Source organism: Oryctolagus cuniculus, chromosome 2, assembly GCF_964237555.1.
Source record: "Oryctolagus cuniculus chromosome 2, mOryCun1.1, whole genome shotgun sequence".
In the NCBI taxonomy this organism is placed as follows: domain Eukaryota; kingdom Metazoa; phylum Chordata; class Mammalia; order Lagomorpha; family Leporidae; genus Oryctolagus; species Oryctolagus cuniculus.
The window spans coordinates 11,440,886-11,512,974 of record NC_091433.1 but is presented as its reverse complement, the minus strand read 5'-3'; the positions used below and the strand labels follow the sequence as shown (position 1 = coordinate 11,512,974).

At 47.1% G+C, this 72,089-nt stretch overlaps 1 protein-coding gene across 1 annotated transcript; it reads right to left on the bottom strand.

The window, feature by feature from the left end:
* Window positions 1–34,165: 34,165 nt before the first annotated feature.
* On the bottom strand, window positions 34,166–69,020 carry LOC127486407 (fibroblast growth factor-binding protein 1-like). The gene is made up of 2 exons (XM_051830334.2): window positions 68,884–69,020; window positions 34,166–35,617 (listed from the first exon to the last, which is right to left on the bottom strand). Exon 2 carries the CDS (start codon window positions 35,596–35,598, stop codon window positions 34,549–34,551), a length of 1,050 nt encoding a protein of 349 aa, XP_051686294.2. The 5' UTR covers window positions 35,599–35,617; window positions 68,884–69,020; the 3' UTR covers window positions 34,166–34,548.
* Between the last annotated feature and the right edge of the window lie 3,069 nt (window positions 69,021–72,089).

Here is a 72,089-nt window from a genome sequence, read left to right as displayed (position 1 = left end):
TTTTTAGAGAGGAATTTTTTTAAAAGATTTATTTATTTATTTGAAAGTCAGAGTTAACACAGAGAGAGGAGAGGCAGAGAGAGAGAGAGAGAGAGAGAGAGAGAGGTCTTCCATTCGTTGGTTCATTCCCCAATTGGCCACAACAACCAGACCTGCGCCGATCTGAAGCCAGGAGACAGGAGCTTCTTCCAGGTCTCCCACATGGGTGCAGGGGCCCAAGGACCTGGTCCATCCTCTACTGCTTTCCCAGGCCGTAGCAGAGAGCTGGATCGGAAGTGGAGCAGCCGGGTCTTGAACAGGCGCCCATATGGGATGCCAGCATTTCAGGCCAGGCTGTTAACCCGCTGAGCCACAGTGCTGGCCCCCACTGTTAACTTCTATATCTCAAGTTTCTAGTACAGTGCCAGCTACAGAGTAGCAATCCATAAATATTTATGGAAAAGCAGACTGAATGAATGAATGAATAAAACGGTAGGACATATTCCATGCCAACTAAAAAGTCACTCTTCTGTTAATAGAGAAACTCTCCACCCTGAATTTTTATTTTGCCATAAAAAAATAAATCCAAAATGAGTCTTCCTTCAGATGTATAATGCACTGAATACGGAACCAAAACACGCATTTAAATCACTTATATCTAACTTTTTATTATGCCGCTGGGAATGGTGTTCTTTTTGCATTTGCAGTTAAAGGGTAGAACAGATGGTAGAAGTTTAGTTTCAAGTGATGGGCCCATTAAAATAACTTATGCTGTCGAGTGATTGTTCATTCTAAAGGCTTCATTCATTATGTCTGAGTTTGCAAGCTTCAAACTACTTGGGAAGGAAACAGGACTTCAGGAAATGTTTGCTAGATCAAAAGATTTGCTGGACTAGGACTTCATACTCACAAACTCTGAGCCTTGAAACAAAGAGGAAGAACTTGGTGGCTGCTTCTTTCCTTGGAGCACCCTCCCTGGAAATAATCTTTGCAGGAAGAGACCTGATGAAATAACACTCAGGGCAACAATGGAGGGCTCCCTTGAATGGCATAAGGTTTTTCCTTTTCTGTCTTCTGGGAGTGTGGCCTTGACTCAAGAATTTCATGGCTATAAAGACAAATGTAGAGACAGGATGAAGGAGGAGAAACCACAAATGTCAAATTCAGGGCCTAGAAGCCAGCTAGAAGAGCCCCTTTTGTCTGTTGTTGCGTCACAGAAGTTCACAGTAAGGGCTGGGACTCCTCCAGCCCTTTCCAACCACTGAACTATCTCAGGCTCTCCTCAGTTTGGATGGCCAAGAGGTGGAGTATGCCCTAGACTAGAAACAGGAACAGCCAGGTTCTATGTCAAGGAGTTAGAAGCCTCAGCTCATTTTAATTTCTTTAGTAACCCTGTCAGTGATATAATAAAATTGTTTTCATTTTGCATCTAACTCAACCAAACACACCCAAGTCATCAAGCCTATAAGTGATGTCTCAAGGATCCAAACCCAAGTTTATGTGACTCCAAAGTCTTCCCTTCCCCTCTGTTTCATACTCTTGGCTCTGTCACCATCCACAATAAACTTCTGGAAAATATCTAAGGTCAGATCCAGTTACAACACTCCATGATTATACTATGACATTACAAAAGTGACCTCAATGCCCTTTCCATCAACATCAACTGAATGCTGGGACATAGGCATGGCCACAAATGTCAAGGATCTGGTTACGGATCAGGTTCTATCATTGCCCACATTAGTCAGGGTCCCAGTAAGAATGAGAACAAAGCAGGTACTGTAGTTCACTGGGTTAAGCCACCACTTGAGTAGCCAGCTTCCCTATCAGAGTGCCTGGGATTGGGTCTTGCCTCTACTTCCAATCCAGCTTCCTAACAATGCTTGCCCTGATGGCAACAGATGATGGCTTAAGAACTTGGGTCCTTACAACCCTATGTGGTAGCCCCAGCTGTATTTCCGGCCTCCTACTTTCTTCCTAGCTGAGTAACAGCTATTGTGGGAATTTGGGGAGAAAACCGGATAATAAGGGTAATATCTGCAAAGGAGTAGGCAGGAATAGAGAAGCCAAGAGGACTGCTGGGTCTCCTGACAGTGAGGAGAGGTCCACTTCTCATTCCCAAAGGGCAACGGGAAGAAGCGGTTACCAGGGACCTGAGGAGAAAGTAGCTGTATGCAGAGAGAGGCCTGCCAGGAGCTGTGGTCTTCAGACAATCCCGGAGGGCTGGCATGAAGTCACACCTGCAGTTCCCTCTTCTGGAAGTTCACAGACTGAAAATTCAGAAACAGCTGCATCTTTGAGGGCCAAGTTAAAGGCTCCTAAGGACTGCTTTCTCCAACCTCATATATCCAATGAACATGAACCATCTGCTGTATACCAGACTTGGCTCAAGCACAGGGGTTACAGGAGTAATGGGTAAGACTAGAGCACTGGCCGGCGCCGCAGCTCAATAGGCTAATCCTCCGCCTGTGGTGCTGGCACACCTGGTTCTAGTCCTGGTCAGGGCACTGGATTCTGTCCCAGTTGCTCCTCTTCCAGTCCAGCTCTCTGCTGTGGCCCGGGAGTACAGTGGAGGATGGCCCAAGTCCTTGGGCCCTGCGCTCACATGGGAGACCAGGAGAAGCACCTGGCTCCTGCCTTCAGATAAGCATGGTGCACCGGCCGCAGCACGCCGGCCGCAGCAGACATTGGGGGGTGAACCAACGGAAAAGAAAGACCTTTCTGCCTGTCTTTCTCACTGTCCACTCTGCCTGTCAAAAAATAAGAAGAGACTAGAGCACTGATACATACAGCACAGGTATTTGTAGCACAGCCTGACGTGTGCAATGGGCATGATTCTAGAATACTTGAAAACTGATCTAAACAAAGCCTCCTGGAGAAGGGTGCACATTCCTTGAGTCTTGAAAGACAAAGAAGATAGTGTGACTTGAAGAAAGGACAGCAAAGTGTTCAAACCAAGACAGCAAAATGTGCATGGAGCAAATGCTGAGAACTAGTGTGGGTTCCAGGGCTCATGGGATACCAGAGGGGAGATATGCAATGAATGGGTGCAGTCAGAGTTGGGTATAGAAATGTGGCATCAGCCACCAGAATGAGAAAGACCACCATGGAGGAAGAGTAGAGGTAGAACAGGGAATACCTGCCGACCATGGTGCTTGAGAGATGCAGAGGAATGGCCTGGCACAGGTGCCCACATTGTAATCCCTGGGCCCTGTGACTGTGTTACCTTCTGTGCCAAAGCGGACTTTGCAAAAGTGAGTACAATAAGAATCTTGAAATGGAACTTCTTGTAAGCAAAAGTGGGAGGCAGAAAAGTGGGAGTTAGAGAGATCTGAAGGTGTTATTCTGATGGTTTTGAAGATGGAGAAAGGGTCTATGGAACAAGAAATGCCAAAGACCTCCAGATACTGGGAAAGCCAAGGAAACAATTCTTAGCTACAGTCTCCAGAAAGAAGCAGTCCTGCCACTATCTTCATTATATACATGTTTGTAATTTTTAAATTTAAATGTTAAGTAATTCATTTGAAAGGGGTCTCTATTTATTTGAAAGAAAGAGTTACAGAAAGGTGGAGACAAGAGAGAGAGAGAGAGAGAGAGTAAGGAAGAGAGAGAGAGAGCCATCTGCTGGTTCAGTCCCCAAATGGCTACAACAACCAGGGCTGGGCCACACTGCAGCCAGGATCCTGGAACTCCACTGGGGCCTCCCATGAGGGTGACAGGAGGCTGACCACTTGGGTAACCCTCTGCTGACTTCCCAGGCACGTCAGCAGGGAGCTGGATTGGCAGCAGAGCAGAATGGAGTGGAAACAGAGCCCATATCGTGTGCTAGCATTAGAGGTAGTGGCCCAACCCTCTGTGTTGTAGCACTACCACAGAGATCTCTTGTCTATTATTCGCTCCTTAAACACCTGCACCAGCTCAGCTCATGCCAGGCCAAAGCCAGGAGCCTGGAGCAAAGTGTCTCCCATGTGGTTGGCACAGACCTAGGAATATGTTCACACAAGATATTTTTTCATGGATTTATACAAGCATATAAATGTGCAGGGAAAGGTCTAGAATAATTTCTACAAAGCTGAAAGCAGCGATGATCTCTGGAGTAGGGGTCTTACCATCATAGATGAATAGCAACGATGGGTGCGGTTTCTTCTGCAATCTTAAGTGAAATTAATCCTTATTTGCCAGCATGATCTAAACACATCCAAATAAAAAAGTTCTTTGGGTACACAGATGTGTATGTAAAGGCTGAGACAAAAGATCTCACCAGGGGCCGGCACTGTGGCATAGTGGGTAAAGCTGCCACTTGCATCGCCAGCATCCCACGAGGTACCAGTTCAAGTCCTGGCTGCTCCACTTCTGATACAGCTCCCTGCTAATGTACCTGGGAAAGCATAGTGAGATGGCCCAATTGCTTGGGCCACTGCCACCCACACAGGAGACCAGGAAGGCACTCCTGGCTCCTGGCTGTGAACTGGCCCAGCTCTGGTTGTTGTGGCCATCTGGGGAGTGAATCAGCAGATGGAAGCTCTCTCTCTCTCACTGTCTCTCCCTCTCTCTCTCTCTGTAACTCTGCCTTTCAAATAAAATAAAATAAATCTTTTAAAAAATCTCACCAAAAAATAAGCCTATCACTTCTTCACATAGAGAAAGGTAACTGAGGAAGTCAGAGGAGAGGGGAGGGGGCTTTTGCCTGCGGTGTTACATGGCGACATTTTTCTCTGTACCTCAACACAAAGCAGTGAGGATAAACTAGCACAGAGAGACGAGGAGTGTGGGGAGCAACCCGGACTGGACTGAGTTACTGGAATTAAGACTTATTCTATGCATCTGCTCTCCCACAATATGGCGCTGGGAGAGGAGAAAACAGCTTCTACGCAGCTGCCTCTTGCCAACTTGAGTGATGACCTCCAGGAGCTGATCCTGCTCCTGATTGGAGGAGAGCAGCGTACTCGGCGTGTGGCCAGCCGAGTTGGGATTGGCGGAAGAGGACTATAAGGGAGGAGAGAGACAGCATGCACCAGGAACATCTAAGGGGAACATCTGAAGGAACACCTGTGCAGCCCCCGAGAGAGCCGGCTGGCGGTGTGCCGCTCCCCTGCGGAAGTGGGGAATGTGGCCAGGGGGAACTGCCCTTCCACGGAGGTGGAAGGGATAGTAGCCAACCCGGGAAGAACCAGCAGCAAACCCGGGGAGGGCCGAGCAGACAAAAGAACAGCGCAGGGTCCTGTGTCATTCCTCCACGAAGAGGGGGAGCGACAGAGGAGGTAACAGACAGTAATTCAGTTTCTGGGATTGGTCATTTTTAGCAAAATAAGATGGAAGTCTGTGAATGCAAAGTGGTGATGATTGGGTAGAGCTGTAGGGAGAGTGGGGAGGGTTGAAACTCCACAGGGGTGAAGAAAGAGAGGTCACTCGAGAGACACACAGTGCTGCCAGGCAACACTGGAAGCGGAGAAGAGCTCCAAGAACACGAACTCAAACATGCCCTGGTCCACGCAGGTGCGAGTGGTGGTGGGCGCTGAGGGAAGAAAGCTGTTTACATTCTGCTGGGTATGGGGTCTCCAGTTTTCCACACCAAGAACTACTCCGGGTCCTTTCTCTCTCATGGCCGTCTGTCATTAGCCAATTACCACACGCGTTGAATCCAGTTCTGAAATTTCACTTGTCCGTTTCCTTCCGTACTTGTAAAATTGGCCTTGTTGTGTTACACAGTGCATCTTACCTGGATTATTGCAACAGCCATCTCTTCAGCTCAATACGAAACCCAGAGTCAGTGTTTTAAAAAGTCAGTGGTAGGCAGGCATCTGGTCCAGCAGTTAAGATACTGGTATCCCTAATTGGAGCACGTGGGTTTATACTCAGTTCTACATACCGGCTCCAGCTTCCAGCTAAGGCAGACCCGGGGAAGCAGTGGTGATGGCTCACTAATTAGGTCCCAATCCCCCATGAGGACGATCAGGACAGAGGTCTGTCTCCCAGCTTCAGTTCCCCATCAATGGCCGACATTTGGAGAGTTACCCAGCAAACGGGAGCTTTCTCTTCATCCAGCTGCCTCTCTCTCTCTCTTTCTGTGTCCTTTACTCTGTCTTTCTGACTCAAATAAATTACAATAATTTTAAAAACAAAGGAAATGTGACGACATTCAAAAAACATCAGTTCCTTCCTGTTTCCTTAAGCACACTATCCAAACTCATCTTTCCCAGCCACACCTGCCAGCAAGGCCAGTCCTCACATGGCCTAACCATGCTGAGTACTTGCCGAGTCCTGAACACGCCTGTTCCAGGCTCTGGGTCTCTGCCCGGCCCTCTTCCCAGGCCTTCAAGGGTTAAACTCCTGCTCATCTTCCAGAGTTCATGCGAGATCCCATATCCTCCAAGTGTTCTTAGGCTGCCAAGTCTGAATAGACGTTTCCATTATCATCATGCTCCTCCCATCATAGCCCTATCATTCTAGATCGTAACCACACATCTCCCTGTGTGTCTCCTGCCATTAGATCTTGAGCATGATGAAGACAGGTGCTATGTCCTCCTTCCCAGTGGGTCCCCAGCACCTCACACCATGCCCAGAGAACATTCAGTAAATATTGATTAAATAGCACCGAAAGGCCTCTAAATCCTGAGCTTTTCCCATTAGACTTTCTTATCTGTAGCATAAAAATTTCAAAACATGACAGGCATATATTTGGGCAGGGGATTTATCATGACAAGCTAGTGAGTCAACCACTTAGTATCATTAAATAGGCAGCATTTATCCCTATGGCTTGAAAAGAGTCTATTTTGATGAAGGATGTGTTAGGTTTCTTAACATCAATGTCAAGTGATTTTTTTTAATTAACTCACAAGTACTGTCAGTGGGAAAGTCCACTGTTGATTATAAATGAGAATTAAGATATGAGAACTACTTCTTCCAGGATTTAAAAAATACTCTATGGCAATTACATAATCAAGGTAATCTTAGAATAAGGATTGTGCAGTGTCTAATCTGCTATAATCTTATTCAGTATATGTTTCATCTCTGACTTAATTTTCATCTCTAGAATTTGATTTTGGTCTTTTTCAAATCACTGCTATGTCTCTATTTTCATGTTCAGTCTTTTTTCTAAGTTCTTAGGCTTATGGAATACAGATGTAATAGATTTTAATTTTTGCTTTATTCTTTCATTTGTGTTATTTCTTGGTCAATGTCAATTGATGGATGTTTCTCCTAATTATTTTCATAATTAAGTATCTTGTGAATTATGGGATTTCCTCTTTGGCTGTCAGAAACAGACACTATACTCACACTGTACAAGTTCTGGACCCTATTCCCTCTAACCTTTTGGGGGTTCCTTCCTGGATCTTGACTAGTTTCTTCACAGGCATGCATAAACTACAGTCATGTGTTGCATAACAATGTTTTGGTCAATGACAGACCTCCAGTAAGACCAATGACACTCAGTAACATTGTAGGTGTTGTAACTTTATAGCAACTCAACACATTACTCATGAATTTGGGTTGACACTGGCATAAACAAACCTACTGTGCTTCCAGTCATATAAAAGTAGAGCTCTAATACTTGGTAATGTTAATAATTGTCCATGTTCTTGGCCTAGGTACCTCCTCTATTTTGCTTTTTAATTTTATTTTACAGTGTGATTCAACTTATTTTTAAAAAGCTTACTGTGAAACAGTATGTCCTATTACATGGCAGCAGTTTTATACAACTCAGTTTATGGGGTCTCGATCATATCAGCAGGTCAACTCACGGACAGCCTTTTGGCCTAGAGGTTAAAATGCCCGTGTCCTTTATTTAGAGTGCCCAAATTCAACTCCCAGCTCCAGCTCCCAAATCCAGCTTCCTGCCAACACCAACCTTGGGAGGTAGCAGATAATGGCTCAAGTATTTGGGTCGCTACCATCTATATGGGAAACCTGATTGAACTCCCAGACCCAGTTTCATCTCAGCTCAATGTAAGCTGTTCTGTGCACTTGAGAGTAAATCAGTGGACAGAATTTCCCTCTCTCCCTCCCTCCCTCCCTCCCCAGCTCCACCATCCCTCTCAAATAAATGTTAAAGAAAACAAGGGAGAAGGAGACTGTATCAAGCAATTACTATATACCATCCAGGTTTATCTAAGTAGACTCCATGATGCTCACACAGCAAAACTGCCTCAGGACACATTTCCCAACAAGGTCTCCGGCATGAAGCACACGTGACTGTGTGTGTTCACTGCAAGAGGCCTTCTGCAAACCTCTGCAGTGCTCTCTGTGCCACACATTCCCTGGATGCTCTGCCCTGCCCTGTGAACCTGAGTTGCCTTGTTTTCCCCTGACCCGCCACTCTGTCCCATCAACTCCTGGAGTCTCCTGGGCTCAGTCTGGCTTCCCACGTCCCATGCTGTGGTTGGAAATGTGAACCCATACTGGATGGTTCTATGGGAAAGCTTTATATCTGTCACCTAGGGCACTCTTTGGCCACCTCTCTGTTAGATTTCCTGTTCTCTGAATCTCATTTCTTCCTATTCCTAAGTCTTGGTTTAATTCTTTGTTTTGTAAAATTATTTTCCAAAATGCCGCTCCCTTGCCCGCAAAGGAATGACACTGTTCGCAGCTTATCGGTCTTCAGCAGACTTTTAATGGGAAAATAACAGGGACAGAGAAAGAATGAAAGGAGGAGAGTGGACAGGAAAGCCCCCTCCTTCCTCAGCACATAGCTTATATACAAAATCTGGCCAATTGCAAGCGGGCTCAAGTCCATGCATGGAACACTCTAATCCGCTGTCTGTTCATGCAGTGTGCACGCATCCTCGGGCCAATCAGATGAGGTGTCACGCAGCAGGCAGGCTCACCGCGCGGTCCTTGGCGCCATCTTGTTGTTTACAACATTCTCAACTCCTCTGGAACGTCCTGACCGTGGGAAAGCATTGCCCTAACTGAAACTAGCAACATTCGCCTTGTGATAAAGACACAGCAACAGCTATCAGACCGACCTTGACGTGGGGGCTCCATGGCTGCGCATCCCATTGAGCCCCACACCAAAAGCTTCATGAGACTGAATACATGAGAGAGAGAAAATTTGAAATCCTTTCCTGCCTGAAAATTAGTTTAGTTTACACTCAGGCTTGATCAAAACATGATTTAGGAGTATTGGGGAATTATATGTTGAAAACAGTTTCTTCTCCAGGTCAGCATTGTGGTGTAGCATTTTAAGCCACCACCTGTGATGCCAGTGTCCCATATGGGTGCTGGATCGTGTCCTGGATGCTCCACTTCCAACCCAGCTCCCTGCTAATGTGCCTGGAAAAACAGTGAAAGATGACCCAAGTGCTTAGGACCCTGTATCCATGTGAGACCCAGAAGAAGCTCCTGGCTCCTGGCTTTGGCCTAGCCCAGCCCTGGCCATTGCAGCCATTTGGGGAGTAAACCAGCAGATGGAAGACCTCTCTGTCTCTCCCTCTCGCTCTGTAACTCTGCCTTTCAAATAAAATAAATAAATCTTTGAAAAAAAATTTCCTCCCAATTTTAAAGACACTCCTATTTGTCATCTAGCATATAGTATGTCCTTTATATTTTCTAAAGACATTCTGAATATGGTTCTTGGTGACTGGCTTGCTGATTGAAGCTGAAACATTTAATTCTTCTCATTTTCACCAGTGTCTACAATTTCTGCAGGCCTATTTTATTTCACTGTGGTGGGGATTGGGTAGGGCCTCTCAAGCCAAAGAGTAATGTCTTTGTATTCTGACACATTTCTCTGCTATTTCTCTGATAATTTCCTCCCAAGTTTTAGTCTCTTCATTCCTTCTGGAATTCCTGCTAGAGAGATATTAGATGCCCTAGATCAGTTCTTGAAATTTTCTTATGTCTTTTATCCTAAAATTCATCTCTTTGATTTCTGCATAAATTTTCTTCATATTTCTAACACTATTTCAATTAATTTTTCATTTACATTACTTTATTCCTTAAAGCAAAGAGTGACGTCTTTCTTCTACATTGCTCCTTTGTTATAGTAACCTGTCATGTCTCATAGACTTAATATCTTACCTTAAATCCATAAAGGTACTAATGAAATTTTTTAAGTGTTCTTTTCCTGTCTCTGCTGCCTTTGCTTCTTCTGAGTTCCTTTTCCTCTGCTTTTTCATTTTGGTGTATTTCTCACACTTTCCAAGTTTCTAGTGATATTTCACATTTGAGAATGAGGCTGTCATGTGAGCGGAATCTGGTACTTTGGAGACAAAGTGGGCTTTTCATTGAGGAGATGTCCACGTGGTCAGCGTGTCAATATCTGTAGCAGTGTTTTCTTGAACAACTCCATTCTCCCAGTTAAGAGTTTCTGATCTCCCACGTGAGTTGATGTAAGAAGGACGGGTCCCTCAGTCGATGAAACTCTAAAAGCAGCCCAGAGAGCAGGGCCTGGGCCGGTCGGCAGTGTCTCATCCTTGAGTTGTTCAGATTTCACCTAGTCCCTGGGACTTCAGCTTGTCCCTCCACTCCATTCTGACAGGTGTCCGCAAAGCCTGAGACTGGACACAGAGGGGAATGCAGCTGTCTTCTGGCAGCAAAGGAGGAGGCATCTGGGGGCCTGACTGCTCTGTGTCAGACTTCCCATCAATACTTGTATGTTCAGCCTTAGCCTCACCTCCAGCCTTCAGTAGTCCCTAGTGTTTCCAAGTCCCAAACCATCGGGGTCCACAGGGTCATTGGGCTTGCTTCTCGCCCTCGTCCCTCTCTGCTCTGTCACCTCTGTCTGTTGTGTCACTTATCCCTCCTCCAGGCACTTCCCATCTTTCTGATGTAGTGAGTATTCTCACTGTTTTCTTCCCTCCTCCATCTTTATTTCCTCTTTTATTTTTTTACTTTCATTTGAGCAGAGATCTGGAGGGGAGCTGAGACAGAGGCAGGAATCTGATACTATGTCTTAAGCAAACTACACATTTTCTCTTAAGCAAACTACACATTTTCTCTTAAGCAAACTACACATTTTCTCTGTTCTCGCTATAACTCTAAGAGATGAATGGTAATTCCTCCCATTATATTTAGGGAATAACTGAGGCTCAATGATTCTAAAGCATTTGCCTGAGATCATATGGCCAATAGGTGACAGAGTCAGGATTTGCAGTTATGATTCCAAAGACCATGACCTTGGCCGTAGATGAACTGTTTTGATTTGAAGAGTAGATTGTGAACATTCAAATTAATTGGTTCCATTAATCATTGACATGGAGGTCTCCAAAGTCCCCTTAACCAACTGTAGTTTAGTCTGGAAAGTCTTTTTTTTTTTTTATCTTTTATTTAATGAATATAAATTTCCAAAGTACGTCTCATGGGTTACAATGGCTTTCCCCCCCATACCGTCCCTCCCACCCACCACCCTCCCCTTTCCCACTCCCTCTCCCCTTCCATTCACATCAAGATTCATTTTCGATTATCTTAGTATACAGAAGATCAGCTTATTATACCTTAAGTAAGGATTTCAACAGTTTGTTCCCACACAGAAACATAAAGTGAAAAATAATAGATGATTTTTTTTAAATGATGATGAAATCAGATCAGACCTATTGTCATGTTTAATCCCAGTGAGAGTCAAGTTGGGAATTGATAGTTTCTTTTTTTTTTTTTTTTAACAGAAGATCAGTTTAGTGTACATTAAGTAAGGATTTCAACAGTTTGCACCCCCATAGAAACACAAAGTGAAATATACTGTTTGAGTACTCGTTATAGCATTAAGCCTCAGTGTACAGCACATTAAGGACAGAGATCCTACATGAGGAGTAAGTGCACAGTGACTCCTGTTGTTGACTTTACAAATTGACACTCCTGTTTATGGCATCAGTAATCTCCCTATGCACCAGTCATGAGTTTCCAAGGCTATGGAAGCCCCTTGAGTTCTCCGACTCTTATCTTGTTTAGACAAGGTCATAGTCAAAGTGGAGGTTCTCTCCTCCCTTCAGAGAAAGGCACCTCCCTCTTTGAAGACCTGTTCTTTCCACTGGGATCTCACTCACAGAGATCTTTTTGCCAGAGTGTCTTGGCTTTCCATGCCTGAAATACTCTCATGGGCTTTTCAGCCAGATCCAAGTGCCTTTAGGGCTGATTCTGAGGCCAGAGTGCTATTTAGGACATCCGCCATTCTATGAGTCTGCTGAGTATCTCACTTCCCATGTTGGATCACTCTCCCCTTTATTTATTCTATCGGTTAGTGTTAGCAGATACTAGACTTGTTTATGTGCTCCCTTTGACTCTTAGTCCTTTCATTATGATCAATTGTGAACTGAAATTGATCACTTGGAATAGTGAGATGGCATTGGCACATGCCACCTTGATGGGATTGAATTGGAATCCCCTAGTATGTTTCCAACTCTACCAATTGGGGCAAGTCAGCCCGAGCATGCCCCAAATTATACATCTCTTCCCTCTCTTATACCCACTTTTATGTTTAACAGGGATCACATTTCAGTTAATTTTCAACACTTAAGAATAACTGTGTGATAATTACAGAATTAAACCAGTCATATTAAGTAGAACAGACAAAAAAAAATACTATGAGGGATAATGTATTAAGTTGTCCATTAGCAGTCAGGGCTATGCTGATCAAGTCACCATTTCTCATAGTGTCCATTTCACTTCAGGAGGTTTCCTTTTTGGTGTTCAGTCAGTTGTCACCGATCAGGGAGAACATATGGTATTTGTCCCTTTGGGACTGGCTTACTTCACTCAGCATGATGTGTTCCAGATTCCTCCATTTTGTTGCAAATGACTGGATTTCGTTGTTTCTTACTGCGGTATAGTATTCTAAAGAATACATATCCCATAATTTCTTTATCCAGTCTACCATTGATGGGCATTTAGGTTGGTTCCAGGTCTTGGCTATTGTGAATTGTGCTGCAATAAACATTAGGGTGCAGACCGCTTTTTTGTTTATCAATTTAAACTCCTTTGGGTAAATTCCAAGGAGTGGGATGGCTGGGTCGAATGGTAGGGTTATATTCAGGTTTCTGAGGAATCTCCAGACTGATTTCCATAGTGGCTTGACCAGTTTGCATTCCCACCAACAGTGGGTTAGTGTCCCTTTTTCCCCACATCCTCGCCAGCATCTGTTGTTGGTAGATTTCTGTATGTGAGCCATTCTAACCGGGGTGAGGTGAAACCTCATTGTGCTTTTGATTTACATTTCCCTGATTGCTAGTGACCTTGAACATTTTTTCATGTGCCTGTTGGCCATTTGGATTTCCTCTTTTGAAAAATGTCTATTGAAGTCCTTGGCCCATCTCTTAAGTGGGTTGTTGGTTTTGTTTTTGTGGAGTTTCTTGATCTCTTTGTAGATTCTGGTTATTAACCCTTTATCTGTTGCATAGTTTGCAAATATTTTTTCCCATTCTGTCGGTTGTCTCTTCACTCTCCTGACTGTTTCTTTTGCAGTACAGAAACTTCTCAATTTGATGCAATCCCAATAGTTGATTTTGGCTTTGACTGTCTGTGCCTCCCGGGTCTTTTCCAGAAATTCTTTGCCTGTGCCAATATCTTGAAGGGTTTCTCCAATGTTCTCTAATAACTTAATGGTGTCAGGACATAGATTTAGGTCTTTAATCCACGTTGAGTGGATTTTTGTGTAAGGTGTAAGGTAGGGGTCTTGCTTCATGCTTCTGCACGTGGAAATCCAGTTTTCCCAGCACCATTTATTGAATAGACTGTCCTTGCTCCAGGAATTAGTTTTAGATCCTTGATCAAATATAAGTTGGCTGTAGATGTTTGGATTGATTTCTGGTGTTTCAATTCTGTTCCATTGGTCTATCCATCTGTTTCTGTACCAGTACCATGCTGTTTTGATTACAACTGCCCTGTAGTATGTCCTGAAATCTGGAAAGTCTTACAAAATTGCCCTCGGATGCCCAAAGCCTTGTGATCCATTGCATATAATCAAAGGGCATCCAACCTTGATCTCCAACATCCTCATTGTTGGGAGACACAACTACTTGGACACTCTCTAAAGGCCCCTCAATCTTCCTGTGCTTTTTTTTTTTCATTCAGTATTTAACTTTAATCAAACTCATGTACTAGGCACCTGGTAGAAAGATGTGCCCATGAAGCAAGTGGAGGCTGTCTTCAGATTGTTCACCTCTAGCCAAGGAGAGAGAGCCCTGAGAGGAAGGCAAAGAAACACAGGACACACTGTGTCATGTGCCCTCAGAGAGAGCACCCTACTTCAGCCTGGATTTCACTGAAACCTGCAGTCCCCTCCTTCCATCCATCTCTCCCTTCCTTCCTTCCTTTTTCTTTTTCTTTATTTCTTTCCTTCTATTAATAGGATAATTCAAACCTAGGTGGGAACTTCCCAGTGCCTGGCATTGTTACAAATGCTTGATGTTGACTCATGCGATCTACTCTAAACCTAAGAGGCAGACTTTATTATTTTTCCCATTTCACAGAGGATAAAAAAGAGGCAGAGATTTGGAGTAACCAAATCCACAGGTGCAATAAGTTGTAGAGCTAAGAGTCTGCCCCGGCTATTGGGTGCCAGAACTTGGTGCTTTTGGATACTATGTGAGGAGGAGATGGGGGCAAATGTGTCGGGTGGGTCCTTATATTCTAATAGTGAGAGGGAGATAAAGTAACTTGCCACACAGAGGGACAGAAGCACAGTAAGCCCTCATAGTGGGACCCATATGTGTAAAGAAGTGGCCCCAGGGCACAGAGGCTCCCCAGCACTCATTTTCCTACAGACAAAGCTGGCCACACTCACCTAAGGAGATGGCCAGGAGAGAGAAGGGCAGATTCACTGTACCAACTACATGCTGAGCCGCTAAAGAGGAAAGCAATGCAATTTCAAGGGAGTGTAGACGTATCTCTCTCCACAGTCAGGCAAAGAAAAGATGGAAGGAAAGGAACACAAGTTTCAGAGATAGAGTGTGAGTTGATGAGTGGGGATAGGTCATTAGCAGTCAAGGATGGACACCCTAGGATTGCTTGCACATAGGCCACTGGGTTTGGGGGGAGCACTCAAGTGAGGTTGGCGAGAAATCTTTGGGTACCCATTGATAAACAGGACTTTCACGGCCAAGTGCAAACCCTGAATAAAGCCCAGTGGCTAAAGCATGGTGGAAAAGAGGGGGAGAGGGAGAAGAAAGGTTTGGTGTGGAAGGCACAGGCCCAGTCATGTGGAGCTGGCCAGGTCATCTCATGAGGCTTGGTCTCCAAGCTCCTAAGGATCTGGCTCCTGTTTTAAGAGCTCTTTTTGGCTGCTGTCAGCATATTGGGTAAGAAAAGTGCATGAAGGGAAGCAGAGAGACCAAGTAGGAGATAAAAGACATTGGAGGCTTAAATAATGGCCGAGAAATGGAGAAAGAGAGGAGCGCTCGGATTAGCGACACACTGGGGAGGTAGAATTGACAGCCCTTGCCAGCAGACTGAATGAGGAGGCAGAGAGAAAAGACAGAAAGAGGGACGACGCCTGGGTTTCTGTCTTGGACAGCTGAGACACTGAAATTGTGGAGTGACTTGCTGAGCAGATAGTGACCGGCTGTGTTAAAGAGTGGAGGGGAAAGGACGGAGAGCTTCAATTCACAGTGACCACTGCACAGCTGCGATTGCCCACCATTGCCAGCTGAACCAGGTCAGCCTACACTTAGCTCGTGCAGAGTGAGACCTGCCAAACTGAAGGCCCTGCAAACTCCAGTAGGCAGGGAACGGCAGCGATGTTCAGATGAATAGACACCCCAGGCTCCTCTGGGTCGCCGAGCAATCGCCGGTCCTAAAGTGTGACTGTTTTCCTCACTCTGGTAATCCACCGCACAGGTGGCTCGCATCTCAGTGCCGAGCTGCCATTTCATCCTCTGGATTTCTTCTCCACTCAACCCAGCTTTAACCCCAATGGTCAAGTTATTTTTTGCCCATTATGCCCATAAATGGAAGCAAATCATACCATCTTGTACCAATGCAGCTGTTTTTCTCTCTTCTCTTTTGTCATTTGAGATGAAAATCTTCTTTCTTCTTTTCTTGCTAACACTTCTCCCCCTCCAAGCACCCTGCCAAGGGCCCGACTAAGGGCTAGTTTTGTTCCTCTGAAGCCCTGGCTCCTTCCTGTTCCTTCAGGGAGCCCCCACAGAGATGTTTTCTTATATAATCAAATTATAGGTCAATCTCATCAAAGAGATCATACACAGGTACATTTCCTGTGAACATTTAAAGGAATGCAGCAAATAACACCATCTTTTTTTAGGTGTGAACATTGGTAAATAATGATATTCTCTGGGTAAGGAAAGTGGCATAAGGAATATAGCTTTAAAAGCATGCCAAAGCTCTTTGTTAAACTGTAAATTTGTGCAAATGTGTTAGCCATCACCGCCATTGTCATGGCCACCTTTGGGTATGTGTCACAGAAAATATGTTTAGATGTTTTATGGCTGGTTTCAATTAATAGCCTTTGGATGCCTATGATAAGTTCCCATTGCGCACACACAGGGATACGGAGATCACAGACGATCTCTCTACAGCAAAGGGAAAAGGCAAAGGCAGATCATTTCAACCTAAGAAATGGAAATGCTGTAGCCATGGCCATAGTTGAGGTACATCTAGTTGAGTCCAACATTGTGAACCATGCTTTACCTAATCCCACTTAGTCCACATGGTAATTGTGCAAATAAGATCCCGATCCTCATTTTGCAGGAGAGAAAACAGAGGTACAGCAAGGTTAAGTAATTGTCTAGAAGTCACCGAGAGAGAGCTGCAGATAGAATGAGAAAGAGAAAGCACACTCTGGCACCAAAATCCAGCATTTTCCCCACTTCTCCAAAGGCCGAATAGATTATAGTTTAAGAAAGGGGAAGGTACCAGAATCAGTCTGGAGCAGAGGTGGAACAAGGCTGAGCTGTGTCTTAAATACTGAACCGTGAACCAAGAGGAGGACAGATGAAGATGTTAAGCAGGGAGAGAACACAGGGATATAGGAAAGAATTGGACTTTAGGGTCAGACTCGAGTTATGCAAGTGAAGATGGAGGATCCAGTTCAGAAGGTGGGGAGAGAGGAAGCCAGGCAGACGACAAAAGGCCTTACACACTAAGGACTCTGGGATTGATTCTGAAGGCAGCAGTGCAGCCTCAGTGAGTAGACATGGTCTGATCTGGGCTTCAGATATCACACCACTCACCAAGTGGAGGATGGGTTGGACACAGCAGGACTGGAACCCAGGCATTGTGTTCCAGGCTTCTGGGGGAAGGAGTCGAGTGATTAGATTAGCTGAGTTTGTGCATAGCTCTTCCCTGCTGCTTCAGCAGTATTGTAGATGGCCCAGGACAGAGCTCTGCCAGGGTGAGGCTTCGTTCTTCACGTGGTCTCCTTCCCACCCCAGCATCTGCACCTGTCCTCCCCCCGGGCCTGGAATACGGCCCTGCCTAACTCATGCCTTCCCACTCCAGTTCTCCAGGAACTCTGGCCACACTGCACCTCTTGCTGAGCGTCAGATAGCTCAGCGGACTCCTTCTAGACTTTGTGGATTTTTTTTCTGCCTGGGGCATCCCTTTCCTTCTTTATCTGGAGGACCACCCTCCATGGATCATGCCAGAAAACACAAAAGATCAGTAACTGCTTACAATGCCCGCATCCCAAATTAGAGTGCCAGTTTGTCCCAGCAGCTCCACTTCTGATCCAGCTTCCTGCTAATGCACACTCTGGGAGGCAGCAGATGATGGCCCATGTGCTGGGGCCCCCACCACCCATGTGGAAGGTCTGGATGGAGTTCTGAGCTCCTGGCTCCATCTGGCCAGTTCCAGTTCAGTCCCAGCTGTTATGGAATCAGTAGATGAAAGCTCACTCTCTCTCTTTCTCTCTCTCCTCCTCCTTTCAAGTAGATGGAAATAAACATTTTCTTTTATTTTTTTTTATTTTACAGGACTAGAACCAGCGCCCATATGGGATGCCAGCGCCACAGGCAGAGGATTAACCAAGTGAGCCACGGTGCCAGCCCCAATATCTTCTTTAAAATGTTCAATTGTCCCAGCAATTTCCAAATGTTAGATTTTTGCTAATATACAGATTTATAGTGACATTCTTGAGTAGTTTTAATTTGTATTTCTCCTTTTATGAGTAAGTTTAGCACCTTTTGCTATGTTTTCTATTTCCACTTAAATCTTTTTATTTCTGTCCATGTCCTTTATGCATTTGTCTTTAGGTCATGGGTCTTTCATTCACCATTTTCAATTAGACTTTTTAAAAAAGATTTATTTATTTATTTGAAAGGCAGAGTTACAGAGGGGAAGACTCAGAGAGAGAGAGAGAGAGAATGGGGGGGGGTCTTCCATCTGCTGGTTCACTCCCCAGATGGCCGCAATGGCTGGAGCTGTGCCAATCCAAAGTCAGGAGCTTCTTCCAGGTCTCCCACACGGGTACAGGGGCCCAAGAACTTGGGCCATCCTCTACTGCTTTCCCAGGCCATAGCAGAGAGCTGGATCAGAAGTGGAGCAGCCGGGACTAGAACGGGCGCCCATATGGGATGCTGGCACTGCAGGCGGTGGCTTTACCTGCTACACCACAGTGCCAGCCCCTCCAATTAGCCTTTTGTCTGGGACATGAGTTGCAAATATTTTCGACAATTTTCTGTGTGTTTCAGAGATTGCTTAGAGTTTTCCTTTGCACTTGTTCTCTGCAAAAAGGCCACAAAGTTGGGTGGGCCATTGCCAAAGCTGTAAAACTGTCGTATCACTGATTAGGGCTTATGATCTTACAGAAAAAGCACTTCAATTTCTGCTAATAATAAATACCATGTAGTAGAAATAAAGGGCACCCAATCGTATGTTATAGCTTTCTTTCTTGTTCAGATGTGAAATTTTGCTTTAAGAAATGATTTTCTCAGAAATATGAATGTTCAGAAGCTTCCTCAAGGTTGGCACATGTCTCTCTTTTACTAAAGACGGCTCATTTGGATTTCTTTAAGCTTCAAGAAAGATGTTACACTCTTATCTCAGACAAGCGTGCCTCTGATTTTTGCCATAATACACAGAGCATCGTGACCTTAGAGAGCTGCCACCAGAAGATTACATTTCAGGAGCCAATTTTTTAAGAGGTGAGTGATCCCCTTCAGAGCTGATTTGAAAAATGAGACGTGGGAGCTGACAACTTTATGACACTGCCTGAGAATGGTAGATGGCAGAGATAAATCCAACACCTCCCACAACCCCAGGCTCAGGATCCTATTGAATCCTTCTAACATGCATTCACGAAGAGCGTTCCCAAGCACTCTTAAGCTGGAGGAGGTTGCGACAAGAAACTTCCAGTCATCTCAGCAGGCAGAGGGTAAGTAAGAGTACAGGAAACGCTTGGTCTCTACTGACACACTTCCTGTTCACAGCACAGTTTCGAAGAACATAGAACTTTCTCTGGGAAAGCAAATAGCTGCTCCCTGTCCTCAAGTGACTGGTATGAGACTTGTATGTGGGTGAGCCTAGCTTCTTCCCCACAAACGCCGATGGGGCAGACCCCGAATCACTTGAACCTATCATCTCACGTAAGGCACCACATCAAACTCTCCCAGTGACGTCTCCATCAGAAATGATCACAGCTGCTCCATGCCCAGTGTCTCAGCACACAGCTACAGGGCAGCTGGGTCTGCTGTGCACTCACAACCCCCCGCTTCCCTCCTAGATTCCAGCTTCCCACTGGCCCCGGCCAGGAAGCCTTGTACCAGACTCGCGAGACACCAAGTCCATCACACTGTCCCCACCTCTCACACGTCTACAGGCAGTGCAAGAAATAAAACTATCACAGCAACATTTGCAAGTATAGAGGTCAATTTTGAAAAAAGTACAGGTTATTCATTTATTTTAACATGTATGTTGAGTCAGGTGCTCTTCAAGTTACACGGTTCAGCAGCAAACCAAACACATGAGATCCCAACATCAATGAGGAAGACAGAAAACAAATATCTGACAATCCACAAACAAACAGGGTAATTTGGAGGGCAAATAGTCCAGAAAGGCCTCTGAGAAATAAGTTCTCTTAAAAGATTTATTTTTCTATATGAAAGAGTGACAGAGGGAGAGAGAGAAAGAGAGAGATCTTCCACCTGCTGATTCACTCCCCAAAAGCCGACAACAGCTGGGCCAGAGCAAACCCAGGAGCCAGTAACTCCACCCAACTAAGTACTTGAGCCATCTTATTGCTTCCCAGACACATTAACAGGTAGCTGGATTGGAAGTAGAGTCGCCAAGAATCAACCCAACACTGATCTGGAATGTGGGCATCCCAAGAGGTGGCTTGACCCACTGCGCCAAAACACCAGCCCAAAAGATAACCCTTGAGCTGGGGTTTTGCAGAGTGAAAATGAGCAGATGTTGAAAGAGCTAAAGAAATAGCAATATAGGAGTGAGGACTGGTAAGGGGAAATCTCTGTGACAAAAGGCGTTCAAGACAGAGTCAAAGGAGAGAGGAGGGAGTTTCAAATGTGTATTAAGAAACCAACTGCCTAAACAGCACTCTGGCTTCAGAATCAGCCCTTAAGGCACGCGGATCTGGCTGAAAAGCCCATAAGAGTATTACAGGCATGGAAAGCCAAAAAAACTCTGGCAAAAAAAAAAAAAAAGCCTACATGAAAGATCTCCACGAGTGAGATCCCAGTGAAAAGAACAGGTCATCAAAGAAGGAGGTACCTTTCTCTGAAGGGAGGAGAGAACTTCCACTTTGACTACGACCTTGTCTAAATATGATAAGAGTTGGTGAACTCAAAAGGCTTCCATAGCCTTGGCGACTCATGACAAGAGCCTAGGGAGATTACTGATGCCATAAACAGGAGTGTCAATTTGTTAAGTCAACAAACAGGAGTCACTGTGCACTTACTCCTCATGTAGGAGCTCTGTCCTTAATGTGCTGTACATTGTGATTTAATGCTATAATTAGTACTGAAACAGTATTTTACACTTTATGTTTCTGTGTGGGTGCAAACTGTTGAAATCTTTACTTAATATATGCTAAACTCATCTTCTGTATATAAAGAGAATTGAAAATGAATCTTGATGTGAATGGAAGGGGGGAGGGAGAAGGAAAGGGGAGGGTTGCGGGTGGGATGGAAGTTATGGGGGGAAGCCATTGTAATCCATAAGCTGTACTTTGGAAATTTATATTCATTAAATAAAAGTTAAAAAAAAAAAAAAAGAAACCAACTGCCACCATCAAGCCATCTTCCGCATCTCATTATACAGGTAGGGAAACAGGGGCTCCAGAAAGTTAGAGTTCTCTGAAGGCCACACCACTTAGGCAACAGGGTTAATGGCAACCTCCCGAATATCAGCCATCCAATTTGCCCTGCACCCTTATACATATTTCCCTTGTCAAATGTGAAACTTCCCCCTCAGATGATGTCTGCAAGGAGGGTCCATAAAATAATTTAGCTGTGGGGTTAAAGAGAGTAGAGAAAAGCACTCAAAGGCCTGTTAAACTCTCCCCTTTAGTCAGTGAAGATGCTCAAACACCATAAAAAATTCTAAATAATATTTTTTTTAAATGCATCATTCAGGGCCGGCGCTGTGGTGCAGCAGGTTAAAGCCCTGGCCTGAAGCACTGCATCCCATATGGGCGCCGTTCTAGTCCTGGCTGCTCCTCTGCCACTCCAGCTCTCTGCTGTGGCCTGGGATAGCAGTAGAAGATGGCCCAAGTCCTTGGGCCCCTGCACCCATGTGGGAGACCCAGAAGAAGCTCCTGGCTCCTGGCTTCGGATCGGCGCAGCTCCAGCCATTGCAGCCATCTGGGGAGTGAACCAGCGGATGGAAGACCTCTCTTTCTGTCTCTACCTCTCTCTTTAACTCTGTCTTTCAAATAAATTAAAAAAAAATGCATCATTCAAAAATCCCCAAAAACCGATAGAGATGAGAATTATAGCAAAATAGTTGCTTTGATGTTGCCTGAAACAGGTTAGAGTGTGGAGTGGGCTTTGGCCTGGTGGAGAAAACACGGTTTGGGATATCGTCCCAGCTTCAATCCCAATTTCGGCTTCCGGCTAATGCAGATACTGGAAGCAGCAGGTGAGGGCTCAGGAAGTTGGGTCCCACACAGGAAATCTGAATTGATTTCCCAGCTTCCAGTTTGCATGGGAAGTGAATTAGCTAATAGGAACTCTCTGTTTCACCCTCTTCTGTCTGTCTCTGTGTATTTCTCTCTCAAATAAATAAGTTATAGTTCCATTTTTCAGGGCTGGCACTGTGGCGCAGAAGGTTAAAGCTCCAGCCTGCAACACCAGCATCCCTTATGAGCGCTGGTTCAAGTCCTGGCCACTCCACTTCCGATCCAGCTTCCTGCTAATGTGCCTGGTGTGGGGAGCAATCCGGACTAGACTAAGTTACTCGAATTAAGACTTATTCTATGCATCTGCTCTCCCACAATATGGCGCTGGGAGAGAAGTAAACAGCTTCCGCACAGCTGCCTCCAGTTCAGCTAATAGACTGTAGGACTTGCTCCTGATTGGAGAGCGGCGTACTCGGCGTGTGGGCAGCCGAGTTGGGATTGGCGGAGGAGGACTATAAAGGAGGAGAGAGACGGCATGCACCAGGAACATCTATGGGGAACATCTAGCTGAAGGAACACCTGTGCAGCCCCCAAGAAGAGCCGGCCGGCAGTGTGCCGCTCCCCTGCGGAAGTGGGGAATGCGGCCAGGGGGAACTGCCCTTCCACGGAGGTGGAAGGGATAGCAGCAAACCCGGGGAGGGCCGAGCAGACGAAAGAACAGCGCAGGGTCCTGTGTCGTTCCTCCACGAAGAGGGGGAGCGACATAATGGTGCCGTGACTCGGATAGGAAACCTAGGACGGATATGAAACTTAGGAGGGAAGAAACGGGAAGAAGCAGGAAAATACCAGAGAGAGAGACTAGCAAACAGCCTAGGGAAAAGCCGGACGAAAAGGGTGCCGGAAGAAGCTATTGAAAGCCTAGGCATAGACTCAGATACGGACTACGGGGGGAAGCTGGGAGAAATCTCTAAGGGCGAAAGCGAAAGTGAAAGCTAGAACAAACAGACTCGGACGCGGACTGTGGGGAGAGGCCAGGAGAAATGAGGGAGGAATATCGTTGGAGGAAAGCTTGGGGAAACATACCGGGTAGAGAAAAATGTTAGGGAAATTGAAGCCGCGGGGGGCAGGCCGAGGCGGATACGAAAGCCACTTTGGGATTCTCAAGTTAGCCCGGGAATAGGGGGCGAAAAGTTGAAACCAGAAGCTGAAACGTGAGCCAGGTTGGGATCCGTCTGATTAGCCCGGGGAGCAAAGGACGGGAAGCCAAACCGTGGGGCGGAGACGTACGCTGGGTTGAATTCGCCAGGCTAGCCCGGGGAACTTAGATTGAATGCTAGTGGCGGACACGTAAGCTACGCTGTGTTACTCGCGGAAGCCGCCGCGTGCAGAGAGAGCACGGGGCGTGAATAGATAGGGAACGGGGCTGGCGTAGGCCGTGGTTCAGACACGAAAGGGTTAAGCGTGGAGACCACGGAGCGCGCAAAGCCTAGCCGCGCAAAGCCGGGAAGCTGCGCAGATGAGAGAGGCGCGCGGGCTGAAGCGGCGCAGAGCCGGGAACCCGCCGGCGGGGCGAGGTGCCGGGAAGCTGCGGGGATAAGAGAAACAGAAGTTTAGAAGTAAGATGAGAAAAATAGGAATGCTGGAAGATAGAAGTAAAATGGGAGAAATAGGAATGCCCGGAGATAGAGAAATAGAGAAAAATAAGGCCTCCCCTCAACATGGCAATTAGAAGGCTTGGATTCGGTCTGCCCGATTAGTGAGGCGATGAGCACCTGGGCGGCTAGCAGCTTATGCGCCGCAGGTCACCGAAGACAGGCACGAATTAACATCAGTAAGGCTTCCCCACAATACCGCAATTAGAAGGCTTGGATTCGGTCTGCCTGATTAAGGCGGTAAGCGCCAGCAAGCAGCTCGACCAGAGTATGAGCTGCAGGTCACCGAAGATAGGCACGAACCAACACTAATAAGTCTCCCCCACAATAAGGCAATGAGAAGGCTTGGATTCGGTTTGCCTGATAGGTCTTGTAAGTCCCCTGCAGGCAGAGCAGAGCATGCGCTGCAGGGCACCGAACACAGGCACGCATCAGCGCCTAAAAACCTCCTCACAACATGGCGAAGAGAGGACCCGGATTCGGTTTTCCTGATTGATAGGACTTGTAAGAGCCTGTGGCAACTCTAGCAAGTAGAGCAGAGTGTGTGCCGCGGGACACCGAAGACAGGCGCGTATCAACGCCAAAAATAAAAAGAAAGGGGGATCTGTGGGGAGCAATCCGGACTAGACTAAGTTACTCGAATTAAGACTTATTCTATGCATCTGCTCTCCCACAATATGGCGCTGGGAGAGAAGTAAACAGCTTCCGCACAGCTGCCTCCAGTTCAGCTAATAGACTGTAGGACTTGCTCCTGATTGGAGAGCGGCGTACTCGGCGTGTGGGCAGCCGAGTTGGGATTGGCGGAGGGGGACTATAAAGGAGGAGAGAGACGGCATGCACCAGGAACATCTATGGGGAACATCTAGCTGAAGGAACACCTGTGCAGCCCCCGAGAAGAGCCGGCCGGCGGTGTGCCGCTCCCCTGCGGAAGTGGGGAATGTGGCCAGGGGGAACTGCCCTTCCACGGAGGTGGAAGGGATAGTAGCCAACCCGGGAAGAACCAGCAGCAAACCCGGGGAGGGCCGAGCAGACGAAAGAACAGCGCAGGGTCCTGTGTCGTTCCTCCACGAAGAGGGGGAGCGACACCTGGGAAAGCAGCAGAGAATGGCCCAAGTCCTTGGGGCCCTGCACTCACACAGGAGACCTGAAAGAAACTCCTGGCTCCCAGCTTTGGGTTGGCTCAGCTCCAGCCATTGCAGCCATTTGGGGAATGAACCAGCTGATGGAAAATATCTCTCTGTGTGTCTCTAACTCTCTTTGTAACTCTTTCAAATAAATAAAATAAATCCTAAAAGAAAAGTTCCATTTTCAGGGGAGGTCTAATGGATAACATACTACTTGGGGGAAAAATATGTGTGTGAGTATATATATATATATGTATACACATATATATACATATGCACACAATTGTGTGGTGGGGTGTATACAGATACGTGTGTATGAATATAAATAATCTATATGTAGATATATAGATATACATGTAAACAATATGTGTGTATATACATAATCTATATGTAGAGATATAGATATGGATGTACACAGTATGTGTGGTGAAGTGTGTACAGATATATGTGTATATATAAATATATATAATCTATATGTAGATATACAGATATGCACGCACACAATATGTGTGGTGGGGAGTAGACAGATATGTGTGTGTATATGTATAATCTATATGTAGATACACAGATATGCATGCACACAATATGCGTGGTGGGGAGTAGACAGATATGTGTGTGTATATATAATGTATATGTAGATATACAGATATACGTGCACACAATATGTGTGGTGGGGAGAATACAGATATGTGTATGTGTATATATATAATCTATATGTAGATATACAGATATACATGCACACAATATGTGTGGTGGGGAGTAGACAGATATGTGTGTATATGTATATAATCTATATGTAGGCCGGCGCCGCGGCTCACTAGGCTAATCCTCCGCCTAGCGGCGCCGGCACACCAGGTTCTAGTCCCGGTCGGGGCTCCGGATTCTGTCCCGGTTGCCCCTCTTCCAGGCCAGCCCTCTGCTGTGGCCAGGGAGTGCAGTGGAGGATGGCCCAGGTGCTTGGGCCCTGCACCCCATGGGAGACCAGGAGAAGCACCTGGCTCCTGGCTCCTGCCATCGGATCAGCGCGGTGCGCCGGCCGCAGCGCGCCGGCCGCGGCGGCCATTGGAGGGTGAACCAACGGCAAAAAGGAAGACCTTTCTCTCTGTCTCTCTCTCTCTCTCACTGTCCACTCTGCCTGTCAAAAAAAAAAAATCTATATGTAGATATACAGATATGCATGTACACAATATGTGTGGTGGGGAGTATACAGATGTAAAAAGAAAGCCATGAGAAAGGCTGCTGCTGTGCTCAGCACTCGGGGCAGGTCTGCTAGTGCAGGCCGCTAGCAGAAAGGACCTAGGTCCCTCAGTAGCTGACCGTGGGCCAACCAAGTCAGTTTGCCACCTGCTCCTACTCAAGCTGCAGAAACTCAAGGACCAGAGTCCTTTCCCTTTGGATTCCTTTGTTCCCAGAGTCTCCAACTTGCCTCTGTCTCCTCTCCTCCTACCCAAGAAACTCCTTCCTCAGATCCCAGCTTCGTCCTGCCTGAGGCCGGCGTGGTCAGGGCAAAAGATGCACGCACTGTCCAGAGAGGCGCAAGAATGACTCCGACGGCAGAGCCTTCAGAGAACAGCATCTTCAAGCCTGACAAAGTTAGGGGGCTGCTACGGTGTCTGTCTTCTCAGTGTGTACTGTGACACTAAGTGGGCCTCCCAGCTCTCACACTAAGGCTGAGGACTGGAGAGAGGGCAGGGAGGCAGAGGCCCACCCCGCAGCTTGCTCGCGAGCTGTCTCCCCGCGGAGATGCCAGGGGGGCTTTTCCCCACAAGCCCATGATGCCCCAGCCCCGGCAGTTGCTGTGGCTCTGGCTTCTTTGCAGCATTTCCCACCACCACTGCTGGTGCCTTCAGTGGAGGCCTAATCGTGCGTGGGATTCAAGCTCCATGGGTCGAAGAATTCACCTGCTGGACTCTACAGGGAGGGAAATGTCGAAACACAGGTGCAGGATCCAAGCGGGTTCACAATTTGGTGTCCCCATTAGCATGGAGTCAGCCTTTCTCTCCCAGGCCAAATTGACAGAAGTCCAAGGGCACCCAGCCTGCCCCCTGCACTTCCTCCACCCCCAACAACTCCACACATTGCTGAGACTGTCTTTTAAGCTGCATCCTGTAGTTTGGAAATAAAGCTTCTTATTCTTAGGATGCCAGTCGACTTGTACCAGCTCTGCCCCTGCAGTTTCAGTAGTGGCCCTGGGCTCTAAAACTTGACCTTGAAAAGAAAACGTTTACATTGTAAATGCACGGGCAGAATGAAGACTATTCTAGCCTGTGGGATCCAACAGGGCTCAAAGTCCAGAAACGGCTTGTTCTTTTCTTCTCAAAGACCTAATCCGCAGGGCTTTCACAGGACAAAATCAAACTCTTAGCAGTAATTGTGCACGGGTTCTAGCTGTGAGCTTGCATAAAATCTGAAATTTCACACAACCAATCCTGTTGTGGGGATTTTCCTGCTGATCATCAGGCAAGGGAGCTGCTAGAGCAGCTTCGGGGGAATCAGACTGTGCAGGCCCTCGGGCGAGCAAACTTGTGAACAAATGCCTTGAAAGATCCATCTTCTTCCCCGTGGCAGGCCGCTGAACGCTTGTGAGACCCAAAGCCTTGATCTGTCACCTGCTGCCTCCCAGGGTGTGCATTAGCAGGAAGCTGGATCGGAAGGCAGGGAACCAGAACTTGGACCAGCCACTCCGACAATGGGATGCGGTGCCCCAAGCAGCATCTTAACCACTGTGCCGAACGCCAGCCCCTCCTCTGCATTTCTGTCTCCAAATTGTTACAGTGAATCTTCCTTGGTCAACACACAGGCATCTTCTCATTGTTGAAACAGATCCCAAGTTAAAGGATCCGGATCTTACTAACTTGGCTGCCAGGGTTCTGCCCCTCCAGGGGTAGGTGGAGCAGGTGGCAGTGTCTGGTGATGCATTTATTTGGATTGTGCCTTTTAGCATATGTTTATTAGCTTGGCCTATTTGGGTCTGACTTTCAGTAGAAGAAGGGCACTGGATTAGATCGAATCCCAGTGGTCCCCTGACGCCTCTGGCCCTGTCATCTCCACTTGAGTCACTTTGACGTCCAGCACTAAGAATGCGGCAGCCGTGGGCCTGTGGTTCTTGTGATCTCATTTCTCTAATGTCTAGGAGTCCTGCAGAGGTGCACTGATTCTGAGGTGACAACTTTGCCAAAACAGACTGGTGTATTTCAGGTTTGTAAAGTCAGCCTACGACCGCCGGACATTCTCTCATTGTCTGGAGTCGGGATGAGGAAGTGGCTTCCCAGCGGACGCCCCGAGCTCTGATGGAGAGTCAGGTGGGAGAATGCAACGTACGCTGGCCAGGGAGCAAACCAACAATCAGCAGATGGAACTGGAACAAAGGTGGAGAGAGCTTTCCATTCATGCCGGGGAGCCCTCTCTAATCCTCAGGACTTTCTGACGCTGGGATGAGCCAGAGGCCCGGGTCAAAATGGACAGAAGATGCCTAGGGGGTAGGGATCGGGGACGGGGGCAGGTCTGTCATTCACAAGTCCTAATTCTGATTCTCCGAGTGGTGCAGGCCAGTATCCCAGAGCAGCCCGTACTGGCTTCACACGAGCAGTTTGGGAAACGGGGTTATGTGGACAGGTGAGGTTGGGAGCATACACCCATCTGGGTTCTCCACCTCCCTAGGAAGTTCTGTCTGGGTGCCAGGAATGCGTTAAATGCTTTAGGGTTAGTAACTTGTCTGAACGTGCGCCAGCCACAAGATCAGAGGTAGTGTGCTCTGATCATCTCTACCACGCGTTTGAGGAAACTGAGGCACAGAGGTTAGATACCTCGCCCAGGTCACCGGGCAAGCAGACGGCAGAGGAGGAAGTCCTGGCTATCCGTCCCCACTGCCTGTTCTCTTACCCCCGTGCTGTTCTACCTTAGAAGGGCCTCTCCCACCTCGCTGAGAGCCTGTCCTCTGACCACCCCTGTCTGCTCTCTCCGCCTTCCTTAGCGGGGCTGTTCCATCAACTGATGAAGCTTTTTCTGACATGGATTTTGCAACTGCAATACCTCTTCCCACCCTACACAGTCTATAAAAAACCCCAAGGTGTGGATGGCACAAACCTGGCTTGATGATAGGCCTTGAAGTTGTTTTATTTTTTGAACACATCTGCCTACACCCACCTCCAGCATCCACCACCACAGACACTCAAGCTGACGGGGTGAATGGTTTCATGTCCACATACACACACATGGTCACAGTGGAATTACAAGAAATCCCCAATCCAGGGAAATTAGGCCGTAGCAAATGTATTTGTACACATGCACCTAAACATTGGTTTTTTCTTAAACTCTAATTCTTGCCTCAATAATGAAAACAAAGAGAATAATAATATAATACTGAAAACAGAATATGTAATAATGTCATATAAGATAATTATAATATATAATAATAGTTCATACTTATTTAGTTTCAGGCACTATCCAAACCTCTTTCCTCACATTAACTAGCTTACTTCTCATAAAAATTCCATGAGGTGAGGCCACATTTTTATCTCCATTTAAAAGATCAGACAAAGAACCTAAGTTTGAGTTTCAGTGCCTGAACTAGAAATACAACTAGTCAGAAATGAGAGCAGGGGCCAGCACTGTGGCGCAGTGAATTAATGCCCTCACCTGCAGTGCTGGCATCCCATATGGCTACTGGTTTGAGACCCGACTGTTCCACTTCTGATCCAGCTCTCTGCTGTGGCCTGGGAAAGCAGTGGAAGATGGCCCAAGTGCTTAGGCCCCTGCACCCACATGGGAGACCCAGAAGAAGCTCCTGGCTCCTGGCTTTGGATCAGTGCAGCTCAGCTGTTGCGGCCAATTGGGGAGTGAACCAGCGGATATGGAAGACCTCTCTCTCTCTCTCTCTCTCTCTCTCCCTGCCTCTCCTCTCTCTGTGTAACTTTGACTTTCAAATAAATAAAGAAATGTTCCCCTGGGCCTTTGTAGCCACCCCTTGTGTTTGAATTGCCTTCCCTTGTCCTTCCGTTTCTGCTTAGCCCTTCCACCACCCTGCTTCTGCAGCCCCAGGCACACCCTCAGCTGCAGGTTCTTGGCCCTCGCCCACCTTCCTCTACAATTCGAGAGGGTTTTTTTTTTTTTTTCACTTTTTGACAGGCAGAGTGGACAGTGAGAGAGAGAGAGAGAAAGGTCTTCCTTTGCTGTTGGTTCACCCTCCAATGGCCGCCACGGCCGGCACACCGTGCTGATCCGATGGCAGGAGCCAGGTACTTATCCTGGTCTCCCATGCGGGTGCAGGGTCCAAGCACTTGGGCCATCCTCCACTGTACTCCCTGGCCACAGCAGAGAGCTGGCCTGGAAGAGGGGCAACCAGGACAGAATCCGGTGCCCCGACTGGGACTAGAACCCAGGGTGCCGGCGCCGCAAGGCAGAGGATTAGCCTAGCGAGCCGCAGCACCGGCGGTTTTTTTTTTTTTTTTTTTTTTTAAGAACTTGTTTATTTGAGAACAGTTTTAGATTTGGAGAAAGTTTGTGAAAATAGTTCAGAGTTCTCACACACCCCACATTCCGTTTTCCCTATGATTGATATCCATTTAACAAGCCAAGTGACACAGTTAGAAAGCCAACATTGGCATACTATTTAACTGAATTCCATAAACTTATTCAAGTTTCCTTGACTTGTATCAAGAGCCTACTTTCTGTTCCCGAGTCCCAGCAGAATCCCACGTGCTGTCTCCTTAGGTTCCTCTCGACAGCAACCGTTTTCAGACCTTCCCTGGTTTTTAATTATCTTGGCAGTTTTGAGGAATACTGGTAAGGTATTTGTAGAATGTCCCTCAGCTGGAATCTGTCATATTTTGCTGATGATTAGAATGGGTTTTGAGGAAGAAATCCCAAAAAGATAAACACCAAAGAGGTTAAAAAAAAAAAAAAAAAAAAAACAGTCATTCTCACGGCTGCCATTGGCCTAGCTGTTGAGACACCGGTTAGGACATCGACATCCCACACTGGAGTCCTTGGGTTCCATTGCTGGCTCCGCCTCCTTATTCCAGCTTGCTGCCAACGCAGACCATCGAAGGTAGCAGTAATGGTTCAACACAGCCACTTTAAGAAAGTCTGCCCTGGTAAACGGTTGACTTCCGTTCACAACCCAGTCTTGTGCTGTGGACTTCAAATGGTCGGCTGTGTGGGGCACCTGCTCCTAAGTGATGGGACAGTAAGAGGAGCTTTACCTAGGAATCGGCATCAGTCTTCCTGTGACCTGTTCCAAGGGCAGCTGATGGGTAGTCAGAGGATTAGTTAATTGGCCCAGAGTCTGTCAAGCTACCTGGAGATGCCAAGCTCTAGCCAACGACCAATGACTCCACCTTTTCAGAAAACAAAACTGCCCCCAACTTCTGCCAGTGGCCAAAGGCCATGAGTAAACCAAGAGCCAGCAACCTCATGAGCTGGAAGGAATCTGAAGTAGGTTCAGGTCTGGTGCTTTCTCTAATGTTTATGTCCACTATCTTAGTCCATTCCTGCTGCTATGACAAAATGCTTGTGACTGGGTAATTTGTAAGAAGATACACCTATTTGTCCACAATTCTGGAGACAGTGAAGTCCAAGGTTAAGCATCAACAGGTTTGGTATTTGGTAAGGGCTGCTCTCCACCTTGTGCAGCCTCTGGAGGGTGAACACTGTTCCCTGCAGCCCTTTGATAGGGCACTAATCCTACCTGTGAGGGCAGAGCTGTGATTGCCTAATCACGGGCTAATGGTCCTACCTCTTAACACTTAACACCACAGCACTGGGGATCAAGTTTCAATATGAAGTTTCAAGCCATCACATCAACCTCAGCAGATCAATGTTATGATTTAACAATCCCTGAAGAGTTTACTGTCTTGTCCTGACTCCTGGCTATGTGGAATTGCATTGCTTGCACAGGGTCTGAGGCCACGAGGCTGAGAATTCATGTAGATCTTAAGAGCAAATGTCCTTCCTTGTTGTAGCTGTAATGAGCTTGGGAGGGTTAGGATGCTTCTTCAGTTCTCTGGGTGTAGTGGGAGGGTTCGCAGGTCAAGCCCTGGGCCCCTTCCTACAATGACAAAACTTGTTTGATGTTTCTTGGACAGGTGAACTATGGTTTTAGTCATTTGAATAAAAGTACCATGAAGACCAGGATTTTTCTTCTTTCTCTCTTGCTGCCATTTACTGTCCCTAGAATAGTGTTAGGCCTACAGCTAGAAGTTTATCACAAGTGATTAAGCAAATAAATTATTATATTTGAAGCTTTCTCTCTCAGGCTTCTCCCTGTTTGGAACATTCTTGTCCAGAGTCACCTGGTTCAATTCCTCCCTGTAGGTCTTGTAGGCTCAAAAGCCAGCTCCAAGGCTGGTGCCGTGGCTCACTAGGCTAATCCTCCGCCTAGCAGCGCCGGCACACTGGGTTCTAGTCCCAGTCAGGGCGCCAGATTCTGTCCCGGTTGCCCCTCTTCCAGGCCAGCTCTCTGCTGTGGCCAGGGAGTGCAGTGGAGGATGGCCCAAGTGCTTGGGCCCTGCACCCCATGGGAGACCAGGAGAAGCACCTGGCTCCTGGCTTCAGATCAGCGCGGTGCACCAGCCGCAGCGCACCGGCCGCGGAGGCCATTGAGGGGTGAATCAACGGCAAAAGGAAGACCTTTCTCTCTGTCTCTCTCTCTCACTGTCCACTCTGCCAGTAAAAAAAAAAAAAAAAGCCAGCTCCACAGAGACATCTCCCCGATGACCCTCCCTAAAATGATTACCTTCTATCATTTTTATTTTTCTTTGCTTGATTTTCCCCTGTAACTTTTGTACACAGAGTGCTTAAAAAACTTCTTGGAGGGGCCCACAAAGCATAGTAGATTAAGCTGCTGCCTGAGACACAGGCATCCCACAAGGGCCTTAGTTCAAGTCCTGGCTGCTCTAATTCTGACCCAGCTCCCTGCTAATGCACCTGGGAAAGCAGTGTAAGATATTCAAGTCCATAAGCCTCTGCCACCCACACAGGAGACCCAGTTGAAACTCCAAGCTCCTAGCTTCAGCCTGGCCTAGTCCCAGGTGTTGCAGCCATATGGGGAATGAACCAGTGGATAGAAGATTGATGTTTCTCTTTCTCTTTCTCTCTCTCTCTCTGTAACTCTTTCAGATAAATAATACATAATTTTTTAGGTTCATGGAAAATGGAATGAGATGTTTATTTTGATGCAAAAAGAAACTGAAGTCCATGCAGCTTTTACCCAGTGCACATTTCCTGTGAACTCTGGAAGACCCCTCGTAGTCATGAGTTCCCTGTTGCTCTCCCCAGGGATGAGACCCTGCAGGCAGAGCAGCCGTCTCCTGCGCATTGCTGTGTCCCTGGCACCTAGAACAGCATTTGGCAAGAGTCAGCACTCTATAACCACTCTGATAGGTGAGATAGTAGGTGAATGAATGCATCATCCGTGGGAAGAGCTTAGCACAGTGACGGGAACATACCGAGTGACAGATAAATGCTTGAAGGGTGTTGATGGTGACACTCAGACGCGACTGTCAGACTGCTACACTGCGAATTGGCTTTGGACAACCCTCAGTGTATGCCCTGGAAGGTTGGCAAGGGTAAAAGGCTGTCCTCCGACCCGACCTGTCCTTCCTCCTTGTCACCAACAGACACTCTAAAACAGTACTTTTACCAACTTTTACACTTCTCCCTCTTGGTGTACTTATGAAAAGGCACTAGGATAGCTCATCCTCTTTTCTCAATTCTTGAATTAAAATATTTCCAGATCATTTACACTAACATGTAAATGACTAACAGCCATATTATCCCTGCATCCCATTCCATCCCAGCCACCTGGTTTCCCGGCTTCTGAACTTACATCCCTTTGCCGTCATTTGTGCTATCGTGGGCCAACCCTCCTCCATCCTGATCCATTTCACTCCTAAAGATGCTCTCAGCGCCGGCTTTACCTCTCCGTGTAGCTCAGCTTCATATTTTCCAGTTTTTCCTCCTCTCCCTGGCTTTCCACGCAGCTTCCTCCTCCTTCCCTTAGAGCCCTCCTCACAGGGCACTGTGTGGAGCCAGGCCTCCCTCTCAGCCCAGAAATGAACTCTGGGATAGCAGGGGTCCTGCCGGGGGCAGGAAGGATAGGTGGTTCTGATTTGACCCAGTAGAGAGGGTTCCGCAGGGCTGCAGACTTGGCTGCCAGAGCTCCTAGGTTCTGGTCCTGCCTCTCCCTTTCAATTTGTGAGACCTGACAGTGACTACATCACAGCATGCCAAAGATGTGCCATCAGAACACAGATGGAATTACCACGTCTCTAAGGATCAACCACCACAGTCCAATGGATGGCTCTACAAAGACAGGAACTCTGGAACGGGGCAATGTAGGGGATGACATGGGATGGGCGGGGAAACAGTCACTCTCTGCTGTTCCACCCACAGGGATTCATTGATGAGATCATGTGGGACCAGACACAAAGACACAGACACTGGGTGAACGTATTTTGAAACAGCTCCTGAGTTTATTATGCTTGTGAATTCAGCAGGAAGTGCAGGTGTCTCCCTGAAATCACCAGGCTGACTCCTTCAGCTCAGAGACAGCACTGGGGGCCCAGGGGCAGGCGCCCAGGTCACAGCCTCTGCCAACCACACCTCAGGAAGTGAGCATCAGCAAAGGGCAGGACACAGACTCTGTCCCAACACTGCCCTGCACTCTCCTAACACAGGCATCCCTGCCTGATGGGAACCTGGGATCTGCACACACACACACAGGAGCCTAAGACACCACCTGCCTGAAGCACCTGCTCTTCTCCCCCAGGAGGAAGACTGGGGCCAGGGCGACGCTGCAGAACAAGCTGCGGGAGGCCCGTCACTCCCGGGTCATCTACTGGAACTTCTGCTGGAACCAGTGCTCGTCCTCCTGCTGGGCTGGCTGTGTCTGGTGCTGCTGGCACTCCTGGTCCTGCTGCTCCCTCTGTTGGTCCTCCTGGTCATCCCACTGATCCCACTGCTGGTTCTGATGTTTGTTCTGTTGAACCTGCTGGTCCCACTGATCCATGTGCTGGACCTGCTGCTTCCTCTGTTGGTCCTGCTGGTCTACCCACTGAGAGGTCTTCCCGGCTTTGATGCCTGATGTAGTTACACAACTGGGCTTAGCAGTGGTTGTGACTTGTGTCTGGACTGGGCTTGCAGTGGTGGTCTCTGGGATCTCTACTGACTCTGTAGGGGAGGTCTCTTGGGCCTGGTTTGGAGTGGTAGGAGCAGGTCTTCTCCCTTTGATCTGCTCTGTAGGGACATTCTCTTGGGCTTGTTTTGGGGTGGTATGAGTGGTTCCTCTGCCCTTGATCTGCCCAGTAGTAGGGGTGGTCTCTGCAATTTGCACCTGCTCTGTGGTGGTGATCTGCTTGGTCTTGACTGCCTCGGTAGGGAAGGGCTCCTGCCTACGTGTCTTGCAGCCAACCAGAGTGGAGCTCACCAACTTGAGATTGGATTCTGGATACTTCTTACGACACACTCTGGTCTCCAGGATGGCCTTGGAGTCTTCACAGATGTATTTTTGGCGGCTCAGGTGCCAGGTAATCTGTGTCCAGTAGATAGTAGCATTATCCAAACAATGTAGGCACGCGGCTGGATCCCCCATGAAGACACAGGAAAACACGTGATCCAGTCGGATGCAATCCACCTGCAGAGAGACGTTCCCTTGTTTAGTCACAGTCATGTTGCATTTGGCTTGGTCTCTGGTGATGAACCCGCCGGTGACTATGACCTGGGGTAGGGAATCTTCAGGCATACTTGGTGGCTTCCCCGGAGTGACCCGTGGACCCCTGTCTGACAGTCTGTTACGTCCACTCTTTACTCCATTGTGGGCCTCCATCAAGAGCTCCCGAGAGGCCAGGAAGAGAAAGGAGAGCAAACCAAGGCTGCAGATCTTCATGGCTCAGCTGGGTGGGCACCTGTTTGATAAAAGGCAGGGGTTAGTGCCGAGCAGCAGGGGTGCAGGGCTACAGACTGGCCTCCCTCCACCCTGCCGCAGGCCTACCTGCTTAGGTAGACCAAGCATCCTCTGGCTCCTGGCATGACAGGGCAAGCAGCCCAACTGTCCCCGTCCCCACGTCTCCCCTGTACCCAGGTGGCCTTGGAGGCCATCTCCCACTGCCCATCCCTGGCGCAGGCCTCTGAGGCCGTGGCGGGAGCCGTGGACACTGGGAGGAGGTGCCATTTCCAAGAGGGATGACACTGCTGGTGCCCCTGGAAAGAGGCAAAGAGATGAGGCCGACGGCCCCGCAGGCCACACCCTTCAGGGTGACCTGGCAGAGGGGAAGGGACCCTCGGAGTAAGCGGTAGAGGAATTTGGAAGCCGTGGGTGGGTCCCGGCTTCCTGAAGAAGACTCTGGGGCTGGGCCCACCAATTCACGGGAAGCCACTCTAGGCCGGTGGGCAGTCTGTGTGCGGACCAGGGAGGGAACGCGTAGGAGAAGGAAGCAGACATCATTGGAAGTACCAGCAGCCCTGCCTGCACGCTGAAGGCTTCGCCGGTGAGCTACCCATGGCCCCCATGGCCCACCGCCCTCCTGTTCTGCAGTGCCCGTGGCCGACGTTTGCTCACAGTGGGCCCGGGCAGTCCCGTGGGCCTGGGCACGGCGCTGCAGCCCGGGCCTCCAGAACACCGGAGGAGCCGTCGGGGCTGGGTGCGGACGCAGCGCACCTGCAGTCGTTGCTGAGGAGGGCAGAGGGCTTTGGGCCATTGCAGACAGAGGGGGCGTGGACTCGCATCTTGCAGCACCCGCGGCTTTAAGCAGGGCGCCGAACCTAAGGACAGGGGCTGCGCTTCCAGGAAGTCCTTCCCGTCACGTTTGCTCAGGTCCAAAACCCTGGAGCAAAGCAAGAGGCAGCGGCATCTGGAGCTCACAGAGCCGCCTGTGGCCACGCAGGCCCACGGGGAGTGGGCAGGGGCAGGGGCAGGGGCAGGGAGGAGCTGGCAGGAGCCGGCACCTGGAGCACGCCGAGCCTGCAACCTCACACTGTCGCCGTCCACCAGGCTCGGGCACCCTGAAGCTGAGGAATCTTCACTAACAAAACTCGCTCTCGCCTTCCAGACCCGGGGGAGACAGCTGTGCCCGTTTTACAGCCAGGAAGCTGAGCTGTAAGATAGTGAAAATTTCCCCTAAGATAAGTCCACACGGTCACGGATACTGACAAGATAGGCAGCAGCGGGCGCTCCTGCATTCCGGGAGCGGCTGGAAGCCCTGCCTGCTTCCATCTCCCAGCGGCCGGGATGGGCTCATCCACACTGAGACAAGAAGCCTGGGAGGCTGGGGCGGACAGCAGGACGGCAATTCCTCCTCCACAGCTGGGACCCGGGGCCGAATCGCACCCGCCACGGAGTGATGCTCAGGGGAGAGCCAGACAGGACGCACTGAGCAGGTGACCGCCACACACAGAGTGGATGGAGACCCTTCGTATTATTCTGTTGGGGATGACGTGTCCTTCCCACACACTGAGCAACTCTCTCCCTCCAGACTTCTTTAGAAAAACAGACCTTGGAGTAATTTTGTATTGAGAGAAAACGTAAAGATCTTCTTCTGCCTCACCCCCCTATCTCGGGATCGCCCACGTCAGCCTCTTGAGCTCAAACAGTGCATTCACAAGTACTGAAGCAGTATTGATGCGTTATTATTAAAATTATTTGGACTTTTGTTAGTTTATACGTAGTGCTTCTTTTTATTCCTAATAGACTGACTTTTAAAGCAGTTTTAGGTTCGCAGGCAAATGGAGCAGGAAATAGTTTTCAGGGATTCCCCTGACTCCACATAGTACAGCATCCCCCACTGTCAACATCACTCCCCAGAGCGGTATTTTTAAGTTTATGTGTTTGGGGTTTTTTTAGTTTTAACATTTAACAGTTTTTGGCATTGTGCCACATCCATGTGTAGACATTATATACATACACGTATATACTAATTCTTCTTGAAGACATTAATACCACAATGTGAGGGGTTCATGACAATGATCAAATGTGTGGAAAGAAGGGCATATTTCATTCACCTGGTATGACTCACTGAGGCAATGCCAATATACCATCCACACAATTTCTATACTCCATATATGTATCAACTTCCACAAATAAAATGTGATATTTTGTCTTTCTGGGTCAGACTGATTTCATTTAACATAATGTTTGATCGCCATCCAGTTCCATCCATTTTCTTGCAAATGTCAGGATTTCATTCTTTTTATGGCTGTATAATATTCCATCACGTCTATATACCACATTTTCTTTATCCAGCCATCAGTTGATACATAATTGTGTGACAATCCACAACCCTGTATCGAGAGGGCATGGTCATCAAAAGTCTTCATTTCAATTCTTGATGTTGCCCATTCTCTGAGTTCTGAAACACAGCATGACCCCCATCCACCACTGCAGAACCCAGGGGTGGATTCGCTGCCTTAGCATCCCTGTGTGCTTTACCCACTCATCCCTGCCTCCGCCCCACCCCTGGCAACCCCTGACCTTGGTACTATCTCCATAGCCTCGCTTTCCACGAAGTCCTGTAGTCGCAATAAAATAGAGTGCAGCCTTTTAGGATGTTTCTTTTACCTAAGAATATACACTCAAGTTTCCTTTGTGGCTTGATGGTTCCTTTATCTTTAGCACTGATAGTAAATACCTCAGTGTCTGAATGTATCATGGTGTATAAGCTCATCTATTAAAAGACATCTTGGTTGTGAGCAAGTGCTTATGTGGTCCTAAGTTTTAGCTCATTTTGACAAATGCCAGGGAACAAGATTGCTGGATCAATTAAGATTTGTAAGAAGCCACCACGGTATCTTGCCACCTGGCTGTGTTCTGCATTCTCACCAGCAGTGAATGAGCGCTCCCACAGATCCACATGCCGCCAGCATACGGTGTTGCCAGTGTTTTGCATTTGGGCCACTCATACTGGTAGGTATGAGTGTCATTTCACTTTGCAGTGCCCTATGCGTACAATACAGAGCGCCTTTCTGTTTGCTTCTTTGCCATCGTCCTAATTCATGAGGTGTCTCATCTGCTGACTGTTGTAACTGAGTTGTTTCCCCTTGTTCGTTACCAGCCCTTTATTACATGTGTTTGCAAAGATTTTTGCCCAGTCCACGGTTTGTCTTTTTATTCTTAGTGTCTTTGATAGAACAGAAATTTTTTTATTTTAATTAAGTCCAGCTTATTTTTTTCCCTCTCATAAATGATGTTGTTAGTGGCATATAAAAAAAGTCATGGGTCTGGCACCATGGCGTAGCGGATAAAGCCAATGCCTGCAGCTCCGGTAGCACATATGGGCACTGGTTCGAGTCCTGGCTGCTTCACTTCTGATCCAGCTTTCTGCTATGGCCTGGGAAAGCAGTGGAAGATGGCCCAAGTCCTTGGGCCCCTGCATCCATGTGGAATACCAGGAAGGAGCTCCTGGCTCCTGGCTTCGGATCAGCGCAGCTCCTGCCATTGTGGCCATTTAGGGAGTAAGCCAACAGATGGAAAAACTCTCTCTCTCTCTTTGCCTCTGCTTCTTTGTAACTTTGCCTTTCAAATAAATAAATAAATCTTTAAAAAGTCATTATTAAACCCAAGGTCACCTTAATTTCCTCCTATGGTGTCTTCTAGGAGTTCACAGTTTTGTGTTCTACATTTGGGTCCATGATTCACTTTGAGTATGATCCGATTTTGTCCCCTCTCTATTAGTGGTTGCCCCAAAAGCTACACACGCACAGTCCTAAGACGGCACCACCTCGTGGGTAGTGCAGATATCCTAGAGGACACCAGTTCCTCCCTCCCTTCCTTGTTGACATTGCTGCCACCCATTTCACTTACCCCAGGTGATATCATCATCACCCCATACGTTGTTACCTGTTATTTCAAAATGAAATGTCACTTAGATCGAGTAAAGAGAAGAAAAATAGGTTTTGTTTTATCTTCATTTATTGCTCCTCTGTCACTCTTATTTTTAAAATTTTTTATTTTCATTTTATTTGAAAGAGAGACAGACACAGACAGGGATCTCCCATCTACAAGTCCACTCCTCAAAAGCCCACAACAACCAGAACTAGGCCAGGTCAAAGTCAGAAACCCAGAACTCAATTTAGATCTCCCACATGAGTGGCTGGGACCCAAGAACTTGAGTCATTACTGCTGCCTCCTAGGTAAGCATTAGCAGGAAGCCGGACCTGAAGCAGAGGAGCTGGGACTTGAACCGGACATTCCAGTATGGAATGCAGGTATCTTAACCACGGCACCAAATGCCCCTCCCTCTTCCTTCTTCAGGTGCCTCCAGGTTCCTGATCCACATCATGTTTCCTTCACCCTCAGAACATCTTTGAACACATCTGGCAAAGCGGCTCCGCTGCTGGTGAATTTCCTTGGTTTAAGAAAGTCTCTATTCCTCCTTGACTTTTGAAGAATAATTTCATTGTACCTAGAGTTCTAAATTGGTCGATTTCTCTTTCAACGCTTTATTTCACTCTACTCTCGTCTTCTCTGAATGGTTTCTGATGAGAGGTCTGCTGTAGTTATTTTCCCACTCCTCCTAAGGTTAGGTGCTTCTATTAACATTTTTTACTTCCTTAATTGCATGTATTTTTGGGATTCCATGGGATGTTTCAGTACTGGTGCTTTTTACCCTCTGTCTTCTTTCAAAGTTTTCTCTCTCTGTTGTCTGACTGTCATACACCTAGGTATAGACTTTTGCATATGTACCTTGTTGGATATCTTCTGAGTTTTTTAAAAAAGATTTATTTATTTGTTATTTGAAAAGCAGAGTTACAGAGAGAGGGAGAAACAGTGAGAGACAGAGATCCCCTATCTGCTGATTCACTCCCCAAATGGCCACAACGGGCAAGGCTGGACCAGGCCAAAGCCAGGAGCTGCCTCTGGGTTTCCCACCTGGGTACAGGGGCCCAAGCCCTTGGGTCATCTGCTGCTGTTTTCCCAGGTGCATTAGCAGAGAACTGGATCTGAAGTGGAGCAGCCAGGACACCAACCAGCACCATATGTGATGTCTGTGTCACCGGCGGTAGCTTCACCTGCTGCACCACAATGCTGGCCCCTTTTCTGAGCTTTCTGAGTCTGCAGTTCAGTGTGTGTCGTTGATTTTGGAGTGCTCTTGCCTATCACTACTTTAAATATCATTTCTTCTCCATTCTCATCTCTATCACTACACAGACGCTGCGCCTTTGTCATTGTCCCACAGTGTATTATAGCCCCTTGTAGATGCCAGAGCTTCGAAATCTCTCATGTGCTTCTTTAAAAAAAACTCACTTTTATTTTGTGGTTAATGATCTCCACTCTTTGTGCATATGTGGTTTTTCATTAACATAAAAAGAACGAATTTCATGCAGTTCACACATAAATTTATAAGAATATAATGAGGGGCTGGCACTGTGGCATTAATAATGGGTAAAGCCATCACCTGCAGTGCCGGCATCCATATGGGCGCCAGTTCATGTCCTGACTGTTCCACTTCCAGTCCAGCTCTCTGCTATGGCCTGGGAAAGCAGTAGAAGGTGGCCCAAGTCCTTGGGCCCCCACACCCACGTGGGAGACCTGGAAGAAGCTCCTGGCTCCTGGCTTCAGATCAGCACAGCTCCAGTCATTGCTGCCAGTTGAGGAGTGAACCAGCGGATTGAAGACCTCTCTCTCTCTCTCTCTCTCTCTCTCTCTCTCTCTGCCTCTCCTTCTCTCTCTGAATAACTCTGACTTTCAAATAAATAAATAAATCTTTTTTAAAAATAATATAATGATACTTCCCTCCTTCCTTTAATTTTTGCACTGCATTTTTAATTTGTTTTATAATCACAGTCTTGATCCTCCACTAAATAAAGTGTTCAACAAGCAAACAGTAGAAACACCACTATTGTGCAGGAATATAGACAAGGGTTATAGACAATAATCAAATCCCAAGATGTCAGTTTCTCTCATTAGGATTTTTTTTCTGTACTCTGTAATTAGCTACCGCAAATCAGATAAAATATGTGATATTTGTCTTTTTGGGTCTGCTCATTTCACCACATGCATTCATTCATTTTGTTGCAAAAGACAGGATTTCATTCATTTTTGGACTGAACAGTAGTCCACTGTGTGTACGCCCACACTTCCTCTGTCCAACCATCAGCTGACAGTCATGTCCCTCTTTCCACGCCCTCTCTTGACTTTAGCTGTCTGTGTGCTCTCCTGAAATCCTGCTGTGCTGTCAGCTGCAAGCTACTGTTACTCTGCAGAGTATTGATGTAGTGGTAAGGTATCAGGGAGGGAGAGCATTTGATAATCTCCTGATTAAAACGCAACCTTTTAGGAACTGAGCGTTCAGCCCAGCAGTTAAGACACTGCTTGGGACGCCCACATCCCATGCCTGGGTTCAAGCCGGGCTCGACTTCCAGTTCCAGCGTCACACTAGTACACAGCTGGGAGGCAGCAGTGATGGCTCAAGGAGTCGCGTTCCTGCCGTCCATGTAGGAAATGCAGGTGGAGCTCCCGGCTTCCTGGTCATCACAAGTCTTTACGGAACACACCAGGGGATGGGAGGTTCTCATACTCTCCCTATCCTTCTCCTTATCCCTCTGAGATAAATAGTGTTTAAAATCTTTTCTAAATAAATAAAACCAGCCTTTAGGTACCTGGGTCTTGGAACTGACTTCCACACGTGTTTCTTCATGGTAGATTACCACACACACACACACATACACACCACCACCACCATCAGCGCCTTACATCTCTCTCCACCTACAGCAGTCTGTGAAGTCCGTCCAGCCTCTCCTATACCCTTCTCCAACTACAGCGTTCCCAGTCTATTCCCTTGAAGCCCTGGCCCCAGAGGATTTATGGGGGCACACATGAGAATCTAAAGGCTCCTGGAGGGAAAGCCCATGAAAGTTTGGGAGCCTCCAGTACTACTGGCCCCTAGTCTCTCATGCTCACATTAGTCCACACTCCATCTCAAGCAACTTGTTAAAACCACCACCTATGGGGCCACCACTGTGGCGCAGCTGGTTAAGCCGCTGTCTGCAATGACAGAATCCCCTATGGGAGCTGGTTTGAGTCCTGGCTGCTCTGCTTCTGATCCAGTTCCCTGCTACTAATGCACCTGGAAAAGCAGCAGGAGATGACTCAAGTACTGGGCCCCTGCCTCCCATGATGTGGGAGACCCAGACAGAGCTCCTGGTTCCTAGCTTTAAAATTCTCTCTCTCTCTCTCTCTCTCTCTCTCTCTCTTCCTTCGATAACTCTGCCTATCAAATAAACAAATCTTATTAAAAAGTAAATAAATAAACAAATAAATCTTACTTAAAAATAAATAAATCTTATTTTTAAGAATTACCACCTGGGTGTTGGCACTGTGGCATACTAGGTTAAGCCATTGCCTGCAGCACCGGTAACGCATATGGGCACCAGTTCATGTCCTGGCTGCTCCACTTCCAATCCAGCTCTCTGCTAAGGGCCTGAGAAAGCAGTGGAGGATGGCCCAAGTGCTTAGGACCTGCACCCACATGGGAGACCTGGAAGAGGATCCTGGGTATTTGGGGAGTGAGTCAGAGGATGAAAGACCTTTCTCTCTCTTTCCCTCCATCTGTAACTCTGCCTCTCAAATAAATAAAAACATAAATCTTAAAAATAATTACTACCTACAAATTTCCTCCAGTCTTTGGCTCCAATAGCTTCTCGCCAGGTAGCACATGTGGAGGCACCTGTCTCTCTCCAGGTATACACATGTGGAGGCACCTGTCTCTCTCTAGGTATACACATGTGGAGGCACCTGTCTCTCTAGCTATACACATGTGGAGGCACCTGTCTCTCTCTAGGTATACACATGTGGAGGCACCTGTCTCTCTCCAGGTATACACATGTGGAGGCACCTGTCTCTCTCCAGGTATACACATGTGGAGGCACCTGTCTCTCTCTAGGTATACACAAGTGGAGGCACCTGTCTCTCTCCAGGTATACACATGTGGAGGCACCTGTCTCTCTCCAGGTATACACATGTGGAGGCACCTGTCTCTCTCTAGGTATACACAAGTGGAGGCACCTGTCTCTCTCTAGGTATACACATGTGGAGGCACCTGTCTCTCTCCAGGTATACATATGTGGAGGCACCTGTCTCTCTCCAGGTATACATATGTGGAGACACCTGTCTCTCTCCAGGTATACACATGTGGAGGCACCTGTCTCTCTCCAGGTATACACAAGTGGAGGTACCTGTCTCTCTCCAGGTATACACATGAGGAGGCACCTGTCTCTCTCTAGGTATACACATGTGGAGGCACCTGTCTCTCTAGCTATACACAAGTGGAGGCACCTGTCTCTCTCCAGGTATACACATGTGGAGACACCTGTCTCTCTCCAGGTAAGCACATGAGGAGGCACCTGTCTCTCTCTAGGTATACACATGTGGAGGCACCTGTCTCTCTCCAGGTATACACAAGTGGAGGCACCTGTCTCTCTCCAGGTATACACATGTGGAGGCACCTGTCTCTCTCTAGGTATACACATGTGGAGGCACCTGTCTCTCTCTAGGTATACACAAGTGGAGGTACCTGTCTCTCTCCAGGTATACACATGTGGAGGCACCTGTCTCTCTCCAGGTACACACATATGGAGACACCTGTCTCTCTCCAGGTATACACATGAGGAGGCACCTGTCTCTCTCCAGGTATACACATGAGGAGGCACCTGTCTCTCTCCAGGTATACACATGTGGAGGCACCTGTCTCTCTCCAGGTATACACATGTGGAGGCACCTGTCTCTCTCCAGGTATACACATGTGGAGGCACCTGTCTCTCTCTAGGTATACATATGTGGAGGCACCTGTCTCTCTCTAGGTATACACATGTGGAGGCACCTGTCTCTCTCCAGGTATACACATGAGGAGGCACCTGTCTCTCTCCAGGTATACACATGTGGAGGCACCTGTCTCTCTCCAGGTATACACATGTGGAGGCACCTGTCTCTCTCTAGGTATACACATGTGGAGGCACCTGTCTCTCTCCAGGTATACACATGAGGAGGCACCTGTCTCTCTCCAGGTATACACATGTGGAGGCACCTGTCTCTCTCCAGGTAAGCACATGAGGAGGCACCTGTCTCTCTCTAGGTATACACATGTGGAGGCACCTGTCTCTCTCCAGGTATACACATGTGGAGGCACCTGTCTCTCTCCGGGTATACACATGTGGAGACACCTGTCTCTCTCCAGGTATACACATGTGGAGGCACCTGTCTCTCTCCAGGTATACACATGTGGAGGCACCTGTCTCTCTCCAGGTATACACATGTGGAGGCACCTGTGTCTCTCCAGGTAAGCACATGTGGAGGCACCTGTCTCTCTCCAGGTATACACATGTGGAGGCACCTGTCTCTCTCCAGGTATACACATGTGGAGACACCTGTCTCTCTCTAGGTATACACATGTGGAGGCACCTGTCTCTCTCCAGGTAAGCACATGTGGAGGCACCTGTCTCTCTCTAGGTATACACATGTGGAGGCACCTGTCTCTCTCTCTAGGTATACACATGTGGAGGCACCTGTCTCTCTCTAGGTATACACATGTGGAGGCACCTGTCTCTCTCCAGGTATACACATATGGAGGCACCTGTCTCTCTCCAGGTAAGCACATGTGGAGGCATCTGTCTCTCTCTAGGTATACATGTGGAGGCACCTGTCTCTCTCCAGGTATACACATGTGGAGGCACCTGTCTCTCTCCAGGTATACACATGTGGAGGCACCTGTCTCTCTCCAGGTATACACATGTGGAGGCACCTGTCTCTCTCCAGGTAAGCACATGTGGAGGCACCTGTCTCTCTCTAGGTAAGCACATGTGGAGGCACCTGTCTCTCTCCAGGTATACACATGTGGAGGCACCTGTCTCTCTCCAGGTATACACATGTAGAGGCACCTGTCTCTAGGTATACACATGAGGAGGCACCTGTCTCTCTAGGTATACACATGTGGAGGCACCTTTCTCTCTCTAGGTATACACATGTGGAGACACCTGTCTCTCTCCAGGTATACACATGTGGAGACACCTGTCTCTCTCCAGGTATACACATGTGGAGGCACCTGTCTCTCTCCAGGTATACACAAGTGGAGGCACCTGTCTCTCTCCAGGTATACACATGTGGAGGCACCTGTCTCTCTCCAGGTATACACATGTGGAGGCACCTGTCTCTCTCCAGGTATACACATGAGGAGGCACCTGTCTCTCTCCAGGTATACACATGAGGAGGCACCTGTCTCTCTACACTTGCAGCAGCAGCTTGCCCTGCATTCACTTCTATGGTAGTTCTAAGGGAAGTCATGGGTTTTCAACTTTCCCAGCCTGTTTTTTTAAAGAGAAAAAGTGATGGCATCCAAACCCTGAACCTGAAGTCCCTACTTAATGCTTTTATTTTCAAAGTGTGCTTCTTCGTTTTAGTAGATTCTATTGGATACTTCCTTGATCCACAGAATATTTGGAGTCTTGTTTTTGTTCTACTTTGATATAACTGCTGCTGTGAATGTTCCGAGTAAAAGACGTTGACTGGTTCTGTCAAAAGCTCCCACAGAGCACAAGGCCTGCAGCAACACCAGCTTCCTCTTACTTCCTGGCCTGGAAGTCCTGGCACCACCTCTGTCTCTCTCTTGGAGCCCTGAGGACACTTGCATGCAACATACATTTTGGAAATAGAAGAGAGTTAGGACCTGAGAACCAGCTCTGGTTAATGGGAGCAAAGCACCCCACGGACGAATGTTTTTCCCTTTTAGCTCTGAGGGAGACAAGAATTTGAAAAGGCCCTCCGAAGTGTCTGGTGGGACAAAACACCTGTCCCGTGCAGCAGTAGCCAATTCAACCATTCTTTCTTGTCTGTGTGTCCCCATCTACTCCCAAATTTCTGCTTCCTGACAACCTATGTAAAAGCCTTTTCCTTAGGTTCTTTTTTTTTTTTTTAATTTTTGACAGGCAGAGTGGACAGTGAAAGAGACAGAGAGGAAGGTCTTCCTTTGCCGTTGGTTCACCCTCCAATGGCCGCCACGGCCGGCGTTCCGTGCTGATCCGATGGCAGGAGCCAGGTACTTATCCTGGTCTCCCAAGGGGTGCAGGGCCCAAGCACTTGGGCCATCCTCCACTGCCTTCCTGGGCCACAGCAGAGAGCTGGCCTGGAAGAGGGGCAACCGGGACAGAATCCAGTGCCCTGACCAGGACTAGAACCCGGTGTGCCGGCGCCACAAGGCGGAGGATTAACCTAGTGAGCCGCAGCACCGGCCTTCCTTAGGTTCCTTTTTTTTTTTTTTTCTTTTTTTTTTTGACAGGCAGAGTGGACAATGAGAGAGAGAGACAGAGAGAAAGGTCTTCCTTTGCTGTTGGTTCACCCTCCAATGGCCGCCGCGATGCAGCCGGCGCACCGTGCTGATCCAAAGGCAGGAGCCAGGTACTTATCCTGGTCTCCCATGGGGTGCAGGGCCCAAGCACTTGGGCCATCCTCCACTGCACTCCCTGGCCACAGCAGAGAGCTGACTTGGAAGAGGGGCAACAGGGACAGAATCCAGTGCCCTGACCAGGACTAGAACCCGGTGTGCCGGCGCCACAAGGCGGAGGATTAACCTAGTGAGCCGCGGCGCTGGCCCCTTCCTTAGGTTCTAATTCTGGGGAATCCAAGCTAAGAAATAAGGTTATATAAAGAGAAATTCTAGGGGCTGGCCCTGTGGTATAGTAGGTAAAGCCACCTGCAGCGCTGGTATCCCCTATGGGTGCCAGTTCAAGACCCAGTTGCTCCACTTCCAGTCCAGCTCTCTGCTATGGCCTGGGAAAGCAGTGGAAGATGGCCCAAGTGCTTGGGCCCAGGTCTCCCCACGTGGGAGACCTGGAAGAAGCTCATGGCTCCTGGCTTCAGATCGGCACAGCTCCTGCCATTGCAGCCATTTCAGGAGTGAACCAGCAGATGGAAGACTTTTCTCTCTCTGCCACCTCCTCTATGTAACTCTGCCTTTTAAATAAATAAATAAATCTTAAAAAGAAAAAAGAGAGACAGAAATTTTATACCATCTGTTTAAGTGGAAAAATACCATCATTTCCCTTTGAGCAGGTCCACGCCCCAATAACTTTCTATGACTTCTCCACACGCCACGCCTTCTCCCCTTTGCCTCTTCTTCCCACCCTTCTACTGCATTTAGACAGCACATTGGCAGTTGTCTGCTGTCACTGACTTCACTCTATACTTTGAAAAAGTAAGAAAAAGAAAAAAGAAAGAAGAGAATGTCATCAGATGGCATTGCTTGCACTCACTTTTTTTTTTTTTTTTTTTACAGGCAGAGTGGACAGTGAGAGAGAGAGAGAGAGAAAGGTCTTCCTTTTGCCGTTGGTTCACCCTCCAATGGCTGCCGCAGTCGGCGCACCACGCCTATCCAAAGGTAGGAGCCAGGTACTTATCCTGGTCTGCCATGGGGTTCAGGGCCCAAGGACTTGGGCCATCCTCCACTGCACTCCCAGGCCACAGCAGAGAGCTGGCCTAGAAGAGAGGCAACCGGGACAGAATCCGGTGCCCCGACCGGGACTAGAACCCGGGGTGCCAGTGCCGCAAGGTGGAGGATTAGCCTAGTGAGCCGCGGCGCCAGCTGCTTACACTCAATCTTAAGAAAGGAGACCAGCAACAATTGGAAAGGCACTACTTTAGGTAGGACTTGAGGACTATCTGTTGGTCTACAGATTGCTATTTCATTCTACAAACAGTTCATTGTCTTGCTCCAGAATATAAATCAACTCCATAACAATATTTTGTTCAATTGACTTTTTATTAAAAAGATTGATTTAAAAAAAAATTACAACTGACCTCCTCAATGAAGAAAGCAGCACCCTGATTTACATACTCTTGTTAGTCCCTTATTTCAGAGGGAACTGGCTGAGCAGCACTGAAGTAGAGAGTTATCAAAGGACGACCAGAATATTTTTTAGTTGTATGACGTTCTTGTTCTGTGGGCCTTATTGATGGTACTGCATTTAATTTTCAAAAAAGAAATCTGTATACGAGGTAGGGAATTTTGTTTTTCTTGTTTCACATGGAAGGAAACTGGAGTAAAATAAAAGTTGGACCGTCTTTGGTGAAAGCAGTAGCCTCTGTGTCCCCCAGAGATCTTCACTTCTTGGTGTTTGCTAGCACTACTGTGTTGTTAGCTCCTGTGCAGTGCGTGTGACCCAAGAACACAGCAGAAGTGATATCAGATTGTAAAAGATCCCTGCCTGACTCTCCTAGGTCCCTCACTCTGGGGAAGCCAGCTCCCACGTCATGAGGACAGCCATTCATTGCTAGGACTAAGGCTCAGCCAATTGCCAGCACCAGCTTGTGGGCCACATCAGTCTGCCATCTTGGAGGAGCCACATGCCCAGTCCAGCCTCAGATAACCACAGCTTTTCCTGACATCTTAATCCTAACCCCATGAGACTCTGAGTCAGAACCACCAGGCTTAGATGCTTCCAAATTTATGATCCACATGATCTGTGTGAAATCACAAACTTTTATTGGTGGTTTAAGACTCTTAAGTTTGCAGCTAAATGGTTATGCAACGAGAGATGACTAACGCAGTGGTAGCAGGTCTGATTTCAACAGGCCATTTTCTCAACTGCCGTGTGCACTCTCTCTCAACTGAGTCTCTCCTTGGATTGAAAGAGAACGGAAGACAAAGAAGGAAATGACTGCCTCCTTACATGATGCTGTTCAATGCCACAATTGTCTATCAGTCACTACACCTCAGCTAACACCAGGCACGCACAGTCCAAACTCGATGAACCCAAGAGTAGCCAGGAAAGGTAAGGATTGAAGTAAGATGTGCCTGCACTCAAATCCCAACTCCATCTCCTTTTTCATCTTGGACATGTCCAAAAAAGAGGAAACTGTAACTAGGAAAATGAATAACACCTTTTAGGGCATAAGCAAAGCTGAGGGCTGCACCATTTATAATTATTTGGGATGTGTGGAGTTCAAGGATTGATGGATTTTGTTTTCAGAAGTGAGGGTGTTTCAGATTGAATAATATTTTATTATAGTTTTACTATTTATGTATGAAAGAGTGGGGGGCAGAGGGAGAGGGGGAGAGAGGGAGAGAGAGAGAGAGCGAGCGAGCCCCATAATGGCTGGGACTGAGCCACGGCCAAACCTGAGAACCAGGAACTCAATTCAGGTCTCCCATGTGAGAAGCAGGAACCCAAATATTTGAGCCATCACCTTCTGCTCCCAGGGTGCTAATTAACAGGAAACTGGAATCCCACACCAGGGATCAAACCCAGGTACTCTGATGGGAGGCTCAGGCACCCCGGCCAGTGTCTTAACCTCTGTGCGAAAGGCATGCCCTGCTTGGGTGACGTTTACCTGCAGAAGCCTGTGTGTGACAGCCACGCTGCCTGGGAGACCTCCAGCAGCATGGGTGCTGAGTCAGGTGGTGCTGATCAGCTAGGGTGGGCTTAACACCAGATCTGGCAGTTAGTGATTTGGGGGCCATATGACAACGAACCCTTTTCTAGAAAGCTGGGAACTTTCTATTCTTCCATTAGCCATTCCACATCAATGCACTTTCCTCCAAGACAAGGAGAACACAGATATTAAAGCAACGGCTACTATCTATGAAGTGCCTGCTATGGGCCCATTACCATTCACTACATGTCACAATGAATCAACTCAATAATTGCATAAACAATCAATAAACACACATGTGCTTGTGTTCTAGTAGAACTTCCTTACAAAATGGATGGGGGCCGTATGGCCGGTGGCCATCGCTTGCCCACCTCGGTCTCCCTTATCTTTAGCAGCTTGCTGTGGTTTCTTACCTCTCCCAGCTTCTACATGCTCTGTCCCTTCTATCTGAATCACACCTTCTCCCATCCAAAAATGCCTTTCTCCTCTCAACTATTAGCACTCAGCTGAAGCACCACTTCCCAGGGGAAGGGACTGTCCACACCTGCAGGTGCAGGTGCCCTGCCATCGACTCGCAGGTGCATGTCCTCTGTCACCTCCCTCATTGCACTCTCCAGCGATGAGTTATTTCCACATCTTGCTAAACTGTGCGTTCTTGGAAAATAAGAACTGTTTATCTCCTGTACCATCTGATCGCAGGGCTGAGCCGGGTCCTTGACACTCAGTAGGCGCTGGATAAGTGCAGGGGGGAGAATAAATGAGCACAATATGACAGAGAACATCGAAGACAAATTTTAGCCACTTCACACTGTGTCTACCTATTTGACAATTTTTCCTGAAGCTACCTCAGGCCCAAGAAATGAATTCTCTGCATGTGTATTTTTTTAAGCTCATAGGCAATTTTGCCTCTATTTTATAGTCTAAGACTTTCAAAATGAGGAAACGTCTGTGAAATCATGTTTAAGGCACTTTCATTCTCTTGCCACTATTTTCCTGCAACGGTGACCTTTAAATTCAGCCTGAGTGTAAGTGTGGTTGTCAGAACATCAGGTTGCATTATGCAATTCAGCCATTTGTGCCTTTGAAAGGCAACATCAGTTCCGACATGGACTGCACGGCGGGAAGGCTACCCTGACCGTAAGGATGGGATCCGGGAGTGGGTCAGCAGTCAGGAAGGTTCAGGCTTCTTGGAAATCAGTTTCGCTGAAAGCAGAGCCTCATTTGTCCTCTGAGAAAACAAGTGGCTTGCGTGACCTTGCTTTTTCAGGCACAAGGCAGACAGACTAACGCTGCAGGGAGAAGCCTAGGATTGTGTCTGCAGGACTGACTTTCTCTTTGGGAGCAGTGTGTGCAGCTGTGCGCTGGGATCAGCAATGAGCTGAGGAATCACTGAGTGTTCCCTGAATCTGCAGCTCCGAGGGCCCGCGGGGCTGGCGCTCGGGGCTCTCCCGCTCGTGGGCAGCTCTCCCACCCTTCCTTGCTGTTTGATGAGCTGCCCTCACCTCCGTTGATAAGCAGCTCCAGAGACTTCCAGCCCTGGGTCACGGAGTTGATCAGTTCACGGAGGTTTCAGAGGTAGAGCTGGAAGGGTAAGAAGTTTGGGGTAGAAAAGGAGAGAGAGAGGACCCAGCCCCAAATGACAAAGCAAGGGCTCCTCCACCTGCTGTTGCTTAGCCTTGCTGTGCTTCTAGTCCCAAAGAATATACTGGCAGTGAAGGCTGAGAAAATTGATCAAAAGGAAATGTACAAGCACATGGAAACCATAAATGAAAAAATAATTGACACATGCATGGGGCGGGCCTTTGGCACAGTGGTAAGATGCCACCTGAGATACCCACACCCCATAATAGAGTACCCGGGTTCAAGTCCCAGCTGCTCTACTTCTGATCCAGCTCTCTGCTATGGCCTGGGAAAGCAGTAGAAGATGGCCCAAGTCCTTGGGCCTCTGCACCCACATGGGAGACCTGGAGGAAGCTCCTGGCTCCTGGCTTCAGATCGGCGCAGCTCCAGCCACTGTGACCATTTGGGGAGTGAACCAGTGGATGGAAGACCTCTCTCTCTCTCTCTCTCTCTCTCTCTGTAACTCCATCTTTCACATTCTTCCTTATATGTGAGAGCTAAAATTTTTTTAAAAGTCAAAAAACAAAAACAAAAAAAGAAAAAAAAACCTATGTTTATCAGTTTAGCAGTTTTGCTGAAAATACAGTGTTTTCTCAAACTTTGTTTTAAATCCTTGTCAAATAAATTAAGAATGATATACTACTATCATTAATTATAGACCTGTGACTATTTAAAAATTTACTGTAAAAGAGTAAAACTGCCATCTTTTTTCATTTGATTATTGCCTACAGCCCCAGCCCCTGCCTATATTCCTGCTGAACTGTGGTGTTTTCACTTGTTGAGCTCTTTATTTAGTAGAGCATTCAGCCTTTGACTGTAGTGCAAATAAAAAATATACAATCTCAAAAATCAGAAAACACTTTTAAAACAGCTGTGACGATTCAAACATTACTTTACACTTTGTGTGTGTGTGGGTGCAAACTGTTGAAATCTTTACGTAGTATAGAGTTAGTCTTCTGTGTATAAAGATAAGTAAAAATGAATCTTAATGAAGAATGGGATGGGAGAGGGAGTAGGAGGTAGGACAGGAGTGGGGTTGGGAAGGTGGGTATGGGGGGAAGAACTGCTATACTCCTAAAGCTGTACCTATGAAATTTATATTCATTAAATAAAAGCTTTCTAAAAAAAAAGAGTTGTGGCAAAGTCCATCCTTAATTATCTCTCTAAGAGCACCCCAGTCGCTCCTTCAGACAACTCACTGTCCCCTGGCCAGGACTGCCAGCCAAGGACCCATGCCTCCCCTGACTGTGAGAGAACACCAGCCCCAGGCTCTGTCAGACTCTCCCCCACCAGCTGCATCTTCCTCTGACTCCGCAGCTGTTCTGTGTCTTCCCAATAAATTTCTTTCTTATGGTCAATGGGCAGGTGGGGAGATACAGGAGGTAACTTACCACTTAATATCAAACTCAGTAAGATGAGAGATTTCTGTCGCTGCAACCAGAAATTCTTAGCAAACATGGGTGCATCACTGCATTGAGGGGTCGTCACCTACTGTTTCCAAATGCTGAAACACGTGCTGACCCTCTGTCCCGGCTTCTCCTGTGTGGCTGTGTTGCACACACCCCTGCAGTACTGAACGTCAGCATCATTAGCTCATCTTGTAGAACAGGAAGCTGAAGCCAATGCTCTCGGCCAGAGTGCCCCATCACTGACTGTTTTTCTTGGACCAAACCTCCGAACCTCTCAGGCTCAGTGCTCTGAAGTGTGACGTGGCCCACCCACAGGGGTTTTTTGAGAGTCCTACCAGGTAATGGAGGTATAAAAGCACTTGGTACACTGGTTTGGTGCCCAGACCAGTGCTTCAAAAAGCTCATGGAAAAATGGAATTACAAGGTAAGTCTGTTCTGGGGCAAACACATTTTGAAATCCGTGCTTGGCTTTTCATAATTCACATTTTCCACGAACATTTTGAAGACCTCCTTGTATAAATGCAAATGGTATTGTGATTTCCTTTGACCAAAGAATACATTGTGAACCCCTCTCCTTGGGGCCTAACGTAAGCTGCTTGTCCTTTCTGTGTGAGAATGGTAAGGAGTACAAAGCGAAGGTTTCTAAGTGAAAGCCCCCCACTCACACACACCCCAGGATAATCAGTCTTTCCCCCGGAGGCAACGCTAAGCCCTGTGGACTTGCTGGCTGCACTGTTCCCCTGCCTGGCCGTCATGGCTGAAGCTCATATTCTCCTCCTTCTGATCAAAGTGAGAGCACTTTTTTTTCCTCCCCTTTATTCCCCTCCTGTCTTTCCCCATCTTGAAGCTCCCAAAGGACCAGTAAATGCCATCAGCAGTGACTACACACTGGCTTATGAGGGCTTTTAGTAAATTAGGGATTAGATCCAACTTCCTGTATTAGAACTGGGATTTAAATTAAGGTTTTCCAAAGTCTACTGAGAATTATATAAAGAGTAAGCAGGAATAGGGAAAATTGGGAATATTATTTTCCAAATGCCAGTCTTTTTAATAGACAAATAATGCATGGGATCTGACTGCAGTGTATTAGCAACGAGTAACCAGGGAGAGGAGGGTGCGGTGGGCTCCACACGGGAAGCGCAGATGAATATTCTGATTGGCCCACAGTGCCATCTGGTGGCCCGTTTTGAAACAGGGCTTAGTTTTCCGTTGTGATTGCGTTAGCACTACTAAATGCGTCAATCATTCCTCAGCACCTGCAACTGACCACACCGAGCAGGACCCACGCGTTGGCTGACCGCTCCTCCTTGTGCGACGTGGTAGACCAGTGAGCCCATCTCTCCTCCTTGTGGGACGTGGTAGAGCAGTGAGTCCAGGCTTCAAATAGCTTTTCCCTCCTGGCTCTCTGCAGCAGTAGTCAGCCCTAGTCCTCTGACCAAATCCTTTCAGCCTCCTTCACCAAATCCCTTGTGTGTCTGTAACCCCTGAGGGGTATTCTTGCCTTGCACGGATTTTGTAACCCACGGAGCACTAGCGGTCAGCCATACACCACGGACTTTCTCCCCAGAAAATGGCATCCCCATGATCGCCCCTCCACACACACGTTCTCTCACACGCAACTCCTCACGCACACACGTGCGCACGTTCCCACCAACAGCTGCAGGGGGTGAGATCCTGGCGCCATGTTTAGGACTTGGCTTTGCAGTACTGCCTCGGGGGTGGTATGGACTCCTACACTTGACTCTGTCACCTGGATGAGCCTTCATCTCACTTCCGGCCACCCTTGCTGTTCTGGGTTCAACACCCTGCCTGAAGTCAGGGTGATCCCTCTCTCGGGGCCCTCTGAGCAACCCTCAGTTCTGCCAGCCTTGCAGGACTGGATCGTGTCCCACCCCATCTCTGGGAAGCCCATCTTTAAGCAGAGAGAACTAAGCTTTGCCATTGTGATCTCTTAGACTCTTTTTAGTCTTTGCAAAAAATAGTTCAGACATTCTACTATTTATAACTGTCTGAGTTATAAGAGAACACACCCAGTCTAGGGTTGTAGTTTCCATAGTAAGACGAAAGGGCCTGGCCTTGTAGCCATTCCTTTAAAATCTAAAGACTTAGTTTAATTTCCCTCTCAACACCACACCAAGATGCCATGGGCAAGGCGGTCAAGCTTTCCAGGTCTGGTTCTTCATCCAGATACGGCGATCTGACAGGGGGGTGGGGCAGGGAGGGGTCCTTGGGCAGCTTCAGTGAAGCTGGAGTCAAAATGTGTTCACTGCCCGCGCCATGGCTCACTAGGCTAATCCTTCGCCTGCAGCGCCAGCACACCGGGTTCTAGTCCCGGTCGGGGCGCCAGATTCTGTCCCGGTTGCCCCTCTTCCAGGCCAGCTCTCTGCTATGGCCTGGGAGTGCAGTGGAGGATGGCCCAAGTGCTTGGGCCCTGCACCCCATGGGAGACCAGGAGAAGCACCTGGCTCCTGGCTTCGGATCAGCGCGGTGTGCCAGCCACGGCGGCCACTGGAGGGTGAACCAATGGCAAAGGAAGACCTTTCTCTCTCTCTCTCTCTCTCTCTCTCTCACTGTCCACTCTGGCTGTCAAAAAAAAAAAATGTGTTCACTGACGAGAAGGACCCAAAGAGAAGGCAAAGCAGCAAGGTTTTCATCTCCAAAAAAAAGTTTTCGTGTGATTTTGGAAGCAAGTGGTTTCCTCCTTCTTTCAATTCAATAAGAAGTTGCCGTGTAAGGATCAGCTGAGTTCTGGAGACACGTGGAGGTGAATTCACAGTTTGCTGTAACCGGTCCAGTTGTGAAACTGCCCAGTCAGCATCAGGGATGTCAGCCCCCAGAAGGCATCACTGCATTGACCAAGTTTGTGCAAGTAAGTTTTGAAGCATGTTATTCAGGCCCGTGTGGCCAGCTCCCTCTGCAGAGAAAGTCCTCTTCTACAGCTGGCTTGGTTCTCACGGTGCTCATGGTTGTAACCACAACCGTGAGTTGGTGCCAAAGAAAGAGCACCAAATAAAGCTGGATGGAGAGGATCTGACCCGAAGGCCACGTTCTTCCCTCCAAACCACATTGCCCACAGCAGGGGAGAGACGAACCACTACTTGTTCAGGTGCTCACAACTGCCAGCGCAAATCTGTGTTGTCCTCCAGCATATTTTGGGCACAAAAAAAATTCTACAGAAATTTCTGTTTTTTAATCAAAATCTGTGTATTTTACACTGGTTAAAAAAAGAGTATCTTCCCAAGTTCTGCTGCCATGTTGCCTTTGGATCCCGTTCACACTGCCAGCAGCCAGAATGGGAAGCCGCTTGCATCCCCACACCTTTGCCCTCTTGTTCGATGGACTGTTTGTTCTCTGACAACCTGAACTTTGTCCACCTTGCAGGTGTGATGTGGTGTCATGTTGTTATTGAAGTTGGGCATTTCTTTTCATTTTTAGTTGCAAGATAGAAAGAAAAAGACAAATCTAGAGCTATCTTCCCTATGGTGGTTCATTCACCAAACACCCACAACAGCGTGGGCGAGGTCAGTCCAAAGCTGGGAGCTGGGAATTCAATCCTGGTCTTTCCGATGGGTATCGGGGACCCCAGCATTTCAGCCATCACATGCTGCTTCTCAGAGGGTGTATTAGCAGGAAGTTGGCATCAGAAACAGAGCGAGGACCTGAACCCAGGCATTCCAGTACAGGATGTGGGCATCTCAGGGCCTTGACCACTGCACCAAAGGCCTGCCAATGGGTGTTTCACTGCTGATTAATGGGGTTGAGCGATTCTCCATACTTGTGAACAACCTGATCCTTCCAATCTCCACTCATGTTCTTTGACCATTGACTTGGTTTCCTTGATTTTATCCTCTTGATTTTCAGGAGTACTTTGTTTATTCTGGATTCTAATCCCATTCAACAATTCTCCTTTTTCCATTAGGAAATAAAGTGGTTTCACACTGAAGTCTAATCAGCCAAAAGTCCCCTCTTTGGCTACTGGTGTATAGTAGAGATCTCACTTTGCTTTTCTACTCAATATGAGTACATGTCCCAATACCAACTTTTTAAGAATCTGTGCCTTATCCACTGACCCATCCTGCCACATCTATTATACAAGGATATTTCAAAAATTTTGTAAAAAAAAAAAGCAAAAAATTTATTTTGATACAAAAAAGCTTCCAAAATTTGTGATTTTTTGTATGATATGTAATTCCCATGTCCCATTTTTTTAAAAGAATTATTTGAAAGGCAGAGTTACAGAGAGGGAAAGACAGATAGATCTTCTATCTCCTGGGTCACTCCCCAGGAGCTTCATCCAGGTCTCCCACATGGCTAGCAGAGACCCAAGGAGCATTAGCAGGGAGCTGGAACAGAAGTGGAGTAGCAAGAACTCAAACTGGTGCTCATACAGGATGCTGGTGTCAAACGTGGAGGCTTAACCCACCGTACCACATCAACCACATCAACCTCTCCCGCGATCTTTTTGAAGCACCTCATATATCAAGTTCCTGGATACACAGGGGTCTGCTTCTGAACTTTATATTCCATTTGATTGTTGTGGTTTGATCAACATGGTGGAATGATCCTAAAACTATTTTTTGTTCTCATGACTTTGCAGTACGTTTTCACATCTGCTAAGGACACCCCCTTATTCTGTCTTCTTTTTAAAAATTAACTTCGCTGATCTTGGACTTTCAATGTTAACTACAAATTTGAGAATGACTGTTAGCTTTATCAAAAAATAATGCTGCAATTTCTAAATTGCATCTGATTTGTTAATTAATTTCAGGAAGATTGACTCCATTATAATTTTAAGTCATTGCATTCATGAATAGCATGGTATATCGTGCATCCAAATCGTCACATATTTCTGTTAATAAATATTAAATTGCTCTCTGCACAGATCTTATGATGTGATTTTCATTAATAAATTCTGACCTGTGCTGCAGATGCATTGCTGTTGTGAATGTTGTGCTGTTTTCCACTTGGCTGTTGCTAGTGTAGAGAAAGACTTGATTGTAACCTGATAGTCTCTGCTAATACTACTGTTCTCTTAATTCAAGCAGATTGGGACTGTGTGAGCCTTTGGTAGATTATCGTATCATCATATCATCTTATCACCTTCAGTTAATGTTACTTAATGTGTCCTTGTTTGATGGTCAAACCTGAGATGTCTGAACCCACATTCACAGCAACACTAATAATGGGAACAGTCTGTTTTCCTGATCTTAATGAGTGAGCAAAGATCTCTCCATCAAAGACGATCTTGGCAGCAGGCTTTAGATGTGCATCGTTCACCGAGTTTAAGAAGTCCCTGGCTAGTCCAAGTTTTCTGCAAGCTTTTAACATGAATAGGTATTGAATTTTATCATATTATTTATTTTTACTGATTTTTTTTAGGTAAGGGTCAGAGAGAGACAGACAGACAGAGGGACAGAGATCTCCCATGCACTGTTTCATTCCCCAAATGCCCGCAACATGTAGGGCTGGATCAGCCCAAAGTCAGGATCCAGGAACTTAATCCTACATAGCTGGCAGGCATTCAACTGTTTGAGCCATCACTGCTGCTTCCCAGAGCGTGCATCAGCAGGAAGATGGAATCAGGAGTGGAGGCTAGGACTCCAGCTCAGGCAATCCAGCATGCGATGTGGGCATCCCAAGTGGTGTCTTAACTGTCACATCAAATGCCTATCCCTGAAAGTATTTTTGATTTGTTAGTATTATGGCTGTTATTTAAACCATTTATTTGCGCAATCCTTAGCTAATTTTTATGATCGTTTCTTGTGTGCTCAAAGAGAATATTGTTCAATAATTTTTTGCTTATTTGTGTGATCTCATGTTGTCTTCTTATGCTTGAGGTCACTCATTCTACTTTTAAAATGCATACCCTGGGCCGGCGCTGTGGCTCAATAGGCTAATCCTCCACCTTGCGGCACCGGCACACAAGGTTCTAGTCCCGGTTGGGGCGCCGGATTCTGTCCCGGTTGCCCCTCTTCCAGGCCAGCCCTCTGCTGTGGCCAGGGAGTGCGGTGGAGGATGGCCCAAGTCCTTGGGCCCTGCACCCCATGGGAGACCAGGAAAAGCACCTGGATCCTGGCTTCTGCCATCGGATCAGCGCGGTGCGCCGGCTGCAGCGGCGGCCATTGGAGGGTGAACCAACGGCAAAGGAAGACCTTTCTCTCTGTCTCTCACTGTCCACTCTGCCTGTCAAAAAAAAAAAAAAAAAAAAGCATACCCTGAATTACTAGACCTATACTTGTGCTTATTTTTCCCTATGAGTTTATTAGAACTCTATTTTTCCCCAGACAAGGATCTTAATATTCTTATCTTTCCCTCTAATTTTTGTTTATTTGTTGTATAGATTCTGCTAACCTACTCATCTATTGAGTTCTCTTATTTCAATCATTATATTTCTCATGTCCTAATTTTCCAGTTAGTTATTCCTTATATCTCTTTATTCTGTGTCATGTTACAAATTCCCTTGAGTATTCCTTTGAGATATTTATCATATCAATTAAAATTTACTTTTCTATTTGCTTTACTCATTCTGCCTCTATGCATTCTGGGAAGTAAGATTACTTCCCAATTGTCTTTGTTCTTGTTTGATATGGGATGAGCTGTCTGATGCCTCCCTATTCTGCTTTGTGAGCTCATCATCCCTAGACCTATGTATTGCTTCTCCCAAGGGTCTCTGTCAGGAGAGAAACTCTCCAGTGCCTGGTTGCCTTCCTGTGAGTTTAACGGGGAGAAGGGACCAGGCCTCAGCACACGGAGTCTCTGGCACACGTTTTTCTCAACCTCCCCCACTGACGACTCCTACCAGGCCGCGTTGACCTTTGCTACAGATGCCTTTACACAGCGCCACAAACTGAGTGCCTTCAACAATTTCCAGACTCACAGTTCTGGAGGCTGGAAACCCAAGACCAAAATGTAGGCAGGTTTGCAAGAAATTATCTATGCCAGGCCTCTCCTCCAACTCCTGGTGGCTTGCAGGGCATCTTTGGCCTTCTTTGGACTATAGACATACCACTCCCACCCTATTCCAGTGTCACCTGCACTTAACTAACTACAACGGCAATGAACCTATTTCCAAATAAGATGATATTTTGAGGATCTAGGGGTTAAGACTCAAATTTTGAAAGACACAATTTAGCGTGTGACAGCCTTCAAAGTCCCTCCCTGGACTTCTGCCTTGCATGCTACAGTTTGATCATCACACAGCCCTTGCTGTGCAGAGGGAAGTGGAGAGGAAGTTTGCCCCACCTGTTGGTTGTGTCTCACCCTGCCCCACCCCAGCTGCACGTGGGTGTCATTTCTCTGTAGTCTGTAGACACACCTGAGCTTATGCCCCTGTCTTTCTAATTGATGTTGGTAGAAAACATGGGAGAAGGAAAACAAATACAACAAAAGATATTTCTCTCCCTGCAGGGCCGCCTTCTTTCATTCTCAGCCACCAATTCTCCTCCACATGGTGACCCAACCGCTGTTTCTCTCTATGAGTTTTCTAGTTTATTCACATCCTCACATCCACTGCCTCCTCTCTTGCTTCTATGCCATTCCAATGGATGCTTGCACAGGCAAGAGACACAGTTGGTGCTGCTTTGGTGTCTATCTGGGGTCATCATCCTATGCCTAAAGTCATTTTCTAGATATCTCACTTTGTAGACCAATCCTAAGTTCAACAATTTCCAAGTCAAAGAATAGAATCAGAGGACTGTTTTCACAATTCTCACAATGTAACTATGTGGGGAGGCAGTTTAAAAAATATTTTCTAAAGCTCAAGAAATGCTGAGAAGCTGTGGAAGAACTGGGACGTTGATAAGTGATAGTTGTTCAAATATAGATAACTACTCAAAACAAAAAGTATGCTCATTAAAGGACCACTGAGACATTCATTTTTCTTTTCAGCATTATTCTGTTAACTGTTTTGTTATGCTTCTTTCTCATGTCCTAATGCACCATGAACAGCTGCATGCAGTGGCAGGAGCCCTGGGATGACCGTCCTGCTGCCCAGGACTGGCCTGGCCTTTATCACTCACTGAGTGACCCTGAGCAGGTCTTCCTCTGTCACAAGGAGTCAAACCCTACATACTGTCCAAGTACTCACCAACCTTAACCTTCTACCAAACAGCATTTGCTTGTCACAGAGTGAACACGAGTGTGCCATGTGTTTCTGTTCGTTTCTTTAAAAACTTAGAGGATCCAAATTGCCAAGAAAATTCATTTTGCTTTCTTTCATACTGATTTAGCTCACAGATAGATGAGAAAAACTGTTTGAAAGGATCTGAAGTTGAGCTGATTTTATAAATCCGATGGAAACATGAGATTTATAAACACAATTTGAGCCTAATATCTAAATTTCAAGTTGGATTAAAAAACCTAATAGATTCTGCAAGTATCTGAAATGTATCAGTAAAATGTACAAGAATGAACAAGTGCTCTTTTGAGTTAAGGAACTTACTTCAGAAAGTGAAAATTCTATAGGAGGCCCAACGGTTCTACATAGGAGCTGAGAGCTCTTAACAATACCGTTTTCTCTTCTTGCAGAAAAATGATTAACAAGAGGGATACTAAGAACTCGGGCCCCTTCTGAGTTTTGAGTCGTAGACCTACAATAAAGGGAGAAATCATGTGTCCCCACTCAAAATCCCTTTGGTTTAGAAATCATGTTTGTGTGCCTTTTTATTTTTAAATACTCGACATTTTAGAGCCATTTTGGGTTCACAGCACACAAACAGCCTTCCCTGCCATGAACATCCCACACCAGGCTTTCCTCTTGGTGTGGTGTACTATATGACTTTGAACACATGTGAATGCCACAAGTCTGCCATCGCATAGCACGAAGTTCAGTAGCCCCCACAATCCTCTGTGTCCCCCATTCGTCCCTCCCACACCCCAACACTTGTTTTGCTGCCTCTTGATACACCTTTTCATTTTGCAGTGATTTTAGATTTTCAGAGAAGTTGAAAAGGTAATACATGGCGTTTATGTGTGTGTGTGTGTGTATGTATATGTATATATATATATATATGTGTGTATATATATATATATTTATATATAGCCCATGGGAGACCCACATACCCTCCCAGAGGTGGGGAAGTTTGCAGAGCTGCAGGCAATTCCAGGAAGCAGAAGCAGGGAACCTCTCTGCCCTCTTTTTGCCAAAAAGCAGGACATGAATGTACAAAAACAAAAGGTGTCCCGACACCCACCACCAGGGAGAAGAGGTCACCTCTGAGGACAGTTGGGACCTTGCTTGTCTGGATGGTGCCCAGGTGCTCTATCAACCTGCTTTGCTAACCAACCTGTAAGTCTCCGTTATCTGAAATCCCACAAATTGTCACCCATAAAGATTCAAAGCCATTTCCTTGGTTCCGTCCCTTCTCTAACAATGTGCTGTCGTTAGTCGAAGACGCCATATAAACTGGGATTAAAGCCATGGCTTTGAGAACTACTCATTCTTTGCGAGAATCTGTCTTTATATGAAATATACAGGTTAACAAACTTCTATTATTTCTGGTTAGTCATCTTGAAATCATTGAAATAGGGGTCCATTCCCACTAGTTTTTCCCTTGCAATAATTTTTCCCCTGCAATTCATTCATCAAAACCAAGAAACTGACATTGGTATGTGCATTGCTATTACCTTGCTAAACTCCAGACTTAATTTCAATGTTATCCCTTTTCCATTAGCATCCTTTCTCTGCTCCAGGTTCCAGGCCAGGCTATCGTAGCTTATTTGGTTATCATGTCTCCTCAGCCTCTTCCATAGGGTGCCAATTTCTAAGAGGTCATGACCTTGAGAATCTTAAGGAGTATCGGGCAGATATCCTCCAGACAGTCCTGCGATCTGTGTTTGCCGTTTCTCTCATGATTATCCATGAGTTTTTGAAAGAACACTAGAAGTGCGAATTAACCCCATCACATCAAATGAGGGGGTACGTGACGTTTGCGTGACATCACAGGTGATGCTGTCACCACCCCGCTCAAGCCGTGCTTGTGTTTCTCTGCTGCAAAGACGCCCTTGCTCCCCTTCCCTCTGCTGCTCTTTGGAAGGAATGAGTGAGCATAGCTCCGTGTCGAGGGTGGGGCTTCTGCTCCTACACAGGGACTATCTACAGATGGTATTGGGAATGCACCTGGACTGCCTGCTCTTCTTTATGCACGCTCCATTGTGTTTGTTTTGTTGATTTGGGCCACTGGCCAGCGATGTTGTCCAATCAGCTCATACTAGCCTAGAAAAGCAAACTTACATTTTTCATGAGTTTTACGAGCTGAATGGTGTCATGTTTGTAGCTTGAAATCACCTATGGTGGGAATATTTATACCACAGAAATAGGCAAGCCCTGAAAATCAGGTTGTAGTTTTTTTCAAGATATCTGGATGTAAGTCAGCTACCAGCACACTCCTGTACTATACATGTGCCAAATAAACGTGAAATGCCAAAAAAAAAATTCCAAGAGAAAAAGAAGTTAGAACATCTCCCTGCTCGCCATCTCACACCCACATCGGCCACTATACTCCTGTAAGTGACAAAGTCTCAGCCCTACGTCTTGGCAACCCTCTGCTGTGTGGGCCCATCCATGGGTGAAATAAGCCATCTCTGGAGCCAAACACCCTACAGACTCCCAGCTGGAAGGTTTTAAGAGCTACATCTATTGACGTTCCTGTGAATGCAAACATGAAATTTCTAGACCAAGGCGACAGTTACTACCGATGGCAACAGCTGCCACCAGTCCTCAAATCTCAGTCCTCTCCCACTGAGAACCACTTTTGCACATACAAATGGAGAGTCTCCAACTGCCAGAAAGGAACCCCCAAAATGCAAACCTGGGGGTTCAGATAGACACTGTCCCTCCCACTCCAGACCTTACTCTCCTTCCTGTATATGTCGTCAGTTTGGGAGAAACTGGGAAAATCCCTGGCTTCTTATCCTTCACAATGTAAATGAATGGCTCATTTTGGAGGTGGATCAAACAAACTGGAGTTTACAATCAAGGACTTTATCTCCCACTTGGAAATGTAAACCCAGAGAGAGCGAGAGAGAGGGAGAGAGATATCTCTTAATTCTCACAGAGGTCTTTTGTCTTTAATTCATCCTTAACTTCCTGTTTCTTTAGCCAAAGTCCCAGATTTGTTTGCTCAGAAAGCCCTAGGGATGCAGAAACATTGAAATCTTTCCTTCAGGGCCCCACATCTCCTAATAGAAGGCAGGAACTATGCCCATGAACAGTCTGAGGTTTTATTTAGCAAGGTCTAAATGGAGAAGTAAATTCCTTGCCTCTCCCCATTCTCTGGGGTCTCTTGTTGTTATCTAACACATCACTTTCCTGGTTTTCTTCAAAAGAAAAGGGGGTAGCCCCAAACTATAGGGCCTTAAAATCAAGCACATGAGGTTTCTGAAGACAGGAGTTGGTCTCATGAAGAGAAACAAGCAAAAAGGGACGCAAATTCACCAGGCAAAGTGTGTGTCTATGTTGGGAGTCATAGCACCAGGGTGAGCTGGGAACCTATCAGGGCAGTGTGCACAAACACAGCCTGCTGCTGTGTCCCTGTCACAGGGGACCACCCACTGCAGTCCTCTCGAGTTGGAATCTCTAAGATTCTGGAGCCCAGGAATCTGTATTTTCATATTTTCCTCCGGTAACTCAAAGGACGCCCACGTTGGCATCTGCTGTTCCCAGGTTCCCCCTGACATGGTTCTGGGAAAGGTTACAGCGCCACCTGCAGGTGATATTTGGTTTTTCAGCAACACAACCTATGAGTGGATGTGCACGGGTGTCCAGGCATATGGGGTGATGCAAACTTGAAAACCAGAAGCCTTTATGTTCATACAATCGCTGCCTTCTGTTGGACTTGTGAGGTTGTCCTTTGAAATTCTGGGGGGGGACATATTGGGCTTCCTAAGACACGCTCAGCTTCTTAAAGTCCAAATCAGTAACTGCGCACCTAAACCTCATGTCTCTACAGCACGGTCCATCTCGGGCTGTGTGAGTGGCACAACGGATTCTGACAGGAGTCTGGGGCATGATCTACTATGTCCTCACCCACCTCAGACCACTCACAGTGGAAGCCAGGGGGCGGGCAGTCAGGAAACAACCTCCCACCCTTCCTTGTATCACTCTCGCTCTCTGAGGTTGGCAAGAAACTGGGGGGAGGAGGGTGCACAGATTTCCTGGAGGGGTGGTGTGTGGAGGACGCCTTCCTGTGTAACTGCTACTACTGAGACATGGTGGGCTGAGACTCTCAGAGGCAGTGTCTGGCTTCATCCTGACACCCATATCAGTGAGGGCATCCTCAAGGGTCTCTCTCTAGCACCTCTTCTGAGTGAGGAACCTCCTGACTACACCAGAGATCTCCTGGGGAGCCCCTCTGCTGCACCTCATCCTCTAACCTCTCCTGTCCTCAGATGGAGCCTAGAAGGCTATGGGTTTCCCTTCAGCCTCCCATGGGCCAACCCCTGAGGACCTGGGGTAGGAGCTGTTCTCATTCTATGCTCGCCGGGTACCGAGCCCTGCAGACCCCACTTGTCCCCCTGGTGCACAGGGCTCTTGCCAGCCTCCTGCCTTCAGGAATGGAGAGGGACAGGCAGTTAGTAGGAGCTCTGATCCTGTGCACCCCCAGGGGCCTGTCGTGCTTCCCCACAAACTCCTCACCACCACCTGTCCACTCCAGTGGCAACACCATGCTGGCCTGCAGGTTCTGCAACACCTCTGCAAGCTACCCCTGCTAGTCTGCCCTTTGTACCAACACCTGTCATCCCCACACACCTCCTCTCCTGTTCTCTCTGCCACCTCCCATTGTAACTGCTGGAAAGTAAAATACAGAACTACTTTCCCACCCTCCCTTGCGACTGACAGTAGTCACACAACAGTGTTCTGACAGGTCAACAGAAGTTTCTAGAGGTGGAGGAGGCCCTGAGAATGTTCGCTTCCCTGACAAGAAACAAATGACTCTGCTGCCCATCCTCTCCTCCCTCCTGCCTTGAATGCAGACGTGATGGCTGAAGCTGTGGCAGCCACCTTCAACTGCAAGGAAAAGGCCAAAGGAACCCCACAAACATCAGTCCTGATATTGTTAAAAGCTGTCCAGTTCATTCACTGTAGTCACTTTTTTGGTTTTTTTTTGTAATTAAAAGCATTTGTAAATGAAAACTTCAATTTCATAACAGTAACATGAGATTAATTTATATAATTCTCACAAAAGAATTCAACAAGACCCACTAGGTGAATCACCTTAAAGGGAATAGTCCATAACTATTACACCTGGAAGACAAATCCTTTGAATGATATCTACGCCAACCATCAAACCAGCCACCATGGCTCTCCACTCTTGTGATTCCTGTTAATAGCTCCAGCATCAAGAAACAATAGCAGCCTGGATAAGAGCATGGACTTCAAGCCAACCATTTGGCTCCAAACTCCGCATCTGCATGTATTGACTAGGACAAGTTAATCACCCATTAGCCTCCGTTTCCTCATCCACCAAACAACATCAGCATCAGAGTACATAGGAAATCTTTCTGAAAGTCATCTGCTCAGCACGGTGCCTGTCGCACAGCAAGCTGTCCACTGAAGGCTGTTGCTAGTCTAACGAATGTGTCAGGGCCAAGGCGACTAAGACCAGGTCTGCCTTTTTGTCTCGTTTGGATCCCCAGGAGCTGGCGAAGAGAAAGAACCCAGTCTTAAAGGGCCCAGTGAATGGATGAATGAGGCAAGAGGCTGTCAGGCAGGGAATACCACCTCTCTTGCTTGCTATTGTAGCCCCACAGCTAAAACAGAACCCAGGAAATTGTGGAAAAATCAGGAAGTGTTTATTGAATGAATTTTGGTCTTGAACCAAAATGAGGGTCCAATAATATAATGGAAAGCACTGAAAGATGAGATGCAATATAGCAAGTTTGTCTCCTGAGCCTTCAGGGAGCTGTGTATTTCTTTAACTTGGAGATGCCCAATTTTGATGTGCTCTCCTTCGAAAATTCTATTAAAAAAAAAAAAAAACAACACTTTACCGTGCGGGGGCGGGGGGCGGGGGGGTAAACGTCACCTGAAGAAGTCACATTTCGTCTTCTCCCTCCTTAGGCTTAAATAAATCTCCCTGTCCCTATGATACAGCCTGAAGGTTTAGACTTAGAAACTGTTTCGCTGCTCATCTGACTACATAATGCTATGCACTTTGTGGTGCTCATACTCTCCCACAAAAGACTCTGCAGACTCAGGAGGGCATCCTATAAGGGGGATATGAACTATTATTGACATCTCTGCTTACTATTTACTTGAATTGAATTATTGCTGATGCCATTTAAGATATACTTAGCCTTTCATAATGTTTAACTTTTCTACTGTGTCTCTTAAAATAACTGATCTATTTAATTCTCCAAGACCCAGCCAAGAATATTTCATTATCTTTCAATTGTGCTGAATTAAAGATATTAGTGATTTTCCCTAATATGCTATGAGGATAAAGAATAATTTATTTATAGCCTTCAACATTTACCTTTTGCCTGAAGAAGTAACTACTTTTTATCAAGGAAGATTTCTGTCATTATCACCTCTGAGTAATAATTCAAGATGCTTGTTATTAACAGACATGAAGTTATATTAAATCTGGAACTCAGTGTTTATGCCATGAAATTCTTAATGTTCAATATTATAATCAAATCTCATATTTATATATTTCTGACTTCATCAAAATAACTCACTTATTACCCCATTTAGTCACCAGTCCAGCACTATGAAGTGAGCACCGCCTAAGCAGCTTGGGAAGACAGCAACTGAGGCTCAGAATGGGCACCCGAGACAAGGAGAAGAGAACCAAGCCAATTCTTCTGATACTGACACTGGAACTCAGTCCATTATGATCTGCAGTCACCTCATGGATGCCAACAAATGGACTTTGGAGACAGTTAGTGGAGGGAAAACATGGCCACTGAAGCAGAGAGACCCGATGTTGAAGTTCACTTACTTACTCCCCAAGAATTGATTGGATGCCTGCTAGGTTTCATGCCATTGTGCTCAGGGTAGGATATGGTGGTAGACAAGACAAATGTAGCCTCCGCCCCCAAGGAATTCACTGTCTGGGCAAGAAGAGAAATTACTAGATGAGCATTCCCAGTAGAGTTCCAGGTGCTGTGCAGAGGGAAACACATAGTATTTCGGGAATTCCTGGAAGAAAGAGGTGATTTTTTGGAAGTCTTTCTGGAAGAGCACAGAGACAGGGATGAGTGGAGCATCACTCTCCAAGAGGTGTGACAATGGATGACCCTGGGGACCTGCACAGGGGACAGAGCCTGAAGCACAGTGCTTGTCCAGCTAAGTCAGAGCTCTATAAAGAGTGTAAGGGCAGACCCAAGAGACTCTGAGGAGGGCAGCGATGCTGTGTGGCCAGAGCCCCTGCACTTGCTGTGTGGTTTCAGCCTGATCTGTTCAAAGACAAGGCTATGAAACAAGGGAACCTGACATAGACGGGTACTTAAAAAATATCAGCTTTGTTTACTACCTCTGCCTCACAGTCAGCTTCTCCTTCCACCTATCTCCTTGTCCTCATGTATAACATCAAAAATAAAGGGCATATCCTTAAATCACAGAACTGTCCTTGCATGTGTGGGAGGGTACTTCAAAAAGTTTGTGGAAAATGGAATGATTAAAGATACATGTATTTTGCAAAAACTTTTGAAATCGCGCCTAGGTGTGTCATGATATACATTTTCCACATTCTTTTTGAGGTCCCGCATTAATTGGGGTTCTCCAGAGAAAGAAAACCACGAGCGTATTTTAGAGAGAGGGGAGATTTATAATGAAGAACAAGCTTACGTGATCCTGAAGGCTGGGAGTCCCAAGATCCACTGGAGCTCGCCAACAAGCTGGAGACCAGGAGAGCCAACGGGGCAGCCACAGGCTTGGCACCCAAAGGTTGCAGGTCGAGTCCAAAGGCAGAGAACCAAAGCAATGCTCCGGCTCCAGGCATTCAGGCAGGAAGAGCCTGCTCCTCCTGGAGGGAGGGTCAGCCTTGTTCCGTTCAGGCCTGCCCCTGATTGGCTGGCACGGCCCGTACTGGAAAGGGCAAGCTGCTCTCCTCAGTCTACTGACTCGCATCCTACCTGGCCCAGAAACTCACACTTGACGCACCTACGACAATAGCCGACCGCGCGTCCAGCACCTCGTGGCTCAATCAAGTTGACAAAAATTAACCTCCACAACAAGAAAGAGAAAAGCTTTCAACTTTGTTTTGTTAAAGATTTATTTATTTTTATGTGAAAGGCAGAGCAACAGATGGACACACACATACAGAGAGAGAGAGAGAGAGAGAGAAACAGAGAGAGACAGACAGAGACAGAGATCTTCCATCCCCAGTTCACTGCTAGGTCTGGGCTACGCCAGAGCCAAGAGCCAAGAGCTTCATCCTGGGTGGATGTTCCAGGCACATTAGCAGAGAACTGGATCAGCAGTAGGGCAGCTGGGACTCAACCTGGCACTCCAATGAGAGATTCCAACACTATAAGTGGCAGCTTAACCTCCTGCACCACAACGCCAGCCCCTCAACTTTTTTGAAAGAGATAGAGGTGGAAATACACATATATGTAAATAGCTATATTTTGTTGCCTTTGCTTCTCTTATTTTTGCCACAAGCCAGTGAAAACTGCATTGCAGCCTGGCTTTGCTCTAGTGACAGATGCAGCAGACCCTGGGGAAGTCACCACATCCCCTGTGTTTGTTTCTGAATCCGCCTGCGGCCACGGTGGACAGTTCCTCACACTCTAAGTACAGGGAAAACCAGAAGAGCCCAGCATTTGACAGCCTCCAACCAACTCTCTAACATAACATAGGTGACCCAGCTCCCATAGCCCTTGGTGCAACCATTTCTCCAGGTGTTCTTCGTGGTTCCTCAAGGAACCCCTAGCAGAACGGGTCCCAGTTGCCCACAGCAGCAACCTACAGATTAGCTCGCTCTCTGTGGTTGCTGCTCTCCCAGTTTCCATTTCCCCAACCTAATCTTTCTGCCCTCTCAAACTATCTGTCAAGTAAATACAGATCAGCTCTGGGAGATGCCCAAACTAGGACAAAAAGTATTTGGGAAGCATTGACATGGTCCAGTTCCCTACTAACAAAGCCAGCCCATTGCACAACAGTGTCTGGGATGGTTCTTCTTGCTCACCCAAACTCCTTGGGGTTTCAGATCAATCACACGGATTTTGCAGACAAACAGGGAGTGGAATCACAGACGGAGCACCAAAAAGACCACTGTTGTGGCACAGAGGATTAACCTGTAACACATGGCATCAGCCCAGTCATAACTTGAACTTGAACTTGAACTGCAACTGCCTGTTCAAGTCCCACCTGCTCTGCTTCCAATACAGCTTCCTGCTAATGCACCTGAGAAAGGAGCAGAGGACGGCCCAAGCACTTGGGCCCCTGCCACCCATGTGGGAGACCAGGATGGGGTGCCCAGCTCCTGGCTTCAGCCTGGCCCAGCCCCAGCTGTTGCTGCCATTCAGGGAATGAACCAGCAGAGAGAAGAGCTCACTCTCTCTCTCTCTCTCTGCCTTTCAAATAAAATATTAAAAAAAAAAAACAGTTAGGTAAAAGGAACTCATTTTGGTGTTCTCTGGTCTAGTAGGGCAATATATAGTCTACAACAATCTAGGATATATTTCAAAATAACTAGAAAAGAATATTAATGTTCCCAACACAGAAGTGATCAATGTTTGAGAATATGGAAGTGCTAAAGACATTGATTTAATCATTGCACGTTGTAACCACGAATGTAATTACATACTGGATCCTAGAAATACGTACAAATATGTGTCAATAGAAGAGCAACTACTCCAGACAACAATGTTTGGCTGGTGAGACACTGCTCTGGTTACCCTAGGTGTGACCTCAGCTGCCTGGTCACCCGCTTCCAGGACAACCATCTGGCGGCTCTTCCATCCTTGGAGGCTTGTCTACCAAGCTCTCCTCGTGAAGATAGTGTTCATTTATTTCCTACCCCCAGATGAACTCCAGGAACTAAACCAGCTCCAGTCCCATCATCATGTCTCCAGGCTCGCAGCCACATGCCGAGTGCTAAACACCAGGTACCAAAATGAGCAGGACAGGCTCTGCCCATTGTCAGTGACCCCTTCCGGACGCTCAGTGTTGCCGTTTATATCATCCAGGATTGCCCTACCCCTGAAATAAAGGAACCCAGCTCATTCTCTCTCCATGCTGCATTATCTTTCAGGCACAGTCAGTGCACTATTCCCAGCAGATCTACTCTCTGAGCTCATTAAACTCCTTCTGAACCCCAGCTGTGTTGTCCCCTAGAATTTCTCCCCATATAGTCCCCGGCCCTCTGACTTCTCTGGGCAGGTTTGTGGGCTAAGAGATGCTGGAGAAAACCTTGCAACCCACAGAGAAATGTTTTACACACTCTTCATCATCCACCTCTAATTCCTCAGCTTTTTCTTCTTGTTGTATTCACGACTCAGCCTGCTCTCATGTTCTCCACAACTATTTCAAGTTTGCCCTGGATCCCTAATTACCTCTTCCCCTATTTCTAGTGAGTAATTTCTCTTCCTAGTTCACAGAGTATTAGAAACCATAGAGAAATACATTATAATTTTCCATTTCCAAATGTGCAAACCTGCCTGAACTCATTCCTTACTGGGCTTTCTTCCCTTCAGGAACTTCGAATATATCCCTGAACTTGCTGATGGTAACCGTTCCACTCAGTCTCTGGATCACAACCCTCCAGCTCTCTTGGAAGCAGCCCATCCTAGAGATTGTCCTATGTCTTTTGTAGTTAAAATTCTCTCTTCCTGGTAATTCTTTCCACACTTAAGCGTTCCTTTCTCTTACTTAAATAAAATTTGTATGTGAGATCAAGTTCTTTTCTAGTTAATAAGCATCCTTCTCCTCCAGTTCTCAAACTTCTTCAGAAACTTGTCTCTCTTGTTTTCTCTATGTTCTCACCTTCCTCATACTCTTCAGTCCATGGCAATGTGACGGCTCCCACACAGTCCACACACACCGCTCTT

Excerpts from the sequence above, each read along its gene's own strand:
- LOC127486407 (XM_051830334.2), bottom strand. The coding sequence starts at position 35,598 with ATGAAGATCTGCAGCCTTGGTTTGCTCTCCTTTCTCTTCCTGGCCTCT.